Genomic DNA, 72,089 nt, shown 5'->3' on the forward strand with positions numbered 1-72,089 from the left:
TTGGGTGCTTTGGCTTGAAGTTGAAAGGCACTACTTAATGCAAATGGCGGCTTGGGTGCTTTGGCTTGAAGTTGAAAGGCTGCAAATGGTGGCTTGGGTGCTTTGGCTTGAAGTTAAAAGGCACTACTGCAAATGCACTTACTTCCTGTTTGCACTGTATATTGATTTTAGATAAAACGCTACCACTTACGGCTGTGATTTTTGGCTATCTTACTCAGACCCCCTCTGCTGTGCAGGTGCAGAGAATTCTTCCCATCAATGAAAAATAAAAGTGTTATTAGTGTTTAAAAAATGTTGAGAATCTCTCTCCTATCAATCACGCCATGAAAGCCACACCTTTTCCGGTGGGAGGGGGAGGGGTTATAAAACCCGGAAGTGTGGGTGTGGCTCAGTCTCTACATGATGGGGGAGGGAGAGGTCACAACTGTCTGAGCTGTGAATCAACTGAAAACACTGAATGTCTACTGAACTGTGAGTTTGGTGTTTTGTGTGGTTTTATGGTGGTTTCACCCTGCATGAAATGGTATGAAGCTGCATTTGAATTTGGTGGCCTTGCATCCTGCTTGAAATGGAATGAAACTGCACTTGAAATTGGTGGCCTTGCACCCTGCTTGAAGTGGAATGAAACTGCACTTGAATTTGGACGCCTTGCATCCTGCTTGAAGTGGTATGAAACTGCACTGAATTTGGTGGCCTTGCACCCTGCTTGAAGTGGTAGGAAACTGCACTTGAATTTGGTGGCCTTGCACCATGCTCATAGTGGTAAAAAACTGCACTTGAATTTGGTGGCCTTGACCCTGCTTGAAATGGTAGGAACATGGATTTGAATTTGGTGCCTGCTTGAAAAGAAATTTCAAGGAATAGTCATGAGTCAACTGCCAGCCCACCAGCCGTGAGTGAGTTGCCAGCGGATCAGGCTTGAGGGACTGAGCTGCCACCCCAAGAACCCATACCAGCGCTCCAGAAAGCCCCCCCACTGGCCACCAATATTGGAATTGGTGGAGAGGTGGAATATTGCGTCGGGGGACCAGCCCTCCCGTGTGAATATGGGACCCAACGGGTCCCACTTAGTCTAGTTTGTTCTATATCTCTCTATGTCACCGTCTATATCTCTCATTTCCCTTTCCCCTGACTCTCAGTCTGAAGATTGGTCTCGACCCGAAACATCATCTATTCCTTTTCTTCAGAGATGCTGCCTGTCCTGCTTTTTTACTCCAGCTTTTTGTATTGAACATTTTAATGGAAATGTGTGAGGCTTGTATTTAGCACAGGAAGTGGTAGGTACGTGGAATGTGCTATCAGGCAGGCGGTACATGCAAACAGGATGGCAATGTTGAAGTGGCTTTTAAATAGACACATGAACATACATGGAATAGCAGGATACTGACCTTGGGCAGGTATATGTGGTTAATTTAAATTGGCAGCAGAGTCAGTGTAGACATGGTGGGATAAGGGGCTTGCTCCTGTGGTGCAATGGTCTATAACGTCATGAAAAGGTTCTAACCTGGGGATGTGTGTTGTTGATGATGAAGATCTCTGCTCTTACGATGGAATTTATACAGGAAGTGTCTCATAGTAATAGCGGTTAAGATCTTAAATGGACAGAAAACCCAAAGAGATATTAAGTATATTTTAATAGGCATCTTATTAATGATAGATTGAAAATTGCAGAGACTACATTGGGAAACACACAAGCACTTTCCCCTCAGCACCGAAGAGGAAACCCTAATGGTAAAAACAATGTGTTCTTGACATTAGGCAGCCATTATTTTATGTGGCAGAGAGAGGAGTGGGTACATGCCTGGGAAGCCAAGTCCTGTTTGATGAGGTGACCTTAGCACCAGACTCTCTGCTGTTACATATCTCCCTTTCTCTCCATATTTCATTTCCAAGATTGTTCTAAATATTAAATCCTGTTGAGTTTTAAGTCACATTGCCAGTTCCCTTCTAGACTGTAAATGTTAGTGGTCACAGGCCATGGACAGCATCCTCAATTCCCACTCGTCCCATTCCAGTAATGAGCAAAATAATTTAGGCTCACAAATTGACTCCCCTGTTTATTATAACAATCAAGGTAGTTTAAATTACAGCACTAGGACAGATAATGAACGCAGCAATTCATCAAGACATGCAATGAAAGGGTCAATTATAAATATTATTTTCCTTTCTAACAGCTACATCCCATTCCACTGGACGGAGCCAATGTTCCATGAAGGGAATTAAGAAATCACCTGCCAGGAACATATTTCCAAAATTTGGGAGCAAACTCCCGCCATTTTCATCCAGCTATTGTAATGTGCAAACATTGTGAGGAATAGGAGCCCCAAAGCTTCATGCTGCATTTCTGGAGAAGGAGACTTCACACAAAAAAACAATAACTTGTAAGATTGTACCTAAAATGAGCCAGCACCTCCCCCGTGCACCAGCTGCAAGTCTGGGGCTGCCACCGCCCCGCCAACCCACGACCACCTTGGACACCCCCGTACAGGGATGGGACACCTGGAAGGGAACAAGGACGGCCCAGCAGCTACTCAATAGTGCCCGCAGTGCCGGAGACCCGGGTCCGACCACGGACGAAATGCAAGCCTGCACACAAAGCAGTCCCACAGTTGCCGAGAATGTTTATAGCGAGTGACCTATGACCTGGGCATGCGCAGTCGGAATACCAAACTCGCTTATTGCTTTAGTGCACCTCACTCCAATGCATGAATGTGTTCAGTAAGTATGAGAAAAGGTGCATATTTTATATTGTATTTTATTTAATTCTTTATTTCGAACAGAATAAAAGAATAAAAAGCAAGTGTGAAACAGCATACATAAAACAAAACAAGAATATTTATAGTGTCATAAACAATATCTATAAATAAATGAATTTGTATGTGTCCGAAAAGGAGCAGGAAGAAGCCAAAGCTTATTAATTCCCACCCCTTATTCAACTGCTTATAATTATCGTATACAAATTTAGCAGCTATATGTACACCATATGTACACCAGCAGCTATATGTACACCAAATTATTTACATTTATACACTAATCAAATATTTACAAAGCCATACAAAAAAGAGAGGAAAAAAAAAACCAAAAAAAAAAACCCCTCATATACTATACAGTATCTTAGTCATATATACAACCCATCACCCTATAATCACCCTTCCCAATACAATCAGTATAACAAATATCCCACTCACATACCTGACATTTGTTTCTGCGAGGCATTTATTGATATGTGGGGGAAGTCATTCTTGTTATTCCATATAAGCAAGATCTGTCCAAAGTACTATTTCAATAATGCAACAAAGTTTGTTATTTTAATGAAAATCCTCAACTTTAAAGATAGACTTTTGTCTGCGTATCAGTTTTCGCAAATGAATAAAAGTCAATCCAGCAGAAAGAGCTTTGTTGACCTCTACCCTTCTGATTGCTCACAATCCTGGTTCACTTTATTAATGGACAGGTATTTGGGTATAAGAAAAGTGCAACAACTGTTGGCTGCATTCTTATGACATATATTGTCAAACAGAGCATAACATTACATCCATGTTAGCAGATTCATTTATATGTTTTGACATTTTAGAGTGAATTCCAGGAAATAAAAATTATATAGATTTATTCCAACGCTCACTCTTTGCAGTTGAGGTGTCAATCATGTTACTGATTGTTTCAACCTGCCTAGATCTCATTGAATTTTCTTGAGTTAACTCCATAGATAATCTGTCATCTACTTTGCCAACTGCACCCATTACTCTCTAGATTACTTCCGCTGCATTTCACTAACACACTGAGCTAATCTTTTATTTTAACTGAAGTGCACATATTTTGTTAGGGCATAGGAGTCATAGAATCATGGAGTGATACAACATGGAAACAGGCCCTTCGGCCCAACTTGCCTAATGTAGCTAACATGTCCCTGCTACACTAGTCCAACCTGCCCATGTTTGGCCATATCCCTCCAAACCTGTCCTATCCATGTACCTGTCTGACTGTTTCTTAAACATGGTGGTCATAGGAGGTGGGCATTCAGCAAGTTAAGTCTGCTCTAGCACTCCCATCCAATCAGTTCACCCACTTATTTTCCCGTAACCTATTCTCTCTCACATGCCCATTAACTCCATCCTGATTCCTGATGACGCACTTACATTGGCAACTGTGAATAGCCCTAATCAACCTGCACATCTTTTGCATGTGAGAACAAATCAAAGCACCTGGGAAAGTTCTCACAACATCTAACAACGATGCGTGGAATTACCCAATTATGTATTTTCAAAAAGGGCAGAACAATCCTTCTATCCGATTAATTACTGCCCAATTGTTCTCGAATCTATATGTAGTAGTGATGAGAGGTTTTGGAATAGTGCTTCTAAAATATAATTACTCACTCAGTCTGAAGAAGAGTCTCAACCCAAAATGTCACCCATTCTTTCTATCCTGAGATGCTGCTTGTCTCGCTGAGTTACTCCAGCATTTTGTGTCTAAACATTTGGCACTTTTCAATGTGATGTTCTCCATTATTTAGCAAAAGGTCTGAATTTAAATGAATCCATTCAAAACCATAAAATAATAGGAAGAAATATTTCATATGTGGAGCACAGAATACAGCAGGCAACTGGTATCCAAAGCCAATTAAATGTTTTTCAAATGAAATTTATTAGTACTTTGAGCAAGTTAATAATTCAAAGTGACAAACAGCTGTGTCTGCAAAATAGTCATGTAAGCTAAAATCCTGTTTTGCTAACATCTATCGTTTACTTACCAGCTCTGCTTCAACAAAGGGGCAGCCAGTTCTTTAGTATTAGCTCTTATCACAGACATTTGATACAGTGGAGGCATTCAATGCACTGTAACAGCCTGAAAGGGATTAGAGTGGGTGTTTATGTAGCAACAACTTTAATATGTGTCTGTGAAGAGAATTACACATTTTGGCAGGGAGATCTTTTAGGTTTTAACCTTTCATTCAACAAACTAAGGTCAGTTTTAATTGAAGGCTTTGGTTTTTGATTATCAGATGCGAACATGAATAATAATTCTGATAGAGAGTGTCGTTAGTCCCAGACAATAATTCATCAGCAGACCAACTTCTACCTTGTTTAATTTTATTTTGCAAGGAGGTCTTTGACCTGGATTTTGAAGTCAGTGATGAAGAGATTTTGCACAGTGCTGGTGGCAAGGAAAGCATTCCAGACAGATCCAGCAATCACAAACTTTCCCTTTGGTGACATTGGCTCCTGTTAGCCATCAGCTCCCTAATGTACAGCAACAGTGATGTCATGAAAATGTAGCTTCTCTTTTCTCGAGATCAGAAGCCTGTGAGGTGATCTATGGAGGTCTTGAAAACGATGAGGGTATTGACTGAATCAATATAGAAATAATGTTTGGTGTAGTTTAGAGATACAGCGTGGAAACAGGCCCTTTGGCCCATCGAGTCTGTGCCGATCTGCGATCCACACACCCTAATGCTATCCTTCTACACACTAGGGATAATTTACCATTTTACCGAAGCCAATTAGCCTGCAAACCTGTTTTGTTTCCACGTGGAAAAGAGAAAAGCTAGATAGCATCAATATACATCAATCTCTGAAACATTCATTAATGAATTCAGAAGGAACTTCTTTACCCAGTTATTAGAATGTGTAATTCACTACTGCAGGTAACAATTTAAGTGGTGATTAAGGGAATAAAGAGTTACAGAATCATGGTGATAGAATTAGACAGCATAGAATCAGGACCTTCAGCCCATCTCGTCAATGCCGAACAAGTTGTCAAACTGAGCGAGTCTCATTTACCTGCATTTGGCTCGCATCCCTTTAAACGTCTGGGTCAGTCAGCATCTGTGGAGCGAATGGACAGGCACCATAGAGGAACTGACTATCTCCATCTGTTTATTTGACTCAAACAACACACTCGGAGGGCGATAGCTTACCAGCTGAGTTGTACGTGGTTCTGTTAGACTGGTAGGCCCGGACCTGCTGGAAGTGTACAATGTATTACTTCTTGCTGGCAGCATGACAGACTCCATGTGGAAGAGCATCATCACACTCATCTTCTAGCAGAAGAGATAAAAGGACAACATCAGAAATCTTACTGCTAAATCTAGACTATGAAATCCTGTCCAAGGCCATTGCCAAACGGATCATGTCTGCTCTGGGGCAGGTGATCCACCCAGACTAAAGCTGTGCTGAACCTGGCAAGAAAAAATTGAGCAACCTTGTGCTGCTCAGAGATACCATCACCAACGCCGAGACTATAGTTTAGGGTCCCTCCATAGCTGGACATTGAGTGGCAGTGGAGTGGTGGGGATATCCCTCAAACATGGGGAGGGATATCATCCCAGGGGTCCATATGAGTGACAATGTTTAAAGATAAGTGTGAACACTACTGAGTATGATACTATTGAATGTATACACACTGAGAATACCTGAAGAGATTTTTTCACATTTCTTTTGTATATATTTTTTATTCTGAACAAAATTTATTGTTGGGGGGAAAAATGAATTGACAGGCAACGTTTCACTTTGGGTTACTTTTTCAGAAGTCTATGACCAAAGACTTCAGGATCTAATGACCTGAACCAAAATGTCACGAGTCCATTTCCTCAACACATGTTGCCTGACCTGCTGAGTTCCTCCAGCATTTTATATTTTGATCAAGATTCCAGCATCTGCAGTTTCTGTATATATACCTGTCCAAGTTATGCTGATAGGTTTTGATAAAGAAAGAAAGAAGGAGGCTTGAGTGGAGTATAAACAACAACATGGACTGACCTGCTTCTATGTCCATGTAATCCAATGTCATCAAGCTGGGTAAACAGCAAATCACATCGAAGATTTTTCGGCAACAAGACATGCAAGAACAATTACTAATTTTAGCTGACATTTAAAACATATTAAGAATATTAAAAAGTTATGGACAATATTAATTTAGTATAAGTTCGATCATAACATTATTTTTAAATCACTTCAAAACCTAATCATAAAATTTCCCTGATACTAGAAAGGATGACAAATTGTAAATTATAAACTCCCTTCGATTTCTTGTTGAAAGCTTTAACATGTACAGGGTTTTTTGCAGTGATTGTATGAAATCTTTCAACAGTTGAATAACATTCATTATCACCCATTTTGTGTTACTGCCTAAGATCAATTTCAACCACATTTCACTCATAGAGTCATAGTCATAGAGTGATACAGTGTGGAAGCAGGCCTTTCAGCCCAACTCACCCACATCGGCCAACAATGTCCCAGCTATCCTGGTCCCACTTGCCTGCGCTTGGTCCATATCCCTCCAAACCTGTCCTATCCATGTACCTGTCCAACTGTTTCTTAAACGATGGGATAGTCCCAGCCTCAACTACCTCCTCTGGCAGCTTTTTCCATACACCCACTGTGTGAAAAAGTTACCCCTCGGATTCCTATTAAATCTTTTCCCCTATATCTTGAACCTATGTCCTCTGGTCCTCAAATCCCCTACTCGATTCACAACATGCCAACCCCAGGACAAAGGCTGTGAAAGAAAAAGGCAGCCTTTGTACATGGCCTTCATAGACCTGACAAAGGCTTTTGACTCGCTAGACTGCCAGGCTCTTTGGAGCATACTATCAAGGTACGGTTGACATGACAAGTACATCAGAATATTGAGGCTTCCACATGATGGCAAGTCAGTCACAGTGCTCAGCAACTGCGGCTCTGAGTCCGAGCCCTTCACTGTGGAAACGGGTCAAACAGGGATGCATCATCGCACCCACCCTATTTGTCGTCTTCATTGCGGCCATAGTTCACCTCATTGGTGAAGAGCTGCCACAGGGGATCCCAATCCTCTACAGAACTGACGGTGGGCTCTTCAACTGTAATAGGTTGAAGGTCAAGAGCAAAGGCAGTAACTCCGCCATCATGGAGCTTCAGTACATGGACGAATGGTCCATTGCAGCACACTTTGCAGAAGACCTCCAGGGCATACTGAATGCCTTTGCCAAGGCATACAGAGCCATGGACCCAGGTCCTACATCAACCTCCACCCAACCAGCCGTCTACCCAGCCCACTATAATAGTGGATGACACTACTCTTGAAAACGTTCACTACTTCCCCTACTTTGGCAGCATTCTTTCCTCAAAAGCTGACATCGACTCTGAGGTCAACCATCGCCTGAGTTGTGCCAGCGGAGCCTACCCAGACTCGGGAAAAGAGTCTTTGAAGACCGAGACCTGAAGGCTCAAACAAAACTGCTGGTCTACAGAACCGTTGTCCTCTCCACCCTGTTGTATGGAACCGAGTCATGGACCACCTACAGCAGGCACCTGAGAGCCCTGGAATAATACCATCAAAGATCCTTACGAAAGATTCTGAGGATCAGCTGGGAAGACAAACGCAACAACATCAGCGTTTTGGAGGAAGCCAACATGACCAGCATCACCACCACAATAATGCAGCACCAAAATTGCACTGGACAGGCGCTCCTGGAGGAAATCCGTGCAGGAAGGAGCTGCACGTCACAAAATGGAACTATGCCGTGTTGCAGAGACAAAGCGACAGCACCGTAAGGGGAGAGAGAAAGGGGCTCGACGACTACCACCCACTGCCAGTGTCAACTGCCCACATTGCACCAAGGTGTGTGGATCGCAGATCGGCCTCTACGACATCTGCAGACCCACAAGTAGACAAACTTATGGAGAGGAGAGGACAGTCATACTCTTTTCGAGTGACCGCCGATGATGTCTCTGGGTAAAAGACTCTGCGCATCTACCCGATCTATTACTCTCATCATTTTATGCACATCTATAAGATCTCTCCTCATCCTCCTGCGCTCCATGGTATAAAGACCCAACCTACTCAAGCTCTCCCTATAGCTCAGACCCTCTAGACCTGGCAACATCCTCGTCATTCTTTTCTGAACCCTTTCAAGCTTGACAATATATTTCCTTTAACATGGTTCCCAGAACTGAACACAATATTCTAAATGCGGTCTCACCAACGTCTTATACAACTGCAACATGACCTCCCATACAATACTCTGACCGATGACCACCTGATCTACCTGCGACTCGACCTTCAAGTAACCATGGACCTGTACTCCTAGATCACTCTGCTCTACAACATTACCTAGAGGCCTACCATTTACTGTGTAGGTCCTGCCCTTGTTTGACGTCCCGAATTACAACACCTCAATCCTTAAGAAGTTGCCGAGGAGACAATAATGGTGGTGGTATTGCTATAAATAGTTTCCATTCTAACTAGTGACATCTGAGAGCATTTAAGATGCTGAGAATTTAAAGTTAAAATAAATCAAAATATTGAGGCATACTTGTGATTTTCATCTATTTCGAATTTGTTTGGGTTTGAACTTGAATGTACAAAATGGATCCAGATGTAATAAAATAGTGAAGGTTGATAATGTGTGCAGAATCTCTCAGACTTCAGTGAGAATGGTGCCCATTGCTGTTCTCTAACTGTGATTTTGAACATGATCTCTACTTACATGGACATTTTTCTCTGGAGTTCAAACATTCCCGGCCCCATCTATGTTTCTCTGTTTTGGGTGAACATGCTTCTTCAGACCGGGTCTCGACCCGAAATGTCACCCATTCCTTCTCTCCAGAGATGCTACCTGACCCACTGAATTACCCCAGTATTGTGTGTCTATCTTCGGTTTAAAGCAGCATCTGCAGTTCCTTCCTACACAATATCCCTAAAGCTTTGCATGAGGGCATAGCTATTAGGTGAGAGGGGGGAAATGTAATGAAGATGTGCAGGGCAATTTATTTTACACAGGGAATAGTGTGGGTCTGGAGCTCATTGCCAGAGTGGTGGTGAAGGGAGATATGATAGTGGTGTTTAAGCATTTTTTAGATAGGCACATAGAAGTGCAGGGAATAGAGAGAGATGGCTCATATACAAGCAAATGAGATCAGCTTAACTTAGCATCATGTTCAGCACAGACATTGTGGCCAAAGGGCTGCACTGTACTGTTCCATGTTCTAGGCTGCGGATCAACTTGCTATCCACGGCCCTAATCATATACCTGGTGATTTGCATGAAGTCTTTGACAACTTAACTCAACAAAAAAATTCCAAAGAGAAAAGATCAGAATAATTTTGCAATGCAGAGTGAAGAAAGGAAGCACAAAACCTAGAGAGATTGATCATATTCCAGCATTAAGAAGGGGATGAATATTCTGCAGCGTGACTTTAGAGAGCTCGGAAAAATGCTGAAAAGCAGGACCTCCAGGGTTGTTATCTCCGGTTTGCTTCCAGTTCCTCGTGCTGGCGAGAGCAGGAACAGGGAGATACGGGACCTGAACGTGTTGCTGAGGAACTGGTGCACGGGGCAGCGATTTAGATTCTTAGATCACTGGGATCTGTTTTGGGGTAAGGGGGAACTGTACAAAAGGGACGGATTGCATCTTAACAGGTGTGGGACCAGCATTCCGGCAGGCAGGTTTGCCACTGCTACACGGGTGGTTTTAAATGGGGTGTCGAATGGGATAGTGGAGGATGGAGTTAAAGGGAAAGGGTTTCTTAAATGTGTGAGCGTAGAGACAGAGGGGTGTAAAATGAGGGTAGAAGCAATAGGTAGCAAGGTGAAAAGTAAAAGTGGCAGGCAGACAAAACCAGGGCAAAAATCAAAAAGGGCCACTTTTCAACATAATTGTATAAGGGGTAAGAGTGTTGTAAAAACAAGCCTGAAGGCTTTGTGTCTCAATGCAAGGAGCATTCGTAATAAGGTGGATGAGTTGAATGTGCAGATAGCTATTAATGACTATGATATAGTTGGGATCACGGAGACATGGCTCCAGGGTGACCAAGGCTGGGAGCTGAACATCCAGAGATATTCAATATTCAGGAGGGATAGAGAGAAAGGAAAAGGAGGTGGGGTAGCGTTGCCGGTTAGAGAGGAGATTAACGCAATGGAAAGGAAGGACATTAGTTTGGAGGATGTGGAATCGGTATGGGTAGAGCTGCGAAACACTAAGGGGCAGAAAACGCTGGCGGGTGTTGTGTACAGGCCACCTAACAGTAGTAGTGAAGTTGGAGATGGTATCAAACAGGAAATTAGAAATGCGTGTGACAAAGGCAAAACCGTTATAATGGGTGACTTCAATCTACATATAGATTGGGTGAATCAAATTGGCAGCGGTGCTGAGGAAGAGGATTTCTTGGAATGTAAGCGGGATAGTTATCTAAATCAACATATAGAGGAACCAACGAGAGAGCAGGCTATTTTAGACTGGGTATTGAGTAATGAGGAAGGGTTAGTTAGCAGTCTTGTTGTACGTGCCCCCTTGGGCAAGAGTGACCATAATATGGTTGAGTTCTTCATTAGGATGGAGAGTGACATTGTTAATTCAGAAACAATGGTTCTGAACTTAAAGAAAGGTAACTTTGAGGGTATGAGACGTGAATTGGCCAAGATTGACTGGCAATTAATTCTAAAAGGGTTGACGGTGGATATGCAATGGAAGACATTTAAAGACTGCATGGATGAACTACAAAAATTGTTCATCCCAGTTTGGCAAAAGAATAAATCAGGGAAGGTAATACATCCATGGATAACAAGGGAAATCAGGGATAGTATCAAAGCGAAGGATGATGCGTACAAATTAGCCAGAAAAAGCAGCATACCGGAGGACTGGGAGAAATTCAGAGACCAGCAGAGGAGGACAAAGGGCTTAATTAGGAAAGGAAAAATAGATTATGAAAGAAAACTGGCAGGGAACATAAAAACTGACTGCAAAAGTTTTTATAGATATGTGAAAAGAAAGAGATTAGTTAAAACAAATGTAGGTCCCTTGCAGTCAGAAACAGGTGAGTTGATCATGGGGAACCTGGATATGGCGGACCAATTGAATAACTACTTTGGTTCCGTCTTCACTAAGGAAGACATAAATAATCTGCCGGAAATAGCAGGGGACCGCGGGTCAAAGGAGTTGGAGGAATTGAGTGAAATCCAGGTTAGCCGGGAAGTGGTGTTGGGTAAATTGAATGGATTAAAGGCCGATAAATCCCCAGGGCCAGATAGGCTGCATCCCAGAGTACTTAAGGAAGTAGCTCCAGAAATAGTGGATGCATTAGTAATAATCTTTCAAAACTCTTTAGATTCTGGAGTAGTTCCTGACGATTGGCGGGTAGCAAACGTAACCCCAATTTTAAGAAGGGAGGGAGAGAGAAAACGGGGAATTACAGACCAGTTAGTCTAACATCGGTAGTGGGGAAACTGCTAGAGTCAGTTATTAAAGATGGGATAGCAGCACATTTGGAAAGTGGTGAAATCATTGGACAAAGTCAGCATGGATTTACGAAAGGTAAATCATGTCTGACGAATCTTATAGAATTTTTCGAGGATGTAACTAGTAGCGTGGATAGGGGAGAACCAGTTCGATGTGGTGTATCTGGACTTTCAGAAGGCTTTCGACAAGGTCCCACATAAGAGATTAGTATACAAACTTAAAGCACACGGCATTAGGGGTTCAGTATTGATGTGGATAGAGAACTGGCTGGCAAACAGGAAGCAAAGAGTAGGAGTAAACGGGTCCTTTTCACAATGGCAGGCAGTGACTAGTGGGGTACCGCAAGGCTCAGTGCTGGGACCCCAGCTATTTACAATATATATTAATGATCTGGATGAGGGAATTGAAGGCAATATCTCCAAGTTTGCGGATGACACTAAGCTGGGGGGCAGTGTTAGCTGTGAGGAGGATGCTAGGAGACTGCAAGGTGACGGATAGGCTGGGTGAGTGGGCAAAAGTTTGGCAGATGCAGTATAATGTGGATAAATGTGAGGTTATCCATTTTGGTGGCAAAAACAGGAAAGCAGACTATTATCTAAATGGTGGCCGACTAGGAAAAGGGGAGATGCAGCGAGACCTGGGTGTCATGGTACACCAGTCATTGAAAGTAGGCATGCAGGTGCAGCAGGCAGTGAAGAAAGCGAATGGTATGTTAGCTTTCATAGCAAAAGGATTTGAGTATAGGAGCAGGGAGGTTCTACTGCAGTTGTACAGGGTCTTGGTGAGACCACACCTGGAGTATTGCGTACAGTTTTGGTCTCCAAATCTGAGGAAGGACATTATTGCCATAGAGGGAGTGCAGAGAAGGCTCACCAGACTGATTCCTGGGATGTCAGGACTGTCTTATGAAGAAAGACTGGATAGACTTGGTTTATACTCTCTAGAATTTAGGAGATTGAGAGGGGATCTTATAGAAACTTATAAAATTCTTAAGGGGTTGGACAGGCTAGATGCAGGAAGATTGCTCCCGATGTTGGGGAAGTCCAGGACAAGGGGTCACAGCTTAAGGATAAGGGGGAAATCCTTTAAAATCGAGATGAGAAGAACTTTTTTCACACAGAGAGTGGTGAATCTCTGGAACTCTCTGCCACAGAGGGTAGTCGAGACCAGTTCATTGGCTATATTTAAGAGGGAGTTAGATGTGGCCCTTGTGGCTAAGGGGATCAGAGGGTATGGAGAGAAGGCAGGTACGGGATACTGAGTTGGATGATCAGCCATGATCATATTGAATGGCGGTGCAGGCTCGAAGGGCCGAATGGCCTACTCCTGCACCTAATTTCTATGTTTCTATGTTTCTATTAAGGGCCCAGTTTCTGTGGTAAAATAGCATCCAATGCAGCACACACATTATTAACACAAATAGATGACAATTCGAGAGCAGAAATTGAGTCTATTCTCTTAGAAGTCTGGAAGATCTTGCACACATTATCAAACTTTACTGAGATTGTGTCCATCACAGCTGCTGGAAGAGTTAATAGATCTTGACATCAAGTAGAAGGAATAGGTGACGTTTCGGGTCGAGACCCTTCTAAGGGTCTCGACCCGAAACATCACCTATTCCTTAGCTCCATAGATGCTGCCTTACCCACTGAGTTTCTCCAGCATTTTTATCCACCTTTGATTTTTCCAGCATCTGTAGTTCCTTCTTAAACTTGACATCAAGTAGTGCATGCTACTGGTTGGAGAGGCACTGCGGGGAGGTCAGCAATCTGTGCAGCTTGTTCAGTGAGTAGTTTTTCTAACTGGATCTTAACATAGAATATAGAACATAGAATGATACGGTACGGAAACAGGCCCATTGGTTCAAAATGTCTCTGCTAAACATGATACCCACCACCCTCTGAGTGAAAAAGTTGTCCTCAAGTTCCTATTAAATCTTTCCACTCTCAACTTAAACCTCCTCTGGTTCCAGAATCCCCTATTCAAGGTAACAGGCTCTGTGCATTTGCCCTATCTATTCACCTCATAATTTTATACACCTCTGTAAGATTACCCCTTAGCCTCCTTTACTCCAAGGAATAAAGTCCTTGCCTGCCCAACCTTTCCCTATATCATACGCCTTTGAGTCCTGGCAACACCCTCGTAAATCTTCCAGTTTATTGACACACTTTCAGTACACGTTCTAGCTTTGTGACATCCTTCCTATAGCAGGGTGATAAAAATGAATACAATACTCCAAATGCCACCTCATCAATGTCTTCTATGACTTTAACATAACGTTCTAACATTTATACTCAATGCCCTGATTGCTGAAAGCCTATGTGCCAAAAGCCTTCTTTACTACCCTAACTACCTGTGATGCTACTTTCATGCTACTATGTACCTTTACTTCTAGATCCCGCTACTCTGCAACACACCCCAGGACCTTGCTATTCACTGTTGCCACTGGTTTGACTTCCCAAAATGTATCACCTCACACATATCTGCATTAAAGCACATAAGCCATTCCTCAGCCCAATTGCCTAGCTGATCAAGATCCTGCTGGAATTTTTGATGACCATCTTCACTATCTATGATTCCACCTACTTCAGTGTCATCTGTGAATGTACTAATCGTGCCTTGTACATTCTCATCCAAATTGTTGATATAAATCGCAAACAGCAATGTGCCCTGTACTGATTCTTGAGGCACGCCACTAGTTGCAGGCCTTCAGTCCCAAAAACAACCTTCCACCAACTACTTCAGCTTCCTGCGATGAAGCCAATTCTGTATTCAGTTATTCAGCTCTCCCTGGCTCCCATGCAAGAACATAATGTACTTTATGATCTGTAATCAAATGATATTTGCTTATTATACATTAAGGCATCCAGTGATTCACATTTCAATATGTTCTCAAATTACGTTTGTAGGGAATATTTCAGTCTATCATTACTCACCAGTAGAGGAGAATATCAGGCATTTGTGATGACATATTCAATATCCAATTTCAAAACGGAGAACACGGTGTCATAGGACTCTACAGCATGGGAACAGGCCCTTCAGCTCATCTTGTCCATGCCAACCAAGTTGGCATATTGGGCATGTTACATTTACCCGCATTTGAACCATAGCCCTCTAAAACCTTTCTATTCACATATCTGTCCAAATGTCTTCAGTTGTAATTGTATCTGCTTCAATAGTTTCGTCTGCAGCTAACTCTATATATGGTCTACTCCTAGTGAAGAAGCTCTCCCTGAAGTCTTTCTGAAATCTCTCCTCCATCACCATTAAGCTTGTGCCCTCTAGTTTTTGAATCTTCTAACTGGGAAAAAGACTGAGTAGAAACAAAGAACTGCAGATGCTAGTTTACACCAAAGATAGACACAAAGTGCTGGAGTAACTCAGCGAGTCAGGCAGCATCACTGGAGGAAAAGGATAGATGATGTTTTGGGTCAGGACCCTTCTTCAGAGGTAAAGTAGAGAGTGGGGAGGTGAAGAGCTGGAGATGAGAAAAGTCCTGGACCAATCAGGGCCGGCAGCAAATAACCTCAGGCGGGTAGGTCCATTGTTGACTCAGGAAGGTGTGATCTCAATAGGGATACAATGTGGTGAACTGTGGAACTGGCTAAATGAGTAGGGAAGAGGAAGGTGACAAGGGGGGGAAGGGAGGGGAACAATTAGTAGATGTTACTTAAAATTAGATAATTTAACATTCGCTCCGCTGGGTTGTATGCAACTCAAGCAGAATATGAGGTGCTGTTCTTCCAATTTGCGAGTGGCCTCACTCTGGCAATGGAGAAGACTCAGGGCAGAAAGGTCAGTATGGGAATGGAAAGGGAAGTTGAAATGTATGGCAATCATTGTGACTGTGGGTATTTGCTTTACCCATGCCTTTCATGATCTTGTACACCTCAATCATGTCACCCCTCAGCTTCCGATGTACCAAAGGAAAAAAGTCCCAACCTATCTAATCTTTCCTTATCACTTAAACAAGCAAGCCCAAGTAATTTTTCTGACAATTTCTTCTGCACTCTTTTCAACTTAATGACATTCTTCTTGTAAATTTCACTACACCATTTGGTGTATGTGATAATAAATGTCCTTTGTATCCTTGTATAATTAATATAATTACATCCACATGGTCACAGTGTACAGTGTGGAGAACAGTGTAGCACAGAAACAGGCCTAAAATGATACCAGGCCCATTTTCTATCTGCTTGCACATAATCCGTATTCCTCTATCCCCTGCACATACATTTGATTTGTTTTTAATTTTTTTAAGAGGTCTGTGTCAGTCAATTTGAATTGTTCCTCTTCTCTTCAAAACAGCGCCACGGTACGTTTTATATGCACTTAATAGAGCAGATGGAGGTCTTTAATAATAAGTCTGCCTGACAATTTATCTTCATTTGTACACTGTCTGAAATTCAGTTCCAACGCAGTCAGTAGAACCAAATTTCAGCTGCTACTCGATTGCGTGCTTGGCTGTGCTGACCAGGGATGAATTCCATACTTGAATATGTCAAATAGCATTACATCAAAGTCTTGGTGGCCTCTGATCAGTGGCAGAAAAGCTTACTTCAAAGACTAAAGCTGTAAAACCTGCAGATCCATGTCTCTTACAATGACCAGCTCTAGAAAACGCAGAATGTGTCTGCATCTGCCTGATGCCGAGATAAGCTGCACTGCATAGTTTGGATCAAAAAGGAAATTATTGTAAATCTAAAATAGAAACGGTTGGAGATAGTCGGCGGTTCAGGAAGCATCCGTGGAATTCTGTAATATTAATGCGCTTGAATATAAGTTGGGTGGTTAGTCTCTCACATGTTGGAGTTAGCGCAAATGTTACTTGCCACTTACAAGCCCATACCCAATTTTGGCTGTGCCCTAGATAAACACAAGATTCTGGAGTAACAGCAGGATAGGCAGCATCTCTAAAGAGAAGGAATGGGTGACGTTTCAGGTCGAGACCCTTCTTCAGCCCTGTTGTATGCTGGCATAGGCTGCATTTTTTGCTGGGGGTTTACAAATGGAATTAAACCCCGAGTAATCATGAGTGAACATCTGTACTTTTGTCCATAGGGTGATATAAAGATCATTGGGCAAGGAGTGTAAAAATGGTTCGGCCTAACGAACAGCCCTGAGGAATTCCTACAGCAAATTCCTCTCCTGCGCCTGGAACATTAACCTCAAACAACTAAACCATCTCTCTTTGTACAAAATATAACTCCAGCTATAGAAATGTTGAATCATCTGAAGACGGAGATGGATCAATTATTCAAAGTGTCATTATCCACACCACCATTCACAACTGGATACACAAGGAATGCCGAGCTTCGACCTGATCCTTTGATTGCGAGATTGTTTAACTCTGTTTACAGAATGCAGTTTTATTGTTTAGCACACATGCAGCCCTATATTTCTGCTTTAGGTTCGCAAATTAGAGCACAGAAACGGTCCTTTCAGCCACACGTTTATACAAATTTCATCCCATCTTCTTATTTTCCTAATAATCTTATCAACATCCCAAGGTAGCATCACTCACCTATACCCAAAGAACAATTTACAGCAATCAAACCTACTGCATGTCTTTGGGATGTGGGAGGGAGCTAGACCATCAGGTGGAAAACAAAACGTTTGTAGGGGGAGTTTAGGATTAAGCATGGGTCTCTGGTCCTATTGCACAACCACTGTGCCACTTTGCTGCCCTAATATTTGGTGCTCATTGGCACTCTTCATTGAACCAGGGCTGTTCTCCCAGCTTCATCATAATGATAGAGCGAGAGATATACTGGGCTAAGAGTTACAGGATGTGTTCAACATCAAATTATCCTTGAAAAATGCAATATTTGCACTGACTCTTGAATATTCCAGGCCCATTACCACTCAAAGCTTAGAGTTTTATTTAGAGATACGGCTTGGAAACAGGCACTTTGTCCCACCGAGTCCACACCAACCACCGATCATCCATACACTAGTTCGATGTTATCTCACTTTCACATCCTACACACTACGGTCAATTTACGAAGCCAATTAACCTACAAACTGCACAACTATGGAATGTGGGAGGAATCCGGAACACCCGGAGAAAAACCACGTGGTCACAGGGAGACCGTTCAAACTCTGCACAGACAGTACCCATAGTTAGGATCGAACCCGGGTCTCTGGCGCTGTAAGGCAGCAACTCTACCGCTGCACCACTGAGCCGCCCACATAAAATAATCTTGAGTTCATGCATTAGGAGCACACATCATGCATCAGGAGTCCAACATGATTAATTGAAAGTCACAACATGATTAATTAAAAGTCACATGATTAATTGAAAGACAAAAGCACTAACCACATATCAGCGCCATAAGCTGCCCCAACAATGGAAGTGTTTGTGGTCCCAACATTGGCCTCATCAGTCACCTCAAAACTACAAAAGTGAAGTGGAATGATATCATCTTCAATCCTGAGATACTACTTCAGAAAAATGAATATAGTGATGATAGAATAATGAGATGTTTTTGTATCCAGTTGGTTAAGGCTGCTAATGTTGTCTTTGTAACCATGTTCAGTTCTATCATAAGCCTTTTCGAGTTCATGTGTTGAGTTCAGTGGACAGTAGAAACGCAAACAGAAAACACTTAACATTATTGATCTCGCCTGAATTCTAAACCTGGGGTTTTGAGACCAGACTATTACCTCATTGAGGTCAGTACTTATGTTTGCAATGTTCATTCCTTTTGAAGTTCAGTGAAGCTAAAATTAATTTTCAATGTTTTCTTCATATATTAAATAGTTCATTAATATTTGAAAAGTGAGAAATGTTATGTTACTTTGTTGAACAGAAATATGAGTTTGGTATTTTATAATCAGTGTTAAACATTTCACTACAAAGAGGTTTGTGCAACCGATATGACTTTGTGCACTAAAAATAATACAGAAGACTTTAAGGTGCAAATCTAATAAATCTATGCATGTAAATTAAACTTGTGCTGCCTGTTGTGCCTGAAAGTCTTGATATAGTTTCTTACACAAAGCTGCTTTCTTTCATCAGACTTGGACAGAAATCCATTGTAATGGTAAATGACCTTTCTTATCCTCAATCACACACTGTGATGTCATTGCAAACCAATCACAGGAGAGTAACAATGTCTGTCAAGGCACTATTACATTTTTGCAGACTATGTAAACCTTCAGTGTAGCTATAGATACCTTCACTGCCCAGACTCTTCCAGTGAAATTGAGCTAACCCATACCAAAGGCATGTTTCAAGGGCCCTTTGTCACAAATCCAATTATTTATGATTGTGAATAATTATTCAGTCACTTACCTACTAACTGAGTCAAATGGCTCCCAAATTATGCTCATTTAAAATAGAAACTCCCATCATTATCACAGCATTCAGTACATACCATCAGGCCAGGTTGTCTGCTGAATTTTCAGCAATCTCAATATATAATTATCCAGTTTTAATGCTCAAATATTGGTAGTAATTTTATAATGGTTAAATGAGGAATAATTAGTAAAAAATACCCTTAATTTCTTTTCCCCACAATGCTGCCTGGATTAGATGGCATTAGCTATAAGGAGAGGTTAGGCAAATATAGATTGTTTTCTCTGGAGCATCAGAGGTTGAGGGGAGACCTGATAAATGTATATACAATGATGAAAGGTATAAATAGGGCAAACAGTCAGAATTGTTCTCCCAGGGTTGAAATATAAAAGTTTAAATCAAGGGTATAATTGTAAGGTGATGGAGCAAAGTTTAAAGGTGATGTGCAGGACAAGTTTTTACACAGGGAGTGGTGGGTGCCTTGAACATGCTGTCAGGAATAGCGATGGAGACAGATCTGTGAGTGGCACTGAAGAGACTTTTAGATAGACACATGGATATACAAGGAATGGAGGGATATGGATCGCAAGCAGGCAAACGTAATTTGGTTAAGTTGGCTTCACGTTTGGCACGTTGAGATATTGTGGACCAAAGGACCTATTCCTGTGCTGTACTGTTCAATGTACTGTTAAATGTATAATGATTAGCATTGTGTCATTCTAGATTCTTCAAATTACACCCCCGCCAACTATAGTTACCTATAGCTTGCAAAAATCCTGGAGACACAAGAGAGTGCAGATGTTGAAATGTTATCGTGCTTCAAGATTTTGACCTAAAATGCTGATTATTACTTTCCACCCACAGTTGTTGCTTGACCTGCTGACTTCCTCCAGCAGATTGTTGTCGAAAATCTATTGTTGTGAAGGCTATTGGTTCAACTTTCATATTGATGTATTCCAATGTATTCTATCATTTGTTGTGAAGAAAATATGTTTGCAATGGCAACAATTTTATTTAGGGTAACTTGTAGATGACGAAAAGTCTTTGAGAAGTGTGAAGACGAATCACGTGTCACAGAATACTTTTCCTCGAGCCTATTCATATAGCCATAGTATTTACTGCTAGTCCACTTAAGTTTTGGGTCATTGATGAACAACAGACTATTGCTAATGGTGGAATTTGTTGCTATTAATGCCACTGAATCTTAAGAAAATTATTTAAGTTCTCTCTTTTTTTTTTTTTTTATATTTTATTTTATTAGAAGTAAGTACAGTCATATGGCACCAAAGTGCCTAATATATATTTTCATAATACATTTTATGTACAACTTCTTTTTTTTTTTTTTTGTTACACTGAAAAAAAGATTAGAATAAGAAAAAGAAGTTAGATAGTAAAGGATAGAAAGATGTGAAATATATAGTGTGTGAAAAAAGAAAACGAGTAAATGAAGAAAGTTGAGAGAGAGAATAGAGAGAAGAAAAGAAAAAAAAAAAAAAAAAAGAGGAGATCATTATTTATAGTCTTGACCAACCCTCGTCCAGTCCTGAAACAGTTATTTTTTACAATTGTGTTGCACCATATGATTCCAAAAAAACGACGAATGGAGACCAACTCGTTATGAATTGGTCTGATTTATCCATTAGGAGGATAAATTCTCTCTTATTGGGAACATTGCCTTACATTTTCCTGGTGTGAATATTATTCGGCGCGTATCAAGTCAAGCTTAAATATTATCAAACATCTTTGATTATCTAAGGAGCTACAAATTGAATCGAATGTTATGCAATAATCAGTGAACACTCCCACTTCTTACATTAGAATGGAGGGAATGTCGTTGATTAGCAGCTGAAAATTGTTCTATTGAGAACAACATCATGAGTTACTAACACAATGATTAAACAACACTTGGATAGGTATACGGCAGGCACGTGCCGTCAGGGTGGGCAAGGTAGGCACTGCCTACCCTGACTAAAATTATAAAATTGCAATTATTAAATATAAATAGTAAAGGCATGGGAGAATTATGCCTATATAAGAGATCGATCTCTTAGGTAGGCATAATTCTCCGTGCCTTTCATCCGCAGCACTTGCAACACGCGGAGGTCTGTGCAGCCCACGTGCAGTCAGTGCTACTTCAAGCGGGGCTGAAGGCAGCTGAAATTCTGCCTTTGCAGTACTGCGCTGGCGCAGCAGCCTTCTGCGCATGCACAGCGCAAGTTTCTTGGCGGGTTTTTAAAATATGGATTGTCATTATTTTAAAAGTATCTTAGGAAACAAAGAGAGACGAATGGAGTTCCAGTATTAATAACGTGGTACGTACATTTCTTGGTGCTCTATGTTTTTAAATACCGTATTTCCCGGGGTGGGGGGAGAGCTCCTTTCACAGTGTTTGGAGAGTCTGGCCCAGGGTAAAGTTGCGGGGAGGGCATGAGCGTTGTGAAGGAGGGGGTTGGGGCCAGTAACCCACTTGCGACACTCCGGGCACGGAGCCACCACATAGTGGCCGGGGAGTGAATTAGTTTGGGTGGCTGCCGCAGCGCTCCGGCAACGGCCGGCAGAACTGGCTGCCACTTCCGAGGAAGGAAGCAGCTTGGGTGACTGCGAGCGGCAGCCGGGACCCAACAGCAGAGCCGCCTGCCACTTCAGCCCCTTCTGCTGGTCCCCGCTCACCTCTGGCAGTGCTCTCCGTCTGAACACCTCTCTCCTGCCGCTCGCCGGCCAGCTTCCCGCAAATCTTTAAATTCTGACAGCGCGCTCAAGGGACCAATTGAGGTTAGGTCCCAGTGCTGTCAGGTTCCGGCGGCCGCTCGCAGTCACCCGAGCTGCTTCCTTCCCCAGAAGTGGCGGCCAGTTCTGCTGTCCGTGCCCGGAGCGCAGCGGCAGCGGTGAGTGAGTCTGACATGATCTCCGACCCCCTCATTCTCAACACTCCTGCCTTCCCCTCATCGTTAACCCCTGGCACAGACTCTCCACATGCTGTGAAAGGAACTCTCCCTCCAATTGGATCCTTGATCTAGCATTCAATAAGATGACAACTGATTCAACGTCCTGGTGTGCTCCGGTTTTTCCCACCATCTCTCCACCTGCCTTCATCCTCCGTCCCCCACCCATTCAGTAATTAAAAAATGAAGGAGATTTAGAAGCCTTGGGAAAACTGAATTTTTACATATTTATATTTTTTACGGAGAGAACAATCTGTGCAAGCACGATTTAAGATTTTTTTAAAAAAGTCGACTGACTGCCCTGAGTAATTACTCATGGCACGTGCCTGGTATATGGATAGCATAGGTTTAGGGGAATATGGGCCAAACACAGGTAGGTTGGACTAGTGTGGATGGGGCACGTTGGTCGATGTGGGCAAATTGGGCTGAGAGGCCTGTTTTCACACTATATGACTCTATAATTCTATAACTCCTGTAACAGAAGTGCAGAGATTATTGGCCTCACTAATTATAGACAGATGCACACAAGGGAACTCTACAACATAGCCTAACTTCTTACATGTAGAAGAACCCCTTGATCTGTTAAATCCACAATCAATTTTGTCAATGCACTTACCCTGGGGAAGAAACTATTTTGGCTTCCTTGTAAACCCAGGGTTTCCAAAGTCCAGTAAACTCACCATGCATTTATTAGAAACTAAAAGAGAAGCAAAGCTAAATATGCATGAAGTACAGAGGATTCATCCGCTAGTGACCCATGCGATTTAATCCCTAGCCCTCTTTCACATCCATTGAATCAGAAATCATCAGAATGTTAAGAAGTGTGATTTTTGTTTCAGATTGTTTTAGCTTTTAAATCTCCTATCTGAGCAAACCCACGGTGAAGCTAATGATATTTGGCATTCTGCTGCCTGAGATTGGAGCTTGGATGAGGAGTGAGGGGAACATCAGCAACAAGTTGATGTGAGCATCAGACTGAGCAGGAACAGAGAGGGCAGCACGAGAATTAAAAAAGAAACTATATCCAGAAAAGTATTCAGGCAGCTGTTAACCTTCTTTGAGCTTTAGGAGTAGGAATGTCAGGTTGTCACACCAGGAATTAGCAGGTGTCAACAGTCTCCCCCACAGAACAGTCCACTCCCTATGGGAGCACCTCCATGACTGTAATAGTGAATGTTCCCCTTAACTTTGTCATTGCAGGGCACTCCTAGGCATGTGTCCAGAAAACAACTATCAGCTACACCGAATTGCACCTCGATACACATGACGATAACACATTTAACTAAACTACGACAGGTAATGACGAGAAATAATAGCAATCAAGAGGGATAAACACCATATACATAACATTGGGGATGAAAGGCATTAGCGGGTGGATAGATTAAAATTTGAGATATGCAATGACAGGGAATGTTTGGTGTAGTTGCAAGATAGATAGCTGTGAAGGACAATGTGATGGTTTTGGTTTGAGAAGGCAATGTGAGATTTGGGCTGACGAGGAGAACAACTTAAGGGCCTGTCCCACTTGGGCGTCATTTACGCGTCATTTGGCGCGTCATGAGGCGTGGTGGCAATGTAGTGATGCGCGTAATGCGTGGCGCCCCAGAATTTTGCAGTGCTCAAAACCCTCGCGTGCCACCTCTGTGACATATCCCTTGCGCACGCTGATGTACTGATGGCGTACACTGACGTACTGACGGCATACCTTTAGCGTGTGGTGATGCATGGTTACACATGGTGGCGCACAAACATTGCCTATGCTAATTTATTATGCATCACCATGCGTCAACGTTCGTAACCATGCGTCGCTGCGCACCGCCCATACGCCGTCGGCGGGCCATTTGCGCGTCACTATCCCCCCCCTCCCCTCACATCCCCTTCTCCCATTCTCCACCCTCCCCATTTGTGCGCACAGCCTGCGACCAGCGATCTCCCGCACACTATCTCACACATGCTATGAACAATTTATACAAACCTGTACGCCTTTGGAGTGCGGGAGGAAACCCAAACCCTAACCCTAACCCTAGCCCTAATCCTCGCTTCTGCCTGCTCCTCATGGGAACTAAACTGTTGGCCACGAGTTGTTAGTGGGATCTAGCTGTCCCAGGCTGGGTCCACAAATGGGGGGGAGTCGGCGAAAGTGGGGGGGGGGGGGGGGGGGGTCGGGTGGAGGATGGGAGGGAGAGGGGTAGAACGGGCTGTGAGGGGAGGGGGTAGTGGATAAGGGGGAGAAGAGTGGAGCGGGGAGATGTGTGGAAGAGGGGGGGAGGGGAGGGAAGGGGAGAAGGGTAGAGGGGAGTGGAGAAGGAGGGATGAGGACGGGAGGGGAGAAGAGGGGAGAGGAGTTCAGTCTCCACTCTCTGAATCCATCCCTGGTGATCGGATCTGGAAGCGGACCAACACATCTATAAATAAAACGGAACTGACTCATACATCTTTTCATTTGCACAATTGATTTTATTGTATTAAATTTAATATATTAATGTTTAAAATCCATGCATTGAAGGAAGAATATTTTACAGCCTCAATCCTAACCGGGCATCACCTGCATGACAGCATACGTCAGCGTGTATGTCATTGACGGTTTTATGGGCGTCAGTCACTGACACCCAACTGTCGCCAAAGTGGGACAGGCCCTTTACATTTTTATAGTTGGATTCACAACCTTTTCAGGACATTGTAATGAAATACTGAGGTATAGTCTCTCTTGCAGTTCAGCCAATGCCAAAGACATATCTTCCATAAATAACAATGTGATTAAGTCAAGAACATTTGTATTTCAAAAATAATAAAGGAGAGCAGAGGGAGGAACTCAATGACTCGTTCAGCATCTGCTAGGATAAATAGACTGTTAACAATGGCCAGTCGACACCCTTCACCTAGACTGAAAGGGTAGAGGTGAAGTAGCCAGTATGAAGAGGTGAGCTGGGGCAAGAGCTCGTAAGAGATGGGTGGATACAGGATACAGGAGAGGAGAAGTCAACAGGCAGATAACATTCAGGTGAGGAAGGGAAGGATGGAAATAGCAACAGAGGCTGTAAGGTGACAATTGGAGAATGAAATGTATCCATCTGTTCCTGGATGTATCCAGCAGATTCCAGAATTTGAAGTATTTTGTTATCACCTCCCTGCATGCTCTCCTTTTTTTGCTATCATTTCCTGCACTGGCAGTTTTTTGGGCTACCTGTATTTTGGCGAGGTTGATTAAGGGACAAATGTTAGTTACGTGCAGGGGAGTCTCCCTAACATTTCTTTTGAAGTATATAAATGATAGATGAAAGGTACTGAGGGATTTTGGGGTCCAAGACCCAGCTCCCAGAAAGTGGCACCACAAGTAGTTAGTGATAAAAAAGTCATGTGCTATGCTTGCCCCTTTATCAGTCGGGGCATATGAGTCAGGAAGTCATATCACAGCTTTGTAAGACTTTAGTTCGGCTATGTTTGGTGTACTGTGTGCAGTTCTGGTCACCCAATTACACGACAGATGCAGAGGCTTTGGAAAGGGCGCCAAAGAGGTCTACCAGAATGTTGTCCGGATTAAAGATAATTAGCTATAAGGACAGTTTGCACAAACACGCATTGTGTTATTTGGCATGTCGGAAGCTGAGGGTAGACACGATACAAGTATATAAAGATATGAGAGGCATATAGAGGGTAACCTTGGTGAAAATGTCAAAGACTTCAGGACATAGCTTTAAGGTAAGAGGGCCAAAGTCTAAAGGAGATGATGTGGAGCAAGTTTTTTACATAGTTATGGGTGCCCAGAAAGCAATGCAAGGTGTGGTAATGGAGGCAGATACAATGGTAGCATTTAAGAGGCTTTTAGACAGGCACATGAATATGTAGGGAATGAAGGGTTATGGATCACGGGCAGGCAGAAGAAATTAGTTTCTTAGCATCATGTTCGGCATGGATATTTTGTGGTGAAGGGCTTGTTCCTGTGCTGTTCTGTTCTATCTTTCTTGGAACCATGAATCTTTCTCTGTCCAGTAGATTCCCTGTTCATACCTTATCCTAAAGATGGCACAGCTGACCAGCAAGACAGAAACTGATGAGTACGACAGAAATCTTGCAAACATTTAGATTGACACTCCACTGTAATACTGAGGTAGTATGCATACTACCTCAGTATTACAGTGAAGTGCCAAACAATTATTTTGTGTTGGAAGGAACTGCAGATGCTGATTTACACTGAAGATAGACACAAAATGCTGGAGTGACTCAGCGGGACAGGCAGCATCTCTGGATAGAAGGAATGGGTGATGTTCAAGGTCGAGGTCCTTCTTCAGACCAGTTATGCTTCTACAACTTGAATGCATAGACTCCAGTCTTACTGGTACTCTTGCCAACAAAGCCACTGTTGAGACCAGAATAATAAGTTTGAAATGGCAGAGTAGTGTGGTGGTATGCTTTCATTAACAGGGTGTTGAAAACACCGAACAATGCTCACTTTTCTCATGTGGCTAGTTCAATAAAATCTTCTGGAATTCATTTTAGAAGGGTGGTACTTTAATCCATAATTGGCTGCCTTCATACACCATCTTTACATTAATAATAATTTATAGCTTGGGAAAAAGTATTCCAGCAGTGTAGTGTTAAATCATTTCACAGCCCTCAAATATCCAAAATTAATAATAAAACTTCTCTTTATGCAAAATCCCAACCCTTCCAAATTCCATCGGCAGATTATTTATTTAAATTAAGACACAAAGTGCTGGAGTAACTCAGCAGGTCAGGCAGCATCCCTAGAGAACATGAATAGGTGACATTTCAGGTTGGGACCCTTTTTCGGACTGAAGTTCAGTCCAGTTCAGTTTAGTTTATTGTCACGTGTGCCGAGGTACAGTGAGAAGCTTTTGTTGCGTGTTAGTAATCCGCTGAGTTACTCCAGTATTGTGTGTCCTTTTTTGTGAACCATCCTTGTTTCTATCTCTTTAAATGATCTGGTTGAGATTGCGGTTTGTGAGTCTATATCATTCCCACTCTAACACCATTGATGAGGATATATTACCATCAGATGCCGGAAAAAAGAACTTGCAGGTGAGTAGGCTGAAAATTCCAGGTTTCCCTCCTGGTGTCTCAGTTCATTCACCGGGACCTGGCTTGGAATTACTATTATGTCAAAGAATATTATAACCAGGTGGTCAGCTGCTTCAAATGGTCTTATTTTATATGAAAATCACCATCCCTGCAGTATGCTTTATAATTCCTAATGTGCTTGTTTATACTTTTCAATGTGCAGTGCTCTTCTTCAAAGTAATGCCATGAAACCTTTAATCTGTCTGAGCGAGCAAACAGGTTTAATCACTCGTCCGAAAGGTGGAGCCTTTGACAGTAGAAACCTAATTCAATGTTCCCCAGAAACGTATTAAAGAAAGAGGAAACCGTGGAATAATTCATTACCAAATACATTACACAACTGATGAAAGTGGTTCACCAAAAAATACGGTATTAACTCAGTCACTGTACTAAAAGTATTTCATCAATTGGTTCACATTTTATGCATTTAAAGTTGTATAACAACAATGAATCACAAGAATATATTGTCAGCAACGTACGTGGACATCAACATAATGTACACAATGTACATTCCAGAACAAGGGGCCACAGTTTAAGGATAAGAAGGAAGTCTTTTAGGACCGAGATGAGAAGATCATTTTTTACACAGAGAGTGGTGAATCTGTGGAATTCTCTGCCACAGAAGGTAGTTGAGGCCAGTTCATTGGCTGGATTTAAGAGGGAGTTAGATGTGGCCCTTGTGGCTAAAGGGATCAGGGGGTATGGAGAGAAGGCAGGTATGGGATATTGATTTGGATGATCAGCCATGATCATATTGAATGGCGGTGCAGGCTCGAAGGGCCGAATGGCCTACTCCAGCACCTATTTTCTATGTTTCTATGTTTCTATACAGTCTCCAAACTCATTTTAAGATAAATGTAATTGATCATTCGTGGATTGACGTGAAATACAAAATTACATTTTAAAATGGTGGGGTCAGTTGTAATTCTATTTGAGTATACCGGTAATGGGCATGGGCATTGTGAAAGAGTTTCTTCAATTGCATCCTTCTGAAATGAGTCTTCTATTTGCTTGTCACGAATGGTCAGAGCCAAATAATCATTTAAGCTCAGGACAGTGAGTACTGGCCAACCAATAGCTTATATTTGAATTGGAGTCTTTGTAATGAATTTAGAAAGAAAATTGCTCAATGGCTAAATAATAAGCTTCAGTTTTGAATTGATTTGAGCTCTTGATGGTTATCATAAATGCTCTGGCTTATTTTTACTTTGGAATAGGAAAGCTCCAGTAGATTAAAGGCTCATGGTGTAATCAACTGGTCACCAGTTCAAAAATAAAGTACACTGGGATATTCATTACTGTGCCAAGAGTGCTATTATTTATAGTATTTATAGTAAAATTGTTTAACTGTTATTGTAAATGTTAAGACATTTCAGAGTTAATCTGCATTTAGAGTAAAAAGTTGAAGAAATTGTTTGTGGTTTGGATGAAGACTGCAGGATTAATATTAATATATGTCATGTGTTGGCTTCTTTCTGGCTAGTCAACTCAAAATGTGATCATAGACCTCATGCTTGGTTTGGAGAGAAAATAAGAGGGAAGATTTAATGGAGTATGTCTTCCAACAGTGTCCAAGACTACCGGACCTCCTCACATTACCAGCCAGTTTATGGAGAGATTTCAGCAAAAAGCTCCCACACATTTTTATCGGCTGCTGAGATCTCATTTTCTAAAGAAAAGCATTTGAACAGTGTGAATACTTCAGTTGAATAAAACACCTCTAGATGTTTTTGGGGGACACCTCCACCCTTACAATATTACTTAGCTGTGAATAGGCCATGGTAATAAAATATAGCAACCCTTAGAAATTAAAAAAATCCACAAATAATGGAAATTTAAAGTAAAAATCAGAAAAGGATGGAAATACTCATTCAGTAGGGTAATGTCAGAAAGAAGAGAAATAGAGTTAACCAGACCAAGTGTAGACCCGTCGGGTCTGTTCCCCCAAAGTGGAGTTGCGGGGGGGGGGGGGGGGGGGCTGGGGGGAGCGGCATGCGGCGTCACACACACTAACTACCCCCCCCCCCCGCACACATGCTATCTACCCCCCTTGATATTATATTAATATTATTCATTTGCTCTTTTTACCCCATAACCGCCCTATCCACTGACGCATAGCCCCCAACATGCAAGCACGTCTAGAGAGGGGGGGGGGGGGGGAGAGAGAATGGGGAGAGACAGAGAGAAAGGGGCAGAGACAGAAGGGCAAGAGACAGAGGAGAGGGGGGTGGAGGGGAGGAAGAGAGGGAGGGTGGTTGAGGGGGGGTGGTGGGGGAGGAGGGGTGAGAGAGATGGGAGGAGAGAGAGAGGGGAGGAGGGGGAGGGAGAGAGGGGGGCTGAGAGGGGGGGAAGGGAAGGGGGGAGAGGGAGGGGGAGAGGTGGGGAGAAGGGAGGAGGGGGCGGAAGGGTGGAGAGGGGATGGGGTGGAGGGGAGGGGTGGAGGGGAGGGGGAAGGGGGTTTAGGGGAAGGAGGGTGGGAGAGGGAAGGGAGTTGGGGGAGGAAGGGGGAGAGAGGGGGGGAGAGAGAGAGAGAGAGAAAGAGAGAGAGGGGGGGAGAGAGAGATGGGGAGAGAGAGAGATGGGGGAGAGACAGTGAGGGGGAGAGATAGAGAGAGCGAAATGCAACCGTGCGTCACGCGTTCAGAATCTTCTGGAAATGAAGCGTGCGCGTCTCATGCATGAAAGCTGTCGGCAGCTCTATGGAATTCAGGGGAGCAGCCTGCCGTGTCACACACACACACACTAACCACCCCCCCCCCCCCCCTGATCTCACTGAAGTCTCATCAAATGACTTCAATGAGATGTTGCGTTAAGCTCATTGTGACTCTAAAGCTACTGTTGCGGCCAGACAAAGTACAACATGCTAGGCATTTAATTTATTTAAACAAAGTTTCACATCTATTTTTACGCCAAGATTTACATTGAGGCAAACTATCTTTTTCTAAGATGGCTCTGGGTGCAATTTCTTCCCTGCCACAGCTTGGCAAGACACAATGCTGATTTCACAGATTGATTCTGACCCTCAGGGCCATTGACTCTCAAAGCTATCACTATAATTGAATGTGACCTACTTCAGGATATGTCATGAAATTAAAACAATGTTAAAAGGAATGAAAACACCAGCATGCACACCCTCATACAATTAAACTCATTCAATTAATTACATTTCTACCTGCTGCTGATTTTCTCCCATTCCTTTGAATGGGACCATTCTGCTTGTGATTCACACCCACAAAGAGATTCCAACAAGGATAGTTCAAAAACTGAGTTTGGAGGATATCAATAAATAGCCTCCAGCCTGTGTAAGTATTTTGTCCATTTGTATAGACCTTCTTTGCCTGTACAAATTTAACAGAATATTGGAAGTGAAGTTGTGCCTGTTTCTGCAACACAAAATGAGGTTTTTAACTCAAATTGCTTTTCATTCAATGAGTACTCAGCTATTATACCGAATGATTCATCGGTATTCAGGGAGTGAGATCAGTAGTTTTCCTCTTCACCTGTGACTGGGCAATGTAAACAAAGGCAAAAAGCTAATGCCAGGGAGAATTCATCGCAGTCAGTTGTATTTCATTTGACAGATTTCATTCTGAGTCAAGGTTTCAAGGTCAGTTTATTGTCACATGCACCAATTAAGGTCGAGTGAAATCCAAATTTCCACTCTTGGGTTTTATTACGTTATATACATTACAACATCTATATGATACAAAGCAGCTATGGATTTTAGATGAGTTGTAAAGATATAGACCCACTTGCCAATTTGACTGGAATAAAGCTCTCATGCAGAAGAATATTTTCCCCTTGTTGAAACGTCAACATAGTTCATGCCTGCACCACTCTCAAGACAGCTTGATCTGGGGTTATTTTTCTGCACAATTCTGCCAATGTCAGCATAAATGTCGAATGATCAAGGAATTTTGAGCGCAAGTTGCATTCAACATTCAACAATTTTTCAACTGAATTTCAAACTTCAATGATCTGTTCGTCCAGTTGTGAAAACATTGAATTAGTGGATTGACATTCTGGTTAACCGTGGACATTTTTTTCTGATAACCCCATCTTCAGCTGCAAACTTTGCCAAGTTACCACTCTTAAATATGGAATGGAATTTAAAGTGAAGACTTAAAGCTAAATGGATTTTGAAATGGTGCTTGATTGCACTGATTCTAGGTTTTGTATTTTGTGCTGCTGGATGAGTTTGAGATCAAGTGCAATGTTCTGATAAGGTATTGAAGGCCATTAATTCAAGAAGGATTCATCCCCTCAAAGAAAAAATTATACCTGTTTCAGTTTAAAAGTAACAGATGCAGCAGATCTAATATTGGATGTGATGTAATTGATTTCAACTTCAGTAGAACTTCAGTTGGGAAAATGAAGAAAATGACCAACATAGTTAATGAAGATGGACAGGTAAGACACACTTTAACACAACCCTGCTCCCATCCCTTCCAAAATGACTGTGAATCAATTTGCATGGACTTTCACTTTTTGGATAAGTCGGGAAGCACTCACCTGGATATGCCAGGAAACATTGTGAGAGTAATGTTTTTTTACTTCTCCAGTGCTTTTAACACCAACCAGCCTGCTCTGTTAGGGAGCAAACTGACGAAGATGCTGGTGGATGCTTCACTGGTGCCATGGATCACCAACTACCTGACTGGACGACCACAATATGTCAGGCTGCAGAACGGTGTCTTCGACGTGGTGGTGAGCAACACAGGGACCCCACAGGGGATGGTCCTCTCTCCCTTCCTGTTTACCATCCACATCTCAGAGATCAGATAAAACTTGGACTCCTGTCACCTGCAGAAGTTTTTGGATGACTGCAATTATGGGTGGCATCAGTGAGGAGTGGGAAGCTGAATACAGAGGTGTAGTCAATGAGTTTGTTGAGTGGTGTGGGCTAAAATCACTTGCAGCTCAACACCGACAAGACTAAGGAGTTGGTGGTGGACTTTAGGAGTAGAGGAGCATCCCTGCCCCCGGTCTCCATCAATGGTGTGGATGTGCAGGTTACCCAGGAGTACAAGTTTCTTGGCGTGTACCTGGACAGTAAACTCGACTGGTCCAAGAATGCTGAGGCACTGTATAAGAAGGGACAGAGCTGTCGATTCTTTCTGAGGAGGTTCAGTTCTTTCAATGTTTGCTGTAAGATGCTGCAGATGTTTTATCAATTGGTGGTGGCCAGTGCCATCTTCTACGCAGTTGTGTGTGGGGTATCAGTGAACTGATGGTCGTGAACACCAACAGAATCAACAAGCTCATCAGGAAGGCTGGCTCCATCCTGGGGGTGGAGTTGGATTCGTTGGCGGTGATCTCGGAAAGGAGGATGCTCCTCAAACTGAGGAGCATCTTGAACAATACATCTCACTGGTCAATTTGAGGAGAACATTTAGCAACAGACTGGTCCCACCAAGATGCAGCACAGAAGACCACAGAAGATCCTTCTTCCCCTTGGCTGTCAAACTGTACAACTCCTCCCACTTCTGTCGTGGGGTAGACTGACTCCCCCCCCCCCCCCTTTGCACATTCCTCATCCTGGACTTTTCCACAATAGATTAATTTCATGTATGTGCTGTGCAATAACTGGTCACTTAAATGTCATTATTATTGTAAAGCACAAGACACTTTTAATGCCTTGTAACTGTATCTTTTGACTGGTTGCAGACCAATTTCCCTCCGGGATAAATTTGCATTGTCATATTGTGCTTTGTAAATATTGTTAGTCTTACTAGATTATTGTATTTATTCAACCAAATCATCTGTGGTGCAGTTGCTATGGTAATGAAATGATTGGTTTGCCTTTGACAATTATATCTCCTGTTTTCCCTTGCTCCTCTGACTTCTGCAATGAGATGGTGCCATCCTAGGGCCAAATGTGCATTTTGTGTCTGCATTTTATGTCTGCTGTTTGTTTATGACCTTCAGGAACTTCCTCTCAAACAAAATCTGCTTAAACTATCTCTAAAAATGACATTTAATGTAGGGTCAATTGCTCATTGTATATCTAAGCCTTATTGAATTTTGTTATCTAAAGCAGTTAAAGAAAATGGGACAAAGGCATGTACAAGCAGATCAACTAGAGTCACATCGAGTATCTAATTTTCATATGTACAGGTGACAGAATAATGACATTTTAACTTGCTGCAGCTTAACAGGCAGATAACACCCAGATAAATATATAACAATCAATAATACAATAAATTAGTAAGTGTTATACTAGGTAACATTGATGCAAAATTGAAATCTGTTGTGCAAACAAAGAAACAGTCCATTGGATATCATATTTGTTCAGGTTGGTGTTCAAAGGCTGATGTTTGTTAGGCAGAAGCTATTCTTGAACTTAATGGTCGTGGTCTTCAAATTCCTTCCCAGTGGTCGGAGAAAACTGAGATGGTGGCCATGGTGGTGTGAGTCTTTCATGATATTAGCTGCCTTTTTGAGTCAGTGGCTCCCTTAGATCATTTTGATGATGGGGATGTGATGAACCGGGCAATATCAACCATTCTGTGTCAGCTCCTTTGTTGCTGGGGGTTTGTGATTTGATAGACAGGACCAGGGCAAATCTTTAGAGACACGGCCAAGAACCTGACTCTCTTCACCATTGTTCTGTCGATGAAGACTGGTGTGTGGATTCCTGGCTTTCACCTCCTGAGGTCAACAATCCTTGGTCTTGGTAATGTTGAGAGCAAGACTATTGTTCTGGCACCATTCAATCAGATTTTCATCCTGTACCTTGAACTAATTGTTAACCGTTATTCGTTAAACAACCCTGGTATCATCGGCAGATTGAAAGATGGCATTGGAACTGTGTCTCACTACACAGTCATGGGTATAGAAAGAGTAGAACAGGGATTGAGCACACAGCCTTGAGGTCCTTATGTGGATGATTATTGGGAAGGAAGTTGCCAATTCATACTGATTGTGGTCTGCCAATGAAGAAGCCAAGGATCAATTACATAGGGATGAGTAGAGACCCAGTTCTCTGGATTTCTTCTCTCCTGAGATGCTGCCTGTCCCAGTTCTCTGAGTTTGTTCATAAGATTTGAATTGAGCGCTGAGCTGTAATCGATGAACAATAGTAAATAAGGACATCAGTGTTCTTATTGTTCAAGTAGTCCAGTGACGAATGGAGAATCAGCAAGATCACATCGCTTGTCGGCATGTTGTGGTGGTAGGTGGATTGTAATGGGTCCAGGTCCTTTCAAAGGTAGGAGTTCACATGAGCCATAACCTACCTCACAAAGCACTTCATCACCACAGGTCAGTGACGCTAGCCGGTAAACGTTGAGACATGTTACCTTACTCTTTTTTGGGCATCGGGCATTATTGATGTTCTTTCAAAGCAGTTTGGAACCTTGGACCTCTGTTATGAAGGTTGAAGATATTTGCAAAAAAAAACTTTAGCCATTTGCTCTGTGCAAGTTTTAAGGAAGCAGCCAGATGCACCATCAGTTCGGATTATGAATGGTACATGAGATACAAAGAGATAAATATTGGAATAAATAACCTCCATCATAAAACTAGGTCACTTGGCCCAGATATTTATGTTCCATGAGAATTTCTCCTCACCTCGTCCATATATTACCTTTAATGATGCAGAACACACAGTACTCACTGGATGCACATGTGGTTTACACTCATGCATTGTTCTGCCACATTTTTGTTACAATGACAATTGGAAGAGAGAGTAGAAAATAAGTGAAGGGCCAAGAACTGAAAGCAGACCTTGAAATAATGGAATTTCCCGCAGAGAAGATGAAGCTTTGGAAGATTGATTACCTCTTTTTCACTATCTGATATTGTAAAATTGGCAATATGCTGTAAAAGTTAATCACATTAATTTTTAGAACCTCTTCTTTAACAAGACAAAGTATTTGAAATTGGCCACAAGAGTTATAATCAGTTCAATCATGACTTTTGCACCATTCGTAGAGTTCTTGTCAAATCTTTTTCTTGTTCAAGAAGTTTTTTACACATCAGCATAAAACTAGCACAAGTGAAAATAATAAGATCTGCACTCTGAATTTATTGGAATAAAAGGATGAAAGTAAAAGTATGTTTTTTATAAATGAACCAAATTTCCTGAATGTTTTGTGAAGCCAACAAACTTTTCAACAGAATGCTTAAGAAATCCTGTGCACTGTTTCTGCACTGGTGGAACTCCTTTTCAAAAGATAAGAAATCAAATACATTTGACAGGGTTTCTGGCTAAAACGTAGAAAATTCAGAGCAACTTTTAGAGTTATTTGACTTTGCAAGAATATGTGACTCGCCAATTCTGGTGCTTCAAACACCAACAGAGTTATAAACATTGTCAAGGATTATGTGTTAATTCAACAGTTACGGAAACCAAATTATGATTGATCGGGTACCCTGAGTGTCTAAGAGCATATGAAATTACCGTTCACAACCACATATGGAAATACTAGAACACTGTTAGATGGCATATGTGGTTTTGCACAGGTATACAATATGCGATTAGACGAGGAAATGGGCCAATTTTAGGGGCATTTATTTAGGGAATGGAGTTGCAGTTTGCAAAAGAATTCTTGACAGGCTGATCACAAAACACATAAAACTTTGTTCAAACTGATCACCAGAGTGAGTTTAAGGTTACATAGCCAGGTTTTATAACCATTCCTGTTTGTAATTTATATCCTTGAAAATAAATCACAGCCTTTGACATGTTAGTGTGCTATTGGGCAGATTTCCTGATTTAACTTCACCACATGGCAAGTGTGGGGTCTAGAACAGAAGCAGTAGATATATTCCCTCAGGTAAATCAAGCAGCTTCTGTACTGAGTTGCAGAAAACTCTTCAGCAAGGTTCCCTGCCCAAAACATTGCCTATCCATATTCTCTAGAGATGTTGCCTGACCTGTTGAGCTACTCCAGCATTTTGAGTTATACAGATGATTCCAGCATCTGCGGTTCCTTGTGTAATCAATGGAGTTAATTCCTCCTGAAAGCTCGCAAGGCGCAGGACATGTGATGTGGGCACCAGCGTGATGTGGGCACATCAGTGGGTCCTCTTGGACCTGGTGAATGTGACCACAAGACATTAGAGGTGGAGTGTGGTGGAAGAAACTACAGGAGAGAATCTGTATCAGAGGATGTTATCCTCTCTGATCACTGCTTGTCTCGACATGGTTACTGTTGTGTATTTGGATCCTTGGAACAGACTTAAATAAGGCTCGGACACGGGAGTAATCTAACAAGCTACTTTATTCCAGGACGCCACCTTGAGTCTCCCCCGCACATGCGTACTTGCACAAGATATCACAAATACTAATTACATATGCTAATTATCACATACCTAACACTCCTCCCCCTTTAACTTGGAGGCAGGTAGCACCATTTCTATTACATATACCGCAGATACCTGATTCTTTAAGGAAGGACTTTCAATGGGTTTAAAGAGAAATGACAGATGGTTAACAATAACCATTTAGGGTGCACAAATACAGCCAGATATACTTTCCATCATCAAAATTGTAGAAATCTTTGTGGACTGGTATCACTGTGTTATTGAGAAGCACTGAGAGCAGCTGGTTTTGCATAGGGCACTCACCTTGTATTTGAGGGTTGTGTGGCGGCGCCTGCTGATAAGTCACGGGCACAACGAACCCTCGGCTCTGGAGGGCGGCGTCTCGGTGTGGGAGGCACTAGTCACCGGGTTTGTATCTGAAGTGGTATTTAAGGCCGGGCAATGCCCGTAACCTTGAGGGAGAAGGGAGCTGTATTGGAGAGAATAAACACATCTCGTGCACACAACTCGTGTCCACTTAGCTTTTGGCTGGACTCCAGGCTGTGAGTCTCCGCTACAGTTGCAATTTTTCTCAAGTGACGAGGTTAAATTTGATAGAGAAACACTAAAAGAACTTCAGAAATATTTTATATGTATTTTCACAAACAATTGTTATATAGTTTTACATATTTGTTTCAAGGAAAAGACCCTATAATCAGCTTCAGAATTATATTGAAATAATCAAGTCAAAAGTGCTTATTTGTCATATGAACCAACGTGAATTTCTCACTTGCAGCAGGTTTACAGACTCTTTAGATGCAACATCACATTGATAATGTATCTACAATAAAATATCAGTTATTCCAAATTAACTAGACTATAATATGTCCATTGCAAATATGTAGAATGGTGCAAATTTCACAGTGATTCATCATTGAAGTAAGGTTCAAGATGGTGACGGTTGATGGAAAGAAGCTGCTCTTGAACCTGGAAGTGACAGTTTTGAGACTCATGACCTTATCAATGGTTACAGTGAGAATATAGCGTGGTAAGAGTAGTGTGGGTCTTTGATGATATTAACTACCTTCTTGTAGATCCCTTCGATGATGGGGAGGTCAGTATCCCTGATGGACTGGGCAATGTTCACCATATTTTACAGCCTCCTTCATCGAGCATTTTAATTTCCGAAAATCCAACATTTAAACAAGTGTAAAAAGAAAACGCAAAGCCCATTATTTTCTGACATTTGTCAATAGCAGAATTATGCAAAGCAGAGTGGAGAAATAGACAGGCATTTAAAAAATTATCATACACCGAAATTCACAATCTTCTGGATTTTTCGACTAAGATGCAACTTCATGAGATTGCTAGTGGTGTGATAGTGCACCTTCCCTTTGTTAAATCCATCAATCCATTGATCCCTTGCAACTATTGCTTGTAACTTGGTACAATGTAAGATGGTCTCATGATGCTGCTTTACTACATGTCTATTAGAGCTCCATTTGGTAAGTTCATGGTCACGAACAGTATCAAGTTCAGAGGTTTGGGGTACATTTTATTACATAATACATTAAGCAAACATCCCACTTACTGTCATTTACCAAATCTATGATAAAGCTTAATTACATCTCTACTAAAAGTCATTCCCATACATGCTTTTCGGGCCTCTAAACATTTTATGCACCGCTAAATTTCTCCTTGTTACCCGTATGAAAAACAAAATCAATGCCAACCATGCCAGTTTCTTTAACAAAATAATTATAAAATCTCTTTAATTTCCTCTGCATTGCTTTCACGCCTCTCCTATGATGTGGGGACAATTAGCATTGACAGTCCATTAGCTGCAGCGAACTCATTCCAATGTTAAACCTCCTGCTGTTATATTCTGTGCTTGGCCACTGAAGTATCCCTGATGCCTTCTGAATCACCAGATCCATATTGTCGGCAACTTTTCAAGGATCCGAGGATGTGAATTTCCAGATCTTGCTGGTCCTTTATTCCATGATTTATTTCATATTCCCTTGCTTCATTCAGTTCCCCGAAGAGTTTTACTTCACACTTCCCAGTCTGAATACCTTTTCCTGTGTGAGTCAGGAAGAATATCTTTCCTGCACTTCAAAGTTTACTTCCTACCCATCAATCATTCTCCAACATTTTTGAATCAAGTAAAAATGTCCTAATGATGCCCACCCTTATAACATTTTAGCCAATGACATTGATATTTATCAGGAAAAGCAAAGGATCGCCAGAACTCCACAGCAGGCAACCTTCCAGTCACTAAAACATTCATCGACAAAGTCCTTTGCTTCCTGCTACTGAACCTATTTTGAATCCAACTTGTCACATTCCCTTGTATCTCATGAGATTTTACTTTTTTTTTAAATCATTCTGCTATATTCCATTCTGGGGTGTTGTCCAAACACGCCTTACAAGTATGTTGCCTAAGCAGATGGTGGGTGAAAGGAGTGCAAGAAATCATGCATAAGCTGATCACTGTTACTCTGTGCTGCCAAGAATATCTGCAGCTCAATCACCCATGGGCCCACTCTGCTGAGTGCGCAGAGTTTATCAAGAACAGAGAGGTATCTGTTGGAAGGATACTTTGAAGAATGCCTCAACCGAGGTTCTGTCCTTGATAGGTGATGGGAGCGTCGCGGCGGCTGCAGGAGACTCGGTGGCGGCAGCAAGTATTTTTGCTGCAGCGTGAGACTCGGTGGCAAAGTGGGCCTCGGCGGTAATGGGAGCCTCGGTGGCGGTGGGGCCTCGCTGTCGATGAGCGTGAGGGGGAGGGGCAGACAATGGCGACCCAGCATGTGGGGACCACCATGGAGAACACTGGGAAACCGGCATGGGGCGACGGCTGTGAGGGATGGTGGGAGAACAAAGGGGGACCTGGTGTGGGGGAGAAGGGGCACTAGCTTAGAATCCTCTGCCCAGGGGTTGTCTGTGTTTGTTTGTTTGTTCATTTGTTCCGGTGAAGGTGCTGTGCACACGGCAGCCAGTGTCGTGGTTTTAAGACTGAAAGTTTGGATAAGATAACACAGACACGGAGAATTCTTCAAGAAGCCGAAAAGCCTTTATTTGCAAACAATTTTGGCTTGGAACATTCAGAGACAACACGGCCTGGTCACTCTCTAATTGTTCTCCGATTCATAAAACCAGACAGCTTTTTATTACAGTTGTAGCATTAACTTCGGCTACTTTGGCTTGCATGCTTCTGTAACTTTAATCTCTCACTATGTCAAGTCAAGTCAAGTCAAGTTTATTTGTCACATACACATACGAAATGTGCAGTGAAATGAAAGTGACAATGCTCGCGGACTTTTGTGCAAAAGACAAACAACCAAACAACCAAATAAACTATAAACACAATCATAACACACATATTCTTTTACATAATAAATAATGGAAGGAAAAACGTTCAGTAGAGTTCCTTGCCCTTTAACTTTAATCTCTGAGCTACCATAGTGTTCTAGCTAAAGCAAAAATAAAAAACAACTTACTTTTGTGCCTTGATGTCTGGTCACATAAAAATAATGTTTTAAACATATTGGTAAAAGTAAGAAGTAACTTGTTTCTTCTATATAACCTCTATATAACTTCTATACCAGCCAACAGTCGCTTGTCTTTTTCTTTTTGTTTTCACTTTTAATTTCAAGTTTTTGTGTACCTTGTGTACACAGACCAATTGGCATCGACAGACCAACTTCCCTCCGGGATGAATTAAGTTTTGTCTTATTGTATTGCATGGTAAAATGCTGGAGTAACTCAGCGGGCCAGGCAGCTTCTCTGTAGAGAAGGAATGGGTGATATTTCAGGTCGAGACCCTTCTTCAGATATCTTCCCATGGCTTTAAAAAAATTAAAAAATCTATATAATTAAAAGGCTCATCTTGACCACTTCCTGTCTGTGCTGTATATTCATTTTAGAAAAAACGCTACCCTGTACCGCTGTGATTTTTGGCCATCTTTCTGACAGTCATCGTCCGCTGAGCCAGCCCTGAGGATTTTTCCCATCGATGAAAAATAGAAAAGTTATGAGTTAAAAAAAATCTTGAGATCAGCTGATTGGTCCTCTCACCTGTCAACTCTAACAGACCGTTGGAGGCTGGATGGTATGGGGGAGCAAGTGTGTGTTTTACACCATTCTGCTACATGAACTCTTTGAACCGTTCTGAACGAAACTGAGGCCCGTTATCAGAAAGAAGTTCTTCCGGTAAACGACGGCATGCAAAAATTGATCTCAACTCATCTATGGTACACTCAGTAGTAGTGCTTGACTCCATGTGCTTAACCTCAATCCATTTGGAATGACCATGTACTAGTATCAGAAAGTGATCATTACCCTTTTCACCAAAATCTACGTGAACTTTCTGAAAAGGTCTAATTGGCCATGACCAGGGTTGCAGTGGTGTTTTTGGTGGTTTACTCCGGCAATTTTGTCAATGCCAGGATGTTCGGCATGAAGCACATTCATAATTTTGTTTCTCAAAGACTCTGGTACAACCACTCTGTAGCCCCACTTAACGTATCCCTGCTCACATGATAATTCATTGCGTCAATTATGGAAAGGCTTCAGCTCTGAGCTCAGAACTGAGTTCAATCCATTATCGATTTCAGTCCAACCGTTCAATGTCTGTTCATAGACTCTCTTCAGCACAGTGTCTTTCTCTGTTTTTGCTGCAATTTCTGTTGCAGTCACTGGAAAGTCTTCATCTACAAGTTGCAGTGTGCAGATTGAGTTTTCACTTCCCACGTCAGAATTCTTATGGGGCAACTGGGACAAAGCATCTGCAACTGCGTTGTACTTGGAGCTTCTGTACTCAACCTTGTAGTCATACTGGGACAACAAAATTGCCCAGCACTGCATCATTGATGCCGCCATGGAAGGTATAGCTGACTTGGGACCAAGTATCACTAGTAGTTGCTTGTGATCAGTCACTAGTGTGAATGGTCTGCTGAGAAGAAACTGATCATGTTTCTTGATTCCGAACATGAATATGTGCTTCCTTTTCTATCTGTGCATAATAATTGTGCTCACTTGGTGATAGGGTACCGGATGCAAAAGCAATAGGCTTTTCCTGTCCATCATTCATTATGTGGGAGATCACTGCACCTACACCGGGAGGATTTCACACCATAGGGCAGCTTTGTATATGAATACAAGCCCTTATGTGTGTTGATAGTCAAGTATAGCTGACTTTCCTTGTCGACATTGAGTTGGGCATAAGCGTGAGACAATTCCAGTTTGGTGAAGACTCTTGCTCCGCTAAGTTCTGCGTACAGATCTTGCGAGGTTGGTAACGGATATTGTTCGTCATCAACGGCTTGGTTGATTGTGACTTTGTCGTCACCACATAGTCGAATAGTTTTGTCAGCCTTGGGTAAAAAAACAATTGCCGTTGCCCAGTTACTCTGGTCTGTCTTCACGTGTACTCCATTCCGTTCTAACCTGTCAAGTTCTTCTTCCACTTGTTGCTTTAGTGCATATGGTACAGGTCTTGGTCGACAATACACAGGTTTCACATCTTGCTTAAGTCAATAGTGTGCAGAGTACCCTGTTATTCCCGTGTAACTGTCAGCAAAAGCTGGCTACTGTGATGAGCAGTGTTACTGACTGACCATTATGCTGAACTTTACAATTCATTTGTCCACATGTCTCCAAAACTTCACCCGAGTAGGTTCTCAGCTTGACCTTACTCTCAAACAATGGTGTCTGTGGGAACTTTGTTTCGTACAGGTCTCTGCTCATGACCAAACAATCTGCTGCCGTGTCAATACACATATCGATTAACTGTTCATTAATCAATAGTTTAGTTCGAAAGTCCTTGCCTTGGCTGGTTGTAGGCTTATACATGTTGGTTGCATAAATGGTGTACAACCCAAGTTCATTTCCATCTGGGTTCACCTCCAGGTTGTGAACTCCTTTCTGGTGTTGTCGCTTGATTCCCGCAGATTGTTGGTTTACTGTTTTAAGCTTGGCCCGACATGCTGAGGCGATATGGCTTTTCTTCTGGCAGTTATAGCACTTGGCCATTTTGAACTGACGAAATTGGGATGAGTGATTACCGTTGCAACGATAACAACTGGTTGAACTCGGCTCCCCGCCATACTTTGGTTTAGCGCCTCTTGGTTTGGCCATAGGCACTGCCTTGTGACTGTAAACGGCCACTGCAGTTCATGGTGGACGAAACTCGAGAGCATTCTTTGATGCCATGTCCATTGTGGTAGAAATCTTGCTTGCTTTGTCGAATGTAAGATCTGGAGTGTTCATGAGTTTGGACTGAATTCGTTCATCCACTAGACCACAAACAAATCTGTCGCTTAGTATGCATCAGAGACATGTTCCAAAGTTACAGTGCAAACTTAAGTTTTTCTAGGCCACAATGTACTCATTGATTGTCTCATTCTGCTTCTGGTTTCTAATGACGAATTTATAGCTTTCTGCAATTTCCAGAGGCTTTGGGTTGAAGTGCTCCTCCAACTTCTTCATAATGTCATTGAATGGCACGTCTTTTGCCTTCATGGGTGCAAGGAGATTCACGAGTGTGCCCCTACACTTCAGGACCGATCTCCGTGAGCAGAATCGCTTTCATACGTTTGCAAATGGCCTTATTTGTTTCAGTCACTATCTTCACCACTAATCTCCATTATGTTGTTTGCCGTGAAAAACATGTTTGCTCTCTCCATATTGGAGCTGAACGGCTCTCCATTCGTGTCAAAAGTGCCAAGGTTTCCGATGTAGCCCGTGGACGCTGCTATCGTGTCGTTCTCTTGTTTTTTTAAAGTCCATTCACAAACCCCGAATTCCTGTCTGTTCTGGTGTAACAATTCACCTAAAACTTAGCCTGTATAAAGGCTTGAGGAATTCGACAAAAAAAAACTAATACAATCCCAAGGATGTCATCTTGCCACGTAGACACAACATAGAGATAGCCTGACAAACTCTCGCCGATTTCTATAGCTGCTGTTTTAAACTACAGTCCCCTGCATAGAAGGATCTGCGGCCTATCATGTCCAGCTCGCAAACAACTGACACAACTCCGTATTTACTGTTTAAAATATTAAACAATACTGCATGTTGCAAAACAGTCCTGCACTGTATTTAAAGGATGAGTTCACAAACTCTATCCCATCCTCGTTGCCAATTTTGTTATATTCCGGACGGCAGAATGAATAACAACTTACACGCAGGTTGCTTGGATCATGAGAGAGAGATTTATTACCCAACATTCCCTGCTTATATCGAACACCAACTCATTAACATATACATGAATATATATGAATACATTATAGTCCATGCAAGTTTTGAGAACATGACCAGGTATACCATCAGGTCCAGACACTTTTCCTGGGTTCATTCTCCTGCAGGATATTTTGACGTAGGCCTCATTAAAAGACGGGCTATGGGAGCCCAGGATAGCACATCAGTATTTACTAGGATTGAGTTTATAGTGAACCCATAACATAAGTATCACCCAATGCAAGTTAATGTGCCCTCAACATGGAATAGAAGTGAGTTTCTAAGGCAGCCAAATTTGGAAAGAATTTTCCACAGTCACTCATAATTGACAGAGTTGAAGACTTGTGTAAGGTTAAAAACAATCCTAATATAATGTTGATGGGGCTCCGAACATTTTTGTTTGGAGTTGTGTATTGCATATTATATCCATTCTACCTCTTGATAGTTGGATGTAAATCGGGAAATGCCTTCTCTACTGCTGGGCGGGGATGGTGCTTTCTGAAGGAAACAAATGGAGATCTCTCAGATATCTTTGGAATCTGATTTAGCTCATTTCTTGAAGATGGTCATGATTACAACATTCCTGCATGGGATATTGTCCATTTCCCATAGTTCTAGAGTTCCCGGGACACTCCAGCCGCGCGTGGCACCCCGGGGCACTCCCACAGCCGCGCACGGCTCCCCGAAACACTCCCGCCGTGAACGTGGCTCCGGCTCCCCGGGACACTCCCACCGCATGCGAGGCCAACCGGGGCTTTGAGGCTATCTACAGATGATGTTGAGTCAGAATATAGGAGGGAGATTGACTGCCTGACTGAATGGTGCCAGAACAATATCCTTCTTCTCAATGTCAGTAAAACCAAGGAATTGATTGTTGACTTTTGAAGAAGGCCAAGGATCCACAAACCTATCTTTTTTGACAGGCAGGTGGTGGAGAGTGTCAAAAACTTCAAATTCTCTGGCATGCTTATCTCTGAAGACCTGTCCTGGACCCAGCACCTCAATGCAATCGTATAGAAACTCCATCAACATCTCTTCTTCCTTAGAAGTTTAAGTAGATTTGGCATGTCGATAAATACTCTCTTGAACTTCAACAAATGTACAGTAGAAAGCATATTGACTGGTTTGTATCACTGCCTGATATGGCAATTCGAATGCCCAGGAATGAAGAAGATTGCAAAAAGTGATGAACACTGCCCAGTCCATCATGGGTACAGACCTCCCCACCAAAGGGATCTATAGGAGGCACTAGCTCAAAAATGCAGCCATCATCATCACGGACCCACACTATCCTGGTCATGCTCTCATTTCATTTCTCTCATCACCATACTGCCGGTCCAGGAACAGCTTCTTCCCTGCGGCTGTCACACTACTCAACAATGTACCTCGATGACTGCCAATCACCCCCCCCCCCCCCCCCCCCCCCGGACACTCCTCCCACAGGAAAAACACTATGACTGTATGCATGTAAATAGATTTATTTATTGAAATCATATTCTATGTCGCTCTTCCAGGGAGATGCTAACTGCATTTCGTTGTCTCTGTACTGTTCACTGACAATGACAATTAAAGTTGAATCTGAAACATATAACCATATAACCATATAACAATTACAGCACGGAAACAGGCCATCTCGACCCTTCTAGTCCGTGCCGAACACGTATTCTCCCCTAGTCCTATATACTTGCGCTCAGACCATAACCCTCCATTCCTTTCCCGTCCATATGACTATCCAATTTATTTTTAAATGATAAAAACGAACCTGCCTCCACTACCTTCACTGGAAGCTCATTCCACACAGCCCCTTAATTCTCAAGTCATGTCCCCTTGTTTGAATCTTCCCTACTCTCAGTGGGAAAAGCTTATCCACGTCAACTCTGTCTATCCCTCTCATCATTTTAAAGACCTCTATCAAGTCCCCCCTTAACCTTCTGCGCTCCAAAGAATAAAGCCCTAACTTGTTCAACCTTTCTCTGTAACTTAGTTGCTGAAACCCAGGCAACATTCCAGTAAATCTCCTCTGTACTCTCTCTATTTTGTTGACATCCTTCCTACAATTAGGCGACCAAAATTGTACACCATACTCCAGAATTGGCCTCACCAATGCCTTGTACAATTTTAACAATACATCCCAACTTCTATACTCAATGCTCTGATTTATAAAGGCCAGCACACCAAAAGCTTTCTTTACCACCCTATCTACATGAGATTCCACTTTCAGGGAACTGTGCACAGTTATTTCCAGATCCCTCTGTTCACCTGCATTCTTCAATTCCCTACCATTTACCATGTACGTCCTATTTTGATTTGTCCTGCCAAGATGTAGCACCTCACACTTATCAGCATTAAACTCCATCTGCCATCTTTCAGCCCACTCTTCCAACTGGCATAAATCTCTCTGTAGACTTTGAAAATCTACTTCATTATCCACAACCCCACCTATCTTAGTATCATCTGCATACTTACTAATCCAATTTACCACACCATCATCCAGATCATTGATGTACATGACAAACAACAGTGGACCCAACACAGATCCCTGTGGCACCCCACTGGTCACTGGCCTCCAACCTGACAAACAACCATCCACTCTCTGGCATCTCCCATTCAGCCACTGTTGAATCCATCTTGCTACTCCACCATTAATACTCAACCATTGAACCTTCTTAACCAACCTTCCATGAGGAACCTTGTCAAAGGCCTTACTGAAGTCCATATATACAACATCCACTGCTTTACCCTCATCAATTTCCTGAGTAACCTCTTCAAAAAATTCAAGAAGATTAGTCAACATGACGTTCCAGGCACAAATCCATGTTGACTATTCCTAATCAGACCCTGTTTATCCAGATGCTTATATATATTATCTCTAAGTATCCTTTCCATTAATTTGCCCACAACTGACGTCAAGCTAACAGGTCTATAATTGCTAGGTTTACTCTTAGACCCCTTTTTAAACAATGGAACAACATGCGCAGTACCCCAATCCTCCGGTACTATTCCCGTTTCTAATGACATTTGAAATATTTCTGTCACAGCCCCTGCTATTTCTAGACTAACTTCCCTCAATGTCCTAGGGAATATCCTGTCCGGACATGGAGACTTATCCACTTTTATATTTCTCAAAAGTGTCAGTACTTCCTCTTCTTTTATAGTTTCCATAGCTACTCTACTTGTTTCCCTTACCTCACATAATTCAATATCCTTCTCCTTGGTGAATACCGAAGAAAAGAAATTGTTCAATATCTCCCCCATCTCTTTTGGCTCTGCAGATAGCTGTCCACTCTGACTCTCTAATGGACCAATTTTATCCCTCATTATCCTTTTGCTATTAATATAGCTGTAGAAACCCTTTGGATTTACTTTCACCTTACTTGCCAAAGCAACCTCATATCTTCTTTTAGCTTTTCTAATTTCTTTCTTAAGATTCTTTTTACATTCTTTATACTCCTCAAGCACCTCATTTACTCCATGCTGCCTATAATTATTGTAGATCTCTCTCTTTTTCTGAACCAAGTGTCCAATTTCCCTTGTAAACCATGGCTCTTTCCAATTTTTACTATTTCCTTTCAACCGAACAGGAACATAAAGATTCTGTACTCTTAAAATTTCACCTTTAAATGTCCTCCATTTCTCTTCCACATCTTTCCCATAAAACAAACTGTCCCAATTTACTCCTTTTAAATTCTTTCGCCTCTCCTCAAAGTTAGCCTTTCTCCAATCAAAAATCTCAACCCTAGGTCCAGTTCTGACCCTCTCCATAATTATATTGAAACTAATGGTATTGTGATCACTGGTCCCGAACTGTTCCCCAACGCATACCTCTGCCACCTGACCCATCTCATTTCCTAACAGGAGGTCCAGCACCGCCCCTTCTCTAGTAGGTACTTCTATGTATTGCTGCAAAAAACTATCCTGCACACATTTTACAAACTCCAACCCATCCAGCCCATTTACAGAATGTGTTTCCCAGTCTATGTGTGGAAAATTGAAATCCCCCACAATCACTACCTTGTGCTTACTACTAATATCTGCAATCTCCTTACATATTTGCTCTTCCAATTCTTGCTCCCCATTTGGCAGTCTATAATACACCCCTATAAATGTTGCTACCCCTTTCCCATTTCTCAGTTCCACCCAAGTAGCCTCCCTAGACGCGCCCTCTAATCTATCCTGCCAAAGCACTGGTGTAATATTTTCCCTGATAAGCAATGCAACACCTCCACCTCTTGCCCCTCCAATTCTATCACACCTGAAGCAACGAAATCCTGGAATATTTAGTTTCCAATCACGGCCCTCCTGCAACCATGCTTCACTGATCGCCACAACATCATACTTCCAGGTGTCAATCCAGGCTCTAAGTTCATCCAAGGTACACAAAATTGCTGGGGAAACTCAGCGGGTGCAGCAGCATCTATGGAGCGAAGGAAATAGGCGACGTTTCGGGCCAAAACCCTTCTTCAGACTGATGGGGGGTGGGAGAAAGAAGGAAAAGGGGAGGAGGGGGTGGAGCCCGAGGGCGGGCGGATGGGAGGTTGGGAGGAGACAGCTAGAGGGTTAAGGAAGGGGAGGAGACAGCAAGGGCTAGCAAAATTGGGAGAATTCAATGTTAATGCCATACGGACGCAAGGTCCCCAGACGGAATATGAGGTGCTGTTCCTCCAATTTCCGCTGTTGCTTACTCTGGCAATGGAGGAGACCCAGGACAGAGAGGTCGGATTGGGAATGGGAGGGGGAGTTGAAGTGCTGAGCCACCGGGAGTTCAGGTAGGTTATTGCGGACTGAGCGGAGGTGTTCGGCGAAACGATCGCCCAACCTACGCTTGGTCTCCCCGATGTAAATCAGCTGACATCTAGAGCAGCGGATGCAGTAGATGAGGTTGGAGGAGATACAGGTGAACCTTTGTCGCACCTGGAATGACTGCTTGGGTCCTTGAATGGAGTCGAGGGGGGAGGTGAAGGGACAGGTGTTGCATTTCTTGCGGTTGCAACGGAAAGTGCCCGGGGAGGGGGTGGTGCGGGAGGGAAGGGAAGAATTGACGAGGGAGTTGCGGAGGGAGCGGTCTTTGCGGAAGGCAGACATGGGGGGAGATGGGAAGATGTGGCGAGTGGTGGGGTCACGTTGGAGGTGGCGGAAATGGCGGAGGATTATGTGTTGTATTTGGCGGCTAGTGGGGTGAAAGGTGAGGACCAGAGGGACTCTGCCCTTGTTGCGAGTGCGGGGATGGGGAGAGAGAGCAGTGTTACGGGGTATGGATGAGACCCTGGTGTGAGCCTCATCTATGGTGGCGGAGGGGAATCCCCGTTCCCTGAAGAACGAGGACATTTCCGATGCCCTGGTGTGGAATGTCTCATCCTGGGAACAGATGCGGCGTAGGCGGAGGAATTGGGAGTAGGGGATGGAGTCTTTACAGGGGGCAGGGTGGGAAGACGTGTAGTCCAGATAGCCATGTGAGTCAGTGGGTTTGTAATGTACTTCACCACCAACTTCCATCCGGCACTCCAATACACCTGGACGATTTCCGACACTTCCCTACCATTCCTTGACCTCACCATCTCCATCGCAGGGGACAGACTCCTGACTGTTCCCTGCCCTCTAAGTTCATCCACCTTTCTTACAATGCTCCTAGCATTAAAATATACACATTTAAGAAGCCCACCCTCTCTTATTCTCTGTTTATTGTCTTTTGCTTCTCTCTCCCCTACATTTTGGGTCAGAGTGCTACCATTCTCTGCCTCCTGCCTCACACACTGACTGCTAGCTTTCCCAATTCGAGTCCCTCCCCCCAACCATACTAGTTTAAAGTCTCCCCAGTAGTCTTTGCAAATCTCCCCGCCAGGATATTGGTCCCCCTCGAGTTCAAGTGCAACCCGTCCTTTCTGTACAGGTCGCACCTTCCCCAAAAGAGGTCCCAATGATCCAGAAACAGATCTGAATCTGATCACGAAGAAGGGATAGGAGTCTGAAAACAGTAATGTCCAGGAGCTGCTTATTCCCTTCATCTATCAGTCTATTGAACATTGCAGACTCCAACTAAGCTCTGAACTGCAAATTCCCTTAAATGCACTAGGGGCCCAGGGGCATTGTTTTTGTCATTGCATTATATTGTTTCTTTTAATATATATTGAACTTTTGTTGTTGTTTATTGTGATGTCTACTGAGTCCTGTGTTAACATATGTATCGTGCTGCTGCAAGTAAGAATGTCATTGTTCTATTTCGAGACATATGATAATATTAGACTAAATGGGATTAGATTAGATTAGATTAAACTTTATTAATCCCCTTATTCAGGGGAAATTCTGATGTCCTTGCAGCACACTAATAAAAATACAACATAGATTCAAAAAGAAGTTCAACACAAAAACATCCCCCCACAGTGATTCCCACTGTGGGGGAAGGCACAAAGTCCAGTCCCCATCCTCTTGTCCACCCAAAGTCGGGCCTATTGAGGCCTCCACAGTCGCCGCCACGGCGCCCGATGTTCTCGCCGGGTGATGGTGCTTCGGCGTCGGGAGAACCCCCAGCGGCTTGGGGTGCCAGGAACGGCCGCCTTCCCACCGGAGCCTGCGGCTTCCAAGCCAACAGACCGCGCCGGACGGAGCTCCACACACTGGCGATCTCAGCAAGAGATCCCACGCTCCGGGATGAAAGAAGGAGATGTCAGGCAAGCTGATTCAGTGTGATGCTTGCAGTATGTGGGAGGTCAAGGACACCGCTGGTGCCTCTGGCTGCTACAAATGCGAAAAGTGCATCCAGGTAGAGCTCCTGAAGGGCTGTGTTGGGGAACTGGAGAAGCAAGTGGATGACCTCCGGTTCGTCCGTGAAACGGAGTCGTTCCTCGACAAGTCCTACAGTACGATTGTTACACCTAAGGTACTGGAAGAGAGAAGGTGGGAGACAGTGAGAACGGGAGGGAAGCATGGAATGCCAACGTCCCCGGGTGTTGTACCTCTTGTGAACAGGTTCACCCACTTAGAAGCTGTCGGGACAGAAGAGGTGTTTACACTGGGCGGCGGACTGGCTTGTGATGCGAATAGGGCTGTTGAGCCAAAATCAAAAAGGCCTAAGGCAGGCAACGCCATTGTAGTAGGAGACTCCATTGTGAGAGGTACGGACAGGGGTTTCTGCGGCAACAGACGGGATGCGAGGATGGTGTGCTGCCTTCCTGGTGCCAGGATCCAGGATGTCACGGACAGAGTGCAGAAAATCCTCAAGGGCGAAGGTGAACATCCGGAAGTGGTAGTGCATGTCGGCACAAACGATGTCGGAAAGAAGGGGATGAATATTCTGCAGCGTGACTTTAGAGAGCTCGGAAAAATGCTGAAAAGCAGGACCTCCAGGGTTGTTATCTCCGGTTTGCTTCCAGTTCCTCGTGCTGGCGAGAGCAGGAACAGGGAGATACGGGACCTGAACGTGTGGCTGAGGAACTGGTGCACGGGGCAGGGATTTAGATTCTTAGATCACTGGGATCTGTTTTGGGGTAAGGGGGAACTGTACAAAAGGGACGGATTGCATCTTAACAGGTGTGGGACCAGCATTCTGGCAGGCAGGTTTGCCACTGCTACACGGGAGGTTTTAAACTGAATAAGGGGGGAGGGGTGTCGAATGGGCTAGTGGAGGATGGAGTTAAAGGGAAAGGGTTTCTTAAATGTGTGAGCGTAGAGACAGAGGGGTGTAAAATGAGGGTAGAAGCAATAGGTAGCAAGGTGAAAAGTAAAAGTGGCAGGCCGGAAAATCCAGGGCAAAAATCAAAAAGGGCCACTTTTCAACAAAATTGTATAAGGGGTAAGAGTGTTGTAAAAACAAGCCTGAAGGCTTTGTGTCTCAATGCAAGGAGCATTCGTAATAAGGTGGATGAGTTGAGTGTGCAGATAGCTATTAATGACTATGATATAGTTGGGATCACGGAGACATGGCTCCAGGGTGACCAAGGCTGGGAGCTGAACATCCAGGGATATTCAATATTCAGGAGGGATAGAGAGAAAGGAAAAGGAGGTGGGGTAGCGTTGCTGATTAGAGAGGAGATTAACGCAATGGAAAGGAAGGACATTAGTTTGCAGGATGTGGAATCGGTATGGGTAGAGCTGCGAAACACTAAGGGGCAGAAAACGCTGGTGGGTGTTGTGTACAGGCCACCTAACAGTAGTAGTGAAGTTGGAGATGGTATCAAACAGGAAATTAGAAATGCGTGCGACAAAGGCAAAACCGTTATAATGGGTGACTTCAATCTACATATAGATTGGGTGTATCAAATTGGCAGGGGTGCTGAGGAAGAGGATTTTTTGGAATGTATGCGGGATAGTTATCTAAATCAACATGTAGAGGAACCAACGAGAGAGCAGGCTATTTTAGACTGGGTATTGAGTAATGAGGAAGGGTTAGTTAGCAGTCTTGTTGTACGTGCCCCCTTGGGCAAGAGTGACCATAATATGGTTGAGTTCTTCATTAGGATGGAGAGTGACATTGTTAATTCAGAAACAATGGTTCTGAAATTAAAGAAAGGTAACTTTGAGGGTATGAGACGTGAATTGGCCAAGATTGACTGGCAATTAATTCTAAAAGGGTTGACGGTGGATATGCAATGGAAGACATTTAAAGACTGCATGGATGAACTACAAAAATTGTTCATCCCAGTTTGGCAAAAGAATAAATCAGGGAAGGTAGTGCATCCGTGGATAACAAGGGAAATCAGGGATAGTATCAAAGCGAAGGATGATGCGTACAAATTAGCCAGAAAAAGCAGCATACCGGAGGACTGGGAGAAATTCATAGACCAGCAGAGAAGGACAAAGGGCTTAATTAGGAAAGGAAAAATAGATTATGAAAGAAAACTGGCAGGGAACATAAAAACTGACTGCAAAAGTTTTTATAGATATGTGAAAAGAAAGAGATTAGTTAAAACAAATGTAGGTCCCTTGCAGTCAGAAACGGGTGAGTTGATCATGGGGAACAAGGATATGGCGGACCAATTGAATAACTACTTTGGTTCCGTCTTCACTAAGGAAGACATAAATAATCTGCCGGAAATAGCAGGGGACCGCGGGTCAAAGGAGTTGGAGGAATTGAGTGAAATCCAGGTTAGCCGGGAAGTGGTGTTGGGTAAATTGAATGGATTAAAGGCCGATAAATCCCCATGGCCAGATAGGCTGCATCCCAGAGTACTTAAGGAAGTAGCTCCAGAAATAGTGGATGCATTAGTAATAATCTTTCAAAACTCTTTAGATTCTGGAGTAGTTCCTGAGGATTGGCGGGTACCAAACGTAACCCCACTTTTTAAGAAGGGAGGGAGAGAGAAAACGGGGAATTACAGACCAATTAGTCTAACATCGGTAGTGGGGAAACTGCTAGAGTCAGTTATTAAAGATGGGATAGCAGCACATTTGGAAAGTGGTGCAATCATTGGACAAAGTCAGCATGGATTTACAAAAGGTAAATCATGTCTGACGAATCTTATAGAATTTTTCGAGGATGTAACTAGTAGCGTGGATAGGGGAGAACCAGTGGATGTGGTGTATCTGGACTTCCAGAAGGCTTTCGACAAGGTCCCACATAAGAGATTAGTTTACAAACTTAAAGCACACGGCATAGGGGGTTCAGTATTGATGTGGATAGAGAACTGGCTGGCAAACAGGAAGCAAAGAGTAGGAGTAAACGGGTCCTTTTCACAATGGCAGGCAGTGACTAGTGGGGTACCGCAAGGCTCAGTGCTGGGACCCCAGCTATTTACAATATATATTAATGATCTGGATGAGGGAATTGAAGGCAATATCTCCAAGTTTGCGGATGACACTAAGCTGGCGGGCAGTGTTAGCTGTGAGGAGGATGCTAGGAGACTACAAGGTGACTTGGATAGGCTGGGTGAGTGGGCAAATGTTTGGCAGATGCAGTATAATGTGGATAAATGTGAGGTTATCCATTTTGGTGGCAAAAACAGGAAAGCAGACTATTATCTAAATGGTGGCCGACTAGGAAAAGGGGAGATGCAGCGAGACCTGGGTGTCATGGTACACCAGTCATTGAAAGTGGGCATGCAGGTGCAGCAGGCAGTGAAGAAAGCGAATGGTATGTTAGCTTTCATAGCAAAAGGATTTGAGTATAGGAGCAGGGAGGTTCTACTGCAGTTGTACAGGGTCTTGGTGAGACCACACCTGGAGTATTGCGCACAGTTTTGGTCTCCAAATCTGAGGAAGGACATTGTTGCCATAGAGGGAGTGCAGAGAAGGTTCACCAGACTGATTCCTGGGATGTCAGGACTGTCTTATGAAGAAAGACTGGATAGACTTGGTTTATACTCTCTAGAATTTAGGAGATTGAGAGGGGATCTTATAGAAACTTACAAAATTCTTAAGGGGTTGGACAGGCTAGATGCAGGAAGATTGCTCCCGATGTTGGGGAAGTCCAGGACAAGGGGTCACAGCTTAAGGATAAGGGGGAAATCCTTTAAAACCGAGATGAGAAGAACTTTTTTCACACAGAGAGTGGTGAATCTCTGGAACTCCCTGCCACAGAAGGTAGTCGAGGCCAGTTCATTGGCTATATTTAAGAGGGAGTTAGATGTGGCCCTTGTGGCTAAGGGGATCAGAGGGTATGGAGAGAAGGCAGGTACGGGATACTGAGTTGGATGATCAGCCATGATCATATTGAATGGCGGTGCAGGCTCGAAGGGCCGAATGGCCTACTCCTGCACCTATTTCTATGTTTCTATGTAACGTTCAGCGTCGCAGCTGGCCGCTCCACAGAATCGCGGCTCCACAATGTTCTTATCGGCGGTCCCAGCATACTGGAGTTTCAGCGTGGCGACCCAGGAAAGGCATCGCCCGCTCCGCAATAGCGTTCCAGCGCTGCGCCGCCGCCAAAGCCGATGTTCTGCGCCGCCGCCAAAGCCGATGTTCTGGCCAGGTCCCCTCAGGGAAACGTCGCTCCAGGACCCGCTGGTAGGCCGCAAGGACAGGTCGAAGTCGCTGCTCGGAGGAAGGCAACCCCTCCGACCAGGTAGGGACTCGAAAAGTAGTTTCCCCCTTCCCCCCCACCACCCCCCACACATAAAAAGATTAGGCCCCCTGACTGTACACTCAACGTACTAAAAATAATAAAAAAGAAGGGGAAAAAAACGGACAGCTGCAGGACAGGCAGCCGTTCAGGACAGCGCCTCCTCCGTTGGGTCCCATGTTCACACGGGAGGGCTGGTCCCCCAACGCAATATTCCACTTCCCCAACAATTCCAATATTGGTGGCCAGTGGTGGGGCTTCCTGGCGTGCTGGTATGAGTTCTTGAGGTGACAGCTCAGTCCCTCAAGCCTGATCTGCTGGCAGCACACTCACGGCTGGTGGGCTGGCAGTTGACTCATGACTATTCCTTGAAATTCAAACTCAAGCAGGGTGCAAGGCCACCAAATTCAAATCCATTTTCCTACCATTTCAAGCAGGGTGCAAGGCCACCAAATTCAAGTGCAGTTTCTTACCACTATGAGCAGGGTGCAAGGCCACCGAATCCAAGTGCAGTTTCCAACCACTTCAAGCAGGGTGCAAGGCCACCGAATTCAAGTGCAGTTTCATACCACTTCAAGCTGGATCCAAGGCCACCAAATTCAAGTGCGGTGTCATACCACTTTCAGCAGGGTGCAAGGCCACAAAATTCAGTGCAGTTTCATACCACTTCAAGCAGGATGCAAGGCCGCCAAATTCAAGTGCAGTTTCATTCCACTTCAAGCAGGGTCCAAGGCCACCAAATTCAAATGCAGCTTCATACCATTTCATGCAGGCTGAAACCACCATAAAACCACACAAAAACCAAACTCACAGTTGAGTAGACATTCAGTGTGTTCAGTTGATTCACAGCTCAGACAGAGTCATGACCTTTCCCTCTCCCATCATGCAGAGACTGATTCACACTCACACTTCCGGGTTTTATAACCCCTCCCCCCGGAAAAGGTGTGGCTTTCAGGGCGTGATTGACAGGAGAGAGATTCTCAACATTTTTTGAAAATAACACTTTTATTTTTAATTGATGGGAAGAATTCTCTGCACCTGCTCAGCAGAGGGGGGACGGAGTAAGATGGCCAAAAATCACAGCCGGAAGTGGCAGCATTTTATCTAAAATCAATAAAAAGTGCCAACAGGAAGTAAGTGCATTTGCAGTAGTGCCTTTTAACTTCAAGCCAAATCACCCAAGCCGCCATTTGCAGAAAGTAGTGCCTTTCAACTTCATGCCACCATTTGCAGTAAGTAGTGCCTTTCAACTTCAAGCCAAAGCACCCAAGCCAACATTTGCAGAAAGTAGTGCCTAACAACTTCAAGCCAATGCACCCACGCCACCATTTGCAGTAAGTAGTGCCTTTCAACTTCAAGCCAAAGCACACAAGCCACCATTTGCAGTAAGTAGTGCCTTTCAACTTCCAGCCAAAGCACCCAAGCCACCATTTGCAGTAAGTAGTGCCTTTCAACTTCAATCCAAAGCACCCAAGCCACCATTTGCAGTAAATAGTTCCATTCAACTTCATGGTACCATTTGCAGTAAGTAGTGCCTTTCAACTTCAAGCCAAAGCTCCCAAGCCACCATTTGCTGTAAGTAGTGCCTTTCAACTTCAAGTCAAAGCACCCAAGCCACAATTTACAGGAAGTAGTGCCTTTCAACTTCAAGCCAAAGCACCCAAACAACCATTTGCAGGCAGTGCCTTTTTACTTCAAACAAACCATATTTTCATTTTCAAACCCCATTAAGGGGACTCACAGTTGTGTAGACATTTGTTCAGTTATTCACAGCTAATAGAGACGTGACCCTTGGCTTCATCCATATTGCAGAGATTGAGTGAGGGTCACCACTTCCTGGTTTTATATTCCCTCCCCCTCCCTCCAGCAGGTGCAGCAGAGAGAATGGTGATTTTTTTTAAACTTCAAGCCAAAGCTCCCAAGCCACCATTTGCAGTAAGTAATGCCTTTCAACTTTAAATCAAAGCTCCCAAGCCACCATTTGCAGTAAATAGTGCAATTCAACTTCAAGCCAAAGCACCCAAGCCACCATTTGCAGTACGTAGTGCCTTTCAACCTCAAGCCAAAGCACCCAAGCCACTATTTGCAGTAAGTAGTGCCTTTCAACTTCAAGCAAAGCACCCAAGCTATCATTTGCAGTGAGTAGTGACTTTCAACTTCAAGCAAAAGCACCCAAGCCACCATTCGCAGTAAGTAGTGCCTTTCAACTCCATGCCACCATTTGCAGTAAGTAATGCCTTTCAACTTCAAGCCAAAGCTCCCAAGCCACCATTTGCTGTAAGTAGTGCCTTTCAACGTCACGTCAAAGCACCCAAGCTACCACTTACAGGAAGTAGTGCCTATCAACTTCAAGCCAAAGCACCCAAACAACCATTTGCAGGCAGTACCTTTTTACTTCAAACAAACCATATTTTCATTTTCAAACCACATTAAGGGTACTCACAGTTGTGTAGACATTTGTTCAGTGTTATTCAGAGCTCATAGAGACATGATCCTTGGCTTCATCCACCTTGCAGAGACTGAGTGAGGCACACCACTTCCTGGTTTTATAGTCCCTCCCCCTTCCTCCATCAGGGGCAGCAGAGAGAATTGTGAATTTTTAAAAAACATTAATATCTCTCTGATTTGTCATCGATGGGAAAAATCCTCTGCACCCTTAAGGCAGAGGGGGACTCTGGGCAAGGTGGCCAAAAATGACGGCCGTAGTTGGCGGCATTCTGTCAGAAATCGCAGCACAGTGGGCCAAAAGCGGTCAAGATCAGAGATTTAGTAATATAGTAAACACTTGACTCTTGACACTGGGGACAAGGAAGGCTGTGGGTCAGCTAACCAACACTCCTCTACCAACCTATTTCCACAGCAGGACACTGCCTGCTTGGCAATCCCACCCCTCTAATTATTCCCTCCCTCACAAACAATAACATCAACAATGAAACTGCAAATGAAAGGAGCAATGAATGAACAAAGGAGGACCTGGCGTGGGGAGGGGGGGGGGGGGGTGGGGCCGCCTTGAGGAGGGGGAGGGGGAAGAACAAAGTGGGCGCGGGGGAACTTTGTAACTTAGTAAGTACCCTTTATGGGCGACTATTTGCATACCTTGGGCATGCATGCAAAGAATTTCACTGTGATTTGTCACATATGAGAATAAAGTATTCAATTAAATTAAATTATCACTCTCATTCTGCATGCATCAGAAAATCAACAACCTATATCAAGCATCTCATAATTCGATGCTATCTTTTCAGAATCTTCCAAATCCATGAACGGGATAGGTAAACCAACATCCTCTCCCAGGACACATTTCCAGCATTGAATCTGTAGTTACACTCAGACAACTCAGAAAGGCTGAGTTTTCAGTCTCCTGCAACAGGCTATTGTCTTCAGGCTCCATCAAGCCTATAGATTACCTCTAGGAAACAATAACAACAACATAAATTCTCAAAGACAGTCTTAATTTTTCCTCAAAAACAACAATGCCCTCATCAATTCATGCGACTCTCCATGACTCATCGAAATGGATCAGAACATATCTGGGAACATTTTGAGAACCTTAAATCTCTTCATTGATTGGGCACAGAATGCCAGCAAAAATGGTGTAGGAAGCTCACTGTTTTCCAATTTGACAACCTACCTGTCCTGCCCCATCTAGGGCATTGTCTGTGGGTCTCACATTGGCCTTATCATCCACTTCAGAACCCACAGAGCTGAAATGGAAGCAATTCTTCGTGGACTCCAAAGGATTGGCTAATACCAAAATATTGTTTTTAGTACACGCTGGAATTAACAATATTCAGTAATACTTTTTAATTTTTAAATAGGAAGTGGTGCAAATTTAAACATTTTAAATTTGCTTTTTGAAGTGCATATGAGATTGAAATATGTTCAATACTGAAAAATACTGTGTTATTGTAGCTATATCTGTTAGGATTCATCACAGTCTTGATACAAAGTTGCCTTTTTGATTGGAGATATAATTTGAAGATTGGGGAATACATCGTTAAATACTTGTGGCTGATCAATTAAAACCTTTATTCGCTGATGACCCATAGGCAGAGCTTAACAATGTTGGGCAGTAAAACATATATTTTTTTAAATGATAAGGTCCCACATAGGAGATTAGTGAGCAAAATTAGAGCACATGGTATTGGGGGTAGAGTACTGACATGGATAGAATTGATTGGTGACAGGAAACAAAGAGTAGGGATTAACGGGTCCCTTTCAGAATGGCAGACAATGACTAGTGGGATATGGCAGGGCTCGGTGCTGGGACCACACTATTTACAATATACATTAATGATTTAGATGAAGAGATTAAAAGTAACATTAACAAATTTGCAGCTGACACAAAGCAGATGCATGCCAGATGCAGTTTATTGTGGATAAATGTGAGGTTATCCACTTTGGTGGCAAAAAAAGGAAGGCAGATTATTATCTGAATGGTGTCAAATTGGGAAAAGGGGAAGTACAATGAGATCTGGGGGTCCTTGTTCATCAGTCACAGAAAATAAGCATGCAGGTACAGCAGGCATTGAAGCGAGCTAATGACATGTTGGCCTTCATAACAAGAGGAGTTGAGTATAGGAGCAAAGAAGTCCTTCTGCAGTTGTTTCTGGAGTATTGTGTGCAGTTTTGGTCTCTAAATATGAGGAATGACATTCTTGCTATTGAGGGAGTCAAGCATAGATTCACAAGGTTAATTCCCGGGGTGGCAGGACTGTCATATGTTGAGAGAATGGAGCGACGTTTTACACACGCTTTGACAGGAAGAATACTGATGTGCCTTCCCGATCCCCCATTCGCTGTGATGGCATTTCAGACTCAGTCACAGAGGCCGACGTCAGGAAATCCTTCAGAGGGGTGAACCCCCGAAAAGCACCTGGTCCTGATGGTATACCCGGTCGTGTTCTAAAAACCTGTGCGGACCAACTGGCGGGAGTTTTTACGGACATTTTCAATCTCTCACTTCTGAGGTCTGAACAGTCTGTTCATATTGGTGAAAATGTGTCAGCCTCGATAACAATCAGCATGGGAGCACCTCAAGGCTGCGTGCTCAGCCCCCTGCTGTACTCACTCTATACCCATGACTGCGTAGCCAACCACAGTGCGAACTCCATCATCAAGTTCGCTGACGACACCACTATTGTGGGGCGTATCACTGATGGGGATGAGTCAGATTATAGAAGGGAGATCGAGCAACTGTCCATATGGTGCCAGCGCAATAACCTGGCCCTCAACACCAGCAAAACAAAGGAACTGATTGTGGACTTTGGAAGGAGTAGGAGGGGGACCCACAGCCCCATTTATATCAACAGGTCGATGGTTGAAAGGGTCAAGAACTTCAAATTCCTGGGCGTGCACATCTCTGAAGATCTTTCCTGGTCCGAGAACACTAACGCAATTATCAAAAAAGCTCATCAGCGCCTCTACTTCCTGAGAAGATTACGGAGAGTCGGTTTGTCAAGGAAGACTCTCTCTAACTTCTACAGGTGCACAGTAGAGAGCATGCTGACCGGTTGCATCGTGGCTTGGTTCGGCAATTTGAGCGCCCTGGAGAGGAAAAGACTACAAAAAGTAGTAAACACTGCCTAGGCCATCATCGGCTCTGACCTTCCTTCCATCGAGGGGATTTATCGCAGTCGCTGCCTCAAAAAGGCTGGCAGTATCATCAAAGACCCACACCATCCTGGCCACACACTCATCTCCCTGCTACCTTCAGGTAGAAGGTACAGGAGCCTGAAGACTGCAACAACCAGGTTCAGGAATAGCTACTTCCCCACAGCCATCAGGCTATTAAACCTGGCTCGGACAAAACTCTGATTATTAATAACCACTTTCTGCTATTTGCACTTTATCAGTTTATTTATTCATGTGTGTATATATTTATATCATGGTATATGGACACATTTATCTGTTTTGTAGTAAATGCCTACTATTTTCTGTGTGCTTAAGCAAAGCAAGAATTTCATTGTCCTATACAGGGACACATGACAATAAACTCACTTGACTTGAACTTGAACTTGACTGGGCTTGTGTACACTGGAATTTAGATGAGAGGGGATCTTATTGAAACATCCAAGATTATTAAGGGATTAGACATGCTAGAGGAAGGAAACATGTTCCCAATGTTTGGGGAGTCCAGAACCAAGGCCACAGTTTAAGAATACGGGGTAGGCCATTTAGAACAGAGATGAGGAAAAACTTTTTCACCCAGAAAGTTGTGAATGTGAAATTCTCAGCCTCAGAAGGTAGTGGAGGCCAATTCTCTAGATGTTTCCAAGAGGGAGTTAGATAGAGCTCATAACGATAGCAGTCAAGGGATATGGGGAGAAGGCAAGAACAGGGCACTGATTGTGGATGATCAGCTATTATCACAGTGAATGCCGGTGCTGGCTTGAAGGGCCAATTGGCCTACTCCTGCACCTATTGTCTATTGTCTATTGTCTATTGTCTAAAATCTTGTTTTTTATATTAACAGTTTTTCATTGTCAACTGAAAACCAGAGAAGGTCAACTATGACTAGGGGTTGCTTGTTAAATCCCTGCAGTTAATCAAAGTGATCTCAATATCACTCTCATATGGTTACTTGAATTGATTGTGAGAGCCCAGCACCTGTTGCCACACACCGTAAAATCCCTGCTGCCAGGTAACAATAAAAAAATAAAATTAAAAAAAGGCAAGGAATCAGTTTTTCTGTTCTACATATCGATGCACCCTGCAGTTTTCTGCAATGCAGAAACACTAAGATGACATTCATACACTTCAAGAGCTTTTCCCTTGTGATTTATGATGTGCTCTTAGATCTGGGATGTGTTATTACCTTGTAAAAGCTGGAAATTCCAACTTCCCCGGTAACTTACAAATCCTTGAATCAGATTGTTACAGTAAACACTTAATATATTTATCATACTTTAGTTTAGAGATACAGTGCAGAAACAGGCCATTCGGCCCACCGAGTCTGCGCTGACCAGCAATCCCTGCATACTATAACCAAAGATACTATAGCGGAGCAAGATAGTTCAGTCGACCTAAAAAGCCGCAGTAGGTCATGGGTAATCTTTAGCGCCATTTCCGTAACCGGCTTCCGTCTCCACTCTAGTATCTTTGCTTTGGTCATGGTGTCTTCATATTGCTATTATTTTACCAAATACCACACAAATCAGCTTTTTTCTCAGCTGCAGGTGATCATTTTGATATTCCTGCCTAATCTACCTTATTAACTTTGAACATACAAAATATTGCCATTAGGAAGGAGCTCCAGAAAATCCTGCACCCACTCAAGCCATCCTCCCCCCCTTCCCTCCGACACGGACACGGAGCGAACGCCGGCCACCTTTTTTTTGTTAAACATCTATTTCCTTCGGGTGTTTTTTTTTATAATGTCCCCCTTAAAATTTCCGTACTTTTTCGATAGCTGCCATGACCCATTTGATGTTATCCTTCGCCCTGCTTCTGGTCTCGGCCCACACTAATCTGCTGTGTGTGTGTGTGTGTGTGTGTGTGTGTGTGTGTGTGTGTGTGTGTGTGTGTGTGTGTGTGTGTGTGTGTGTGTTGTGTGTGCGTTTGTGTGTTGTGTGTTGTGTGGGTGTGTGGGCGTGTGTGGTGTGTGTTGTGTGTGACGGAGTCTGAGGAGAGAAGCGCTGGCACCAAGTGCAAGCTAAGGCGTGGACAGACGGATGAAAGCAAAGATCATAGAGCAGAATAGGTGACATTGCGGGTCGAGATCCTTCTTCATACTGAGTCAGGGGAAAGAGGAACAAGAGATATAGACGGTACTAAGGACAAATGAATGGAAGATATGCCTATATCTCCTGTTTCCCTTTCCCTTGAAGTCTGAAGAAGGGACTCGACCCGAAATGTCCACCTATGCTGACGATGATCTTTGCTTTCGTCCGTCCGTCCAAGCGTTCGCTCGCTCTTGGTAACGGCGCTTCTCCCCGCAAACTCCGACACACACACACACACACACACACACACACACACACACACACACACACACACACACACACAGCATGTCTGGCAGATCGGTATGGGCCGAGACCAGGAGCAGGGCGAAGGATGACATCAAACGGGTCATGGCAGCTATCGAAAAAGTTGACCCAAAATATCACCTATTCCTTTTCCCCAGAGATGCTGCCTGATCTACTGATTTACTCCAGCCTTTTGTATCTGTCTTCAGTTTAAACCAGCATCTGCAGTTTCTCCCTGTACAAGGTATATGCCGTTTTAACTGAATGCATAACTGAAGTCTCCTAATCTGAGAAAAGACATTCTTGCCATAGAGGGAGTACAGAGAAGGTTCACCAGACTGATTCCTGGGATGTCAGGACTTTCATATGAAGAAAGACTGGATAGACTCGGCTTGTACTCGCTAGAATTTAGAAGATTGAGGGGCGATCTTATAGAAACTTACAAAATTCTTAAGGGGTTGGACAGGCTAGATGCAGGAAGATTGTTCCCGATGTTGGGGAAGTCCAGAACAAGGGGTCACAGTTTAAGGATAAGGGGGAAATCTTTTAGGACCGAGATGAGAAAAACATTTTTCACACAGAGAGTGGTGAATCTCTGGAATTCTCTGCCACAGAAGGTATTTGAGGCCAGTTCATTGGTTATATTTAAGAGTGAGTTAGATGTGGCCCTTGTGGCTAAATGGATCAGGGGGTATGGAGAGAAGGCAGGTACAGGATACTGAGTTGGATGATCAGCCATGATCATATTGAATGGCGGTGCAGGCTCGAAGGGCCGAATGGCCTACTCCTGCACCTAATTTCTATGTCTCTATGTTTCTATGAAGTCGGGTCGGGTCAAAGATAGGGTCAGGTTTACTGAAATGGCGGAAGTTACGCTTCATTGCATACTACACGTCAGTCCGTTGCATTTTGCAGGAGTGGTCTATCTTGCTCTTCTCTAGTATCTTTGCTATAACTAGCCTACACACACTAGGGACAACTTACTACTTTTCCAAGCCAAATCTGTTCGTCCTTGGAATGTGGGAGGAAACTGGAGATCCCGGAGAAAACCTACGCAGGTCACAGAGGGAACGTACAAACTCCTTACAGACAGCACCTGTAGTCATGATCAAACCCGGGTCTCTTGCACTGTTAGGCAGCAACTCTACCGCCATGCCACTGTGATATTATGATAGAAAAAAAATCTTGCTTGATTACTCCGTTTCGATGTCTTCGGAGACAAGAAGGGGACTGATAGAATGCCGCAAAGCACTTTGCAGCCAAGCAAATACTTCTTCAAGTATGGACAATTACATAATGTAACAAATTGTGGCAAGCAATTTATCATGGTAGGATTTCAGAAAAGTTAATGTGATAATCATGGAATCATATCACACATGATGTTTCTGCCAACTTTCATGAAGTATTCAATTATTCCCAGTTCTCTGCTCTATGCCTGTAGCCCTGAACAATTATCTTTTTCAAATATATGTTGTTGAATGCTATTATTGAATCTGCTTCTCTCACCCTTCTATTCCAGGTTATCATTTACCGGTATTTTAAAATTAACCTTGGATTTCACCCCCAAACTTCACCCACAGTTAGATTTCCCCCCCTCCCCCCCCCCAATTATGTTAAGATTGCATCTTCTTGTCATCAAATTTTCTTGTGAATGGATAATTTATCTGTATTTGCCACTACTAAATCTTTCACAATTTCAAACATTTTTGTTAAATTCTATTTTAACTTTTACAAATGACCAGGTAATCTATATTTGTTTTAAAGGTGTGCAGACAAAACACATTTGATTTTGGTCTGCAGGCACACATGGTTCTGCTGATTCTATCCAAGACATGTACTGAGTTTCATTAAACAAGGCTCAACCATAATACAATCCCTTTTCGAACTTGATGCTGACAATGGAATTCCATGTGTAATACACCTGCAATTTTGTTTCAAGTCTTTGGAAATTATACAGAACAGGAAAATGGCCATTACAAAGTAGATTTTTTTTAAAGGACAAAATGTCAGAAGCATAAAACAAGATGCTTGAGTGAATGCCGCAGGTGACTCCCAGCAAGGACTGAGAGAACAAAGCTTGCAGCTGTGCCTATTCTGCAGCAATATCCACTTTAAGGCTCTGTTGAAAATGTTTAGTTTACAAAAAATGCTTCCAACAAAATAACCTCTGGATTCACACTGCCAAATTACAGGATCCACATGGAAAAATTAAGGTCTGTATGGGTTTTGGCAAGAAATTTCAGCCTTAAACAGCTGTTGCAGAGTGTGAGGTGGTTGGAGAGAAATGAACACTTAACCCTTGACTGGGTATTTCATTTTATCAAGGGCACACTCCCCAAATCCCTCTAGTCTATCTCTGCATGTGGTATGCTAAAGTGATTAATAGCACCCGGTTTAGATATATATTCCCTATACTTTCAAATACTTTTTATAACAATTCTTTAATCACTAAAATACATACTCTCAACGAATTTATACTCTCATAAAATATATTTTTTATAAACTATTTTCAAAACAGCATAAAGTTGCTTCAAGTATCTGGACCTGGACTCAATCTCTATGAAGCACTGATTTTACAAATCGTATTTTATTAGGTTTGTATTGACATTAAACAAAGCCATCAAATGGCATATTAGCCAACATCATTCAAACTTGTCATTTTGAACTGGAAGTTAGTAAATTGGTTCAGTTTATTGTAATTTGCAGTAAAATTAATTAACGGAACTGCAGATGCTGGTTTAAACCGAAGATCGAGATGTTGCCCGTCCCGCTGAGTTACTCCAGCTTTTTGTGTCTCAATGTCTCAATTTTTGTGACAATGGAGGAGGCCCAGAACAAAAAGGTCTGTATGGGACTGGGAATGGGAAGGGGAGTTAAAGTATTAAGAAGGTAGACAAAATTGCTGGAGGAACTCAGCAGGTGCGACAGCATCTATGGAGTGAAGGAAATAGGCAACGTTTCCGGCCGAAACCCTTCTTCAGGATTTTGCTTTATGAGCATATTGATAATATCTTTGTAGTTTTTCCTGCCACTTTCCTGCCTGTGGGAGTATTGCACCATATATAATGTGCCAATGCACAGTTGAAGAAGTTGAAGAAGAAATTGAAGGATTGTTCTTTGGTTCACCAACCTGGCGGGTATTGGTTGTCTTCTCTGCCTTGCTGGGTTTTGTTTTTTGATGCATTCATGCTTTCTCGGGAGCTGGGATTCCAGGGATCATTATGCTCTTCGGATTCATTGCTGATCCTGAATTCTATTTCAAAATGTGCATCTTAAAATAACGTATTTTATAATAAATAAAATAATGTATTCTGCAAGCGATAGAATGTAAAATATTAGAAACTAAGTAGCTAAAGTGTCCTCACATTGTGATTTAAATTCTTAATTCCTTCATGCAACAAAGGGCTGCTAACTAGTGAAGCCAGCAATCCTGATTCAGGGACTCCATCCAAAATTCCGGCAAATCCTTTGCCTCCACAGGTGTGCTTGGCCCATCAAGTTTCTCCAGCAATTTGTATTTTGCTTCAGATTACAGCATCTTATGAGAATCTCTCACATTTTTACACTCATACCTACATTAACACTACCCTACACAAACTAGGGACAATTTTACATTCATACCAAGCCAATTAACCTACAAACGTGTATGTCATTGGAATGTGGGAGGAAACCAAAGATCTTGAAGAAAATCCATGCAGGTCGCGGGAAGAACTTACACACTCCGTACAGACAGCACCCGGTGTCAGAATATCACCCGCGTCTCTGGCGCTGCAGGGCAGTAGCTCTAACGCTATGCCGCCACCGTGGTTGTGTTCTGTGCAGTGTGAAATATGTTGGTAATTATGGGCTAGTAGTAATACAATTAATAATATGCTATCAGCATTAAAGAAACAATAAATCATTACTATTCTGAACATTTAACAATCAGATTTTTCCAAAGCTGTATTCCAAATCTTTTGTCATTAAACCACAGAGCAGTGTCATTTTAAGAATCCTTATTTATATAGAAATAAGCCAATGAGAAACATGTGTCTCATATGGCTTATCCAGGACTTCATACTCAAAGCTTTAACATAGTACAGCTGTTGAATGTAGTTCCATGCAGATTGTTTATGAAACACTGGGGCCTGCAAGTTATGATGTGTGAATATTGAAATAAATAGGTTAATGACTGCCTAAAATATTGTTCAAAAGGATTTCATACAAATGTGATAAGTGTTCATACTCTAATTGGCATTCAGCATGTTTTCAAAGAGTCTTTTTTTTCATCAGCTAGTTATTAGACCAGAATAATTCTTACCAGATGGTAGCCCTGTGTTGATTGACATGCTTATCCACTGGTTTATACACCATTACCTAAAGATTGAGGAGTTGAAAATCCTTTGGGGCGGGGGGGTTGTTCTGGCACAAGCCACAGGATGTACCCACCCTGCCTCAAAAATTGCTGAAATGTGTAGGAAAAGAGGGTGGAACCGGCATTGGAGGGAGTGGGGGAAGGAGCAAAAGCTGCTTCTGAACAGGCCAGATACAGTAACTAACTGAATGTTGCTTGGGGTTTCAAGATGATAAAGCTACCCCTTCTGTCAAGAGGACACTTCTATTTTTTTCCTGATCTAGATAAGGCTGGATTCAATCCCACATATAGTAGGAATATCTCACGGAACAAAATACCTTTTCCCCACACCATGTCAGGTCCTGATTGAAGAGGAGGGCACAGGAAGCCTGCTTTAAGCAACCACCCTCATCCTCACATGCATTACATTGCAGGGCTGGGCAGTATCCTCACAAGACCACATATGTAAGGCTAAGGTAATGCTGAAGCCCAGAGCCTTTAGATCCTATGGATTTAGAACTGTGCTGGTGGAATGCAGATCATCATACACTCAATGGGTCTCATAATTTAATGCCTGAAAACATAGTTTCATGTCCAGGGCCGGCCTTAGGAGGTGCGGGGCCCAATTGGGAGAAATGTTCATAGAAATATAAATAAATAATTTACGAGCATGTACCATAGGTTGATCCATATCCAACAAAATGTGGTGATAATTGCATAAAATGTATTATTGTCTAAGAAATTTGGTGTGGAATGATAATCCATCTCAGTACTCATTTAGGCAAGTCCCAAGCTATAGTTACTTTTCTCCCACCCCCAATCCCCCTCGCCCGATCTTCATTTAACCTACCATTTGACTAATCTTTTACTCAGCTGCTGTAATATTTCCTTCCTATCAAATCTCTGTGTAGCACCTCTGTCCCTATCTTCCAATTCCCACTTTGAAATAAAATACAACTTTCGACTTAAACATTTTGCAACGCTATGGTGGAGTAGAGGCACGCGCCAGCTAGCTCCACGCTAAAAAACGATTAGAAACGTGAGGAAAAAAACTGACTGGCCTGCAGAGAACGCACCGGCAGCTTGTATTGAGTGAGTGATGTCATCAGACCATGACTCGGGTGATCCATTGTCGTTACAACGTACTCCCCCAAAGGGACAGGCAAAGAGAGCTGGTAAGACTAAAGCACTGGTGGAAGAAGTAGGCCCGACTGGAGCCTCGGGCTCAATTTTAACGTCATCCCAGGAGGATGTTTCAAAGGTCCAGAAGACATAGTCGAAAAAAACTGAAATGGAGGAACTTCGTAATTTTATCTCACAAGAAATCACAAGTATAAAAGAAGAACTGATAAGCCTTAAAGAAGAAATGAACTTTAAAGAAGAACTGAAAAAATTTAAAGAAGAATTTAAAGAAGAAATCACTGCATCTGTTCATGAAGAACTGGCTACCTGGAAGGAAAAAATGTCTGAAAATCTTGTTTAAAAAATCGAAGAGGTAAATGATAAAATTAATCGATGGAATCCAACTTTAATTCTAGGTTGCATCCCGTCATCAAGACAGTAAATCAACAAATTACAGCCATAACTCAATTAGAGGCAATTGCTGAAACAAGTGCTCAAACTACTAAAAGGCTTCTCTCCGAGAACAAGCGTTTAACAGATTTATTGTGTAAAATAACTGAAAAATGTATTGACTTGGAGGGACGTCAGAGACGCCAGACTTTAACAATTGTTGGTGTTCAGGAAGGCAAAGAGGGGAATAAAGATCTCCGTGATTTTGCTGCAGACTTATTACAAAAAGTCTTACATTTAGATCAAAAGCCTCTACTAGGTCGGGCACACAGAGCACTGAGACGTCGCCCAAGTACGAGCGCCCCCCCCCCCCAAGACAACTGATAGTGAAGGTGCTATATGACTATGTTTTGGATGATATTATGAAAAAAATTGTTCGCAGCAGAAATCTCCTGTTTGAAGGAGACAAGATTAGTATATTCAGAAATTATCCTATAGAGGTCGCCAGGAGGAGAGCACTTTTTACTGAGACAAGAGGAATCCTTAAGAAGATACAAAACCTGAGATATGGACTGATGTATCCTGCAACACTGAGAGTCACCTACAAGAAGAAGGAACATATCTTCACCGACTACAAGGAAGCAATGGAGTTCGCCCAGGAGATTGAGAATACGACTGATGATTGAACAATATTCAGCTGATGTCAACATCTTGCAGAGAACAAACGGAACTTTAAATCGTTATACTTAAGGACTAATGAAAGCTGATAATGATAGTCGACCAAGTTTCCTTGCTATTAACATACAACTTTTATATTTTAGTACTAATTACTACTAATTATTATTAACTAGATCTACTTAGAAATAGTTAAAAATATGAACTGTAAATAAAGTTTGATTAAAAATTTAAATATCTAGGAATTTATGTGACGAAGAAATATACTTCTTTATTTAAATTAAATTTCCTGCCTTTACTTAATCAACTGCATAAGAATATTCAGTATTGGAAAACACTTCCTATCTCAATGTTTGGTAAATTAATGCTATAAAAATGACCTTTCTTCCGCAATTACTGTACCTCTTTCAATCAATCCCGATATATCTTCCAAATTTTTTTTTAATTGATTCTATTGTCACAAGTTTTATTTGGGATTATAAGAACCATAGAATAAGTAAAAAACATGTATGTAAATCCAAGACGAATGGAGGATTAGCATTACCAAATTTCATGTTTTACTTCTGGGCGGTTAATATTAAAAATATGAACTTCTGGTTGGAAGATATGGATCAGCAACCAGACTGGTTAAAGATGGAAAAAGAAGATTGTTTTCCTTTTGAAATCGGCTCGATTCTGTTAGCTCCCACAAAACGGAATAAAAAAACCTATAGTGAAAATCCTATAATATGTAGAAAACATAGAAAATAGGTGCAGGAGTAGGCCATTCGGCTCTTCGAGCCTGCACCATCATTCGATATGATCATGTCTGATCATCCAACTCAGTATCCTATCCCTGCCTTCTCTCCATACCCCCTGATCCCTTTAGCCACAAAAACCACATCTAACTCCCTCTTAAATATAGCCCATGAACTGGCCTCAACTACCTTCAGTGGCAGAGAATTCCACAGATTCACCACTCTGTGTAAAAAATGATTTTCTCATCTCTGTCCTAAAATACTTCCCTCTTATCCTTAAACTGTGACCCCTAGTTCTGGACTTCCCCAACATCGGGAATAATCTTCCTGCATCTAGCCTGTCCAACCTCTTAAGAATTTTGTAAGTTTCTATAAGATCCCCCCTCAATCTTCTAAATTCTAGCGAGTACAAACCGAGTCTATCCGGTCTTTCTTCATATGAGTCCTGCCATCCCAGGAATCAGTCTGGTGAACCTTCTCTGTACTCCCTCTATGGCAAGAATGTCTTTCCTCAGATTAGGAGACCAAAACTGTACGCAATACTCCAGGTGTGGTCTCACCAAGACCCTGTACAACTGCAGTAGAACCTCCCTGCTCTTATACTCAAATCCTTTTGCTATGAATGCTAACATACCATATAGTGGTATACAAATTTGGAAACAATTAAAAAAGACTTTAAAATTGGATAATTTATCACTCTTTCTCCCCATTGTAAATAATCCTTCATTTAAGCCTTCTGTGTTGGATAAAGGTTTAGTACAATGGAAAAATTATGGAATTAAAAAGGTGGGACATCTTTATAGAAAAGGTATTTTTCTTTCGTTTCAGGAGTTACAACATAATTATGGACTACATTCAAATAATTTTTTTAGATATTTACAACTTAGAGATTATGTTAAATCGCATACACAAGAATACAGAACCAGAGAGCCAGACACTCTTGATGAATGTTTGAATAAACGTCCTAATACAGATAAATGAATATCTCACATTTATAATACTCTTTTAGATAGTGAGCTCCCGTCGACGGAATTATATAGACAAGCATGGGAAAATTAATTAGCTCAACCTACAATGAAAGATATTTGGAATGAAAGTCTACAACATATACATCAATGCTCGGTAAATGCCAGACATTCTTTAATACAATTTAAAGTACTACTTAGACTGCATTACTCTATAACAAAATTAAATAGAATTTTTCCAAATATCTCCCCTATCTGTGACAAATGTCAATATTCAGCGGCTAATTTAACTCATACTTTTGTAAATTGTATAAAAATTAAAAATTTCTGGACGGATATTTTAAAAATTATTTCTGAAGTTGTTAATATCCAATTAGATCCTGACCCAAAACTAATAATATTAGGAATATCAGATCAGAGCCTAAAACTCACAACAAGCCAAAGAAATTTCCTTGATTATAGCATAATAATTGGGAAAAAATTAATATTAAAATTTTGGAAAAATCCAACAACCGCCACAATTAAAATGTGGATTATGGAGATGTCGGAAACCTTACATTTGGAAAAAGTTAGACTTGTCTTAATTGACAAACCAGAATTATTTGCTAGAATATGGTCTCCATTTATAAATTATTTGAAAGGGTAAATTGGTCCAGCACAGAAGCCTGACTGAAACTTGAATCCAAGATTAGATGAATAGTTATGCTTTATAACCTATGGACCTATCTCCTAAGATGTATTATTGGTAATTTATTCTAGTTTTTCATTCTTTTTTTTCCCTTTCTTTCTATCTATAAATAAAAATAAACAATTAGAAGCAGTGTTAATATGTAAATGATAAATGTGGACCCCAGCTATTTTGATAGCTGGGACCCCAGCTACAA

At 42.6% G+C, this 72,089-nt stretch overlaps 1 long non-coding RNA gene across 1 annotated transcript; it reads left to right on the top strand.

The window, feature by feature from the left end:
• The first annotated feature begins 7,172 nt into the window (after positions 1-7,172).
• On the top strand, positions 7,173-22,272 carry LOC116984344. The gene is made up of 3 exons (XR_004414994.1): positions 7,173-7,183; positions 9,922-9,931; positions 22,073-22,272. It is a non-coding gene; the product is annotated as an uncharacterized LOC116984344 (long non-coding RNA).
• Positions 22,273-72,089: the final 49,817 nt, after the last annotated feature.

Source organism: Amblyraja radiata, chromosome 2 (assembly GCF_010909765.2).
Source record: "Amblyraja radiata isolate CabotCenter1 chromosome 2, sAmbRad1.1.pri, whole genome shotgun sequence".
Classification (NCBI taxonomy): domain Eukaryota; kingdom Metazoa; phylum Chordata; class Chondrichthyes; order Rajiformes; family Rajidae; genus Amblyraja; species Amblyraja radiata.